Raw genomic sequence first — 72,089 nt, 5'->3', positions numbered from 1 at the left:
CACGGGTGGTGGTTCGGGGCGTACATACTCTGCTGGGGTGGGTGTTAGGTGCGTACATACACGGGTGGTGGTTTGGTGCGTACATACACGGCTGGGGTGGGGGTTTGGTGCGTACATACACGGCTGGTGGTTCGGTGCGTACATACACGGCTGGGGGGGGTTCGGGGGCGTACATACACGGGTGGTGGTTTGGTGCGTACATACACGGCTGGGGTGGGGGTTCGGTCCGTACATACACGGGTGGGGGTTCGGGGCGTACATACTCTGCTGGGGTGGGGGTTCGGTGCGTACATACACGGGTGGTGGTTCGGTGCGTACATACACGGCTGGGGTGGGTGTTAGGTGCGTACATACACGGGTGGGGGTTTGGTGCGTACATACACGGCTGGTGGTTCGGTGCGTACATACACGGCTGGGGTGGGGGTTGGGTGCGTACATACACGGGTGGGGGTTCGGTCCGTACATACACGGGTGGGGGTTCGGGGCGTACATACTCTGCTGGGGTGGGGGTTCGGTCCGTACATACACGGGTGGGGGTTCGGGGCGTACATACTCTGCTGGGGTGGGTGTTAGGTGCGTACATACACGGGTGGTGGTTTGGTGCGTACATACACGGCTGGGGTGGGGGTTTGGTGCGTACATACACGGCTGGTGGTTCGGTGCGTACATACACGGCTGGGGGGGGTTCGGGGGCGTACATACACGGGTGGTGGTTTGGTGCGTACATACACGGCTGGGGTGGGGGTTCGGTCCGTACATACACGGGTGGGGGTTCGGGGCGTACATACTCTGCTGGGGTGGGGGTTCGGTGCGTACATACACGGCTGGGGTGGGGGTTTGGTGCGTACATACACGGCTGGTGTGGTGGTTTGGTGCGTACATACACGGGTGGGGGTTTGGTGCGTACATACACGGCTGGGGTGGGGGTTTGGTGCGTACATACACGGCTGGTGTGGTGGTTTGGTGCGTACATACACGGGTGGGGGTTTGGTGCGTACATACACGGCTGGGGGTTCGGGGCGTACATACCAGGGTGGGGTGGGGGTTCGGGGCATACATACAAGGGTGGCGCTTGGGTGCGTACATACACGGGTGGCGGTTCGGGGCGTACATACACGGGTGGGGGTTCGGGGCGTACATACACGAGTGGGGGTTCGGGGCGTACATGCACGGGTGGGGGTACGGGCCGTACTTCCACGGGTGGGGGTACGGTCCGTACATACCCCTGCCCACGCTCTGCGTGCCTGGGTACAGGCCGTACCCATGCCTTTGGTGGGTGGGTACGGTGCGTCCCACCATTGTTGCGGGGCCGTGGGGTCCGCACCGTACACAGGCCTTGGGGGCGTGGCTACGGGTCGTACCACGCGTACCCCTACATGACCCCAGCAATGCTGGTACGAGCTGTACCAAGGCCTTTCTGACGTGGGTACGGGCCGTACCGCTATTGTTGGAGTGACGTAGGGGGACGCGTGGTACGTTCCGTACCCACGCTCTTGCGGCCTGGGTAGGGTACGTACCGGTTCGCGTGACCATCCACTTCCGTTGTGGCGGACGCTTGCGTTGCTGGCCTCGCCCCCACCCCCTGGAAGTGACCAGGCCCTGATGGTCAGGTATGTCCAGGCCATGTGTGATTTGGTACCATGTGTTGGTGTTGTGTGTCCTGCCCCTGCCCCCCCCTTTGCCCCTGGTTGTTGTGCTGACCTTCTGCGGCGTCTGCGTCGGTTCCTGTACGCCAGGTGGACTGCTAGGAGGGCAGGGATGGCACGTAGGTTCGGGTCCATGTCTGTTCGTCGCGTCCAGCTGCTCCTTGCGTGTGTCGTCCTGATTTCCCGGCAGTTTTTGGCAGCCGGTAAATATTTTCCGTGCGGGATGACGTCGGTTCGAATCGTACTTCCTGGTTCGTGAAACGTAGGCTGGATGCGTACCGACGTCACGTCGGCTCCTTTCAGGATCGGAATTGTGTTTAGTTTCTGTTCGGTCGGTGTTTTGTTCGAATCGTACGGAAATGGTGTTTCCGTATGAATCGTACTTGCATTTTCGGATGGATTTCGCACCGGGTACGAGTCGGACGGAGAAAAGGCTCCGTCCGACGGTTCGTACCCGGTTTTTACCGGATCGGAATTGGCACCTCAGTGTTTTAAGAGAATAAAAAGTTTAAAAAAACTTGTTTTTTTTTAAAAAAAAAACACATTTAATATAAGAATTTATAATAAAAAAATCATAAAAAATCAATAAAAAAAAATATGGGAATCACATATGTTATAGCTAAGAATTAGCATTTAAAAAACCATACAAATTCACTGAAAAAACCATGGGTTTCACACACGTTATAGTTAGAAATTAGCATTTAAAAAACCTTGCAAATTCACTGAAAAAAACCATAGGTTTCACACATGTTATAGTTAGGAATTAGCATTTAAAAAACCTTGCAAATTCAGTGAAAAAACCATAGGTTTCACACACGTTATAGTTAGGAATTAGCATTTAAAAAACCTTGCAAATTTAGTGAAAAAACCATAGGTTTCACACACGTTATAGTTAGCTGGACATTTCACTCGTATAAAACCAATGAAATTTCCCCGTTATAGTTAGTTAAGCTAACTATAACTCGCGCGCCCGCAATGCACTGCTGATGACGTCACATATTACATCACTCATGACATGGTCAGTGACATCACTCATGACATCACTGATGACATCTCAAATGACAGGTAAGTGAATATATATATATATATATATATATATATATATATATATATATATATATATATATATATATATATATATATATATATATATATATTATCTACTGGCGGTCGCCAGTAGGTAGTTATAGTTAAGATCGATTTTCCATAGGAAATCCGCAACATTCTATTCCCAATAAGTCTGGCGCCGGTTGACGAATCTTCGCGAAATTGTCCAAACTTTTGGCCAGCTCCGGTCCACTCCTATCCTGAAAGTTTTGTGTTGATTCGTCAAGCAGGGGCCGAGAAAAAAGGGGGGTCCCAAAACGCATTTTCCCCATACAATTTCCCATAGGACCTGTTGACACAGCGACAGCCCAAACTGCTGAACGGAATTACACCAAATTTGGCAAAGAGGTAGTCCTCAGTTCAGACTCGTGCCTTTTGTATAAATGGTGTAAATCTGTTCAGTAGTTCCTGAGAAAATTAGACTAAAAAAGATAGATATATCTATGGCCTCAGAGGATCCGCGCACCCTAAGCGCATCCTCCCCGAACCAAGCGCGCACCCTCCCGATCACGCGCTGAATGCTAATTGGCTGTCGAGTGTCTGTCTACATTCGAAACCAGGAACTGTTGGCAGCCATTTTGTGCCTCAGTAGAAGCGAGGCTGAAGAAGTAAGGGGAATAAGTGTTTTAAATATATAAAGGGGGCAGGGTAGAAATACTCTGACCCTCTAGTGTTGCCTAGGGGGGTCCCAGAAGGACCCCCTGGGGCCCCCTTTAAAAAAAAAAAAATCGGCGCAATGCGCGCAGGGTGCGCGGATCCGGATAAAACAATAAACATCTAGCTGAAGTGTTTTGTTCTTGAGTGGCTCTAATAAGAGCTGTTGTTTTCATTGAGAGTTTTTGGTACTTATAAGTAAGTACGTTGAGGAAGACTCTGTTTCCTTCATCAGTAAAGTGTACTCCATCTCTCCTATACATCTCTTCCATATGAAAGCGCAGATTGTTATTGTAAATGGACCCCATTCTATAGTCTCGGAGAAAAGCAGAAACAGATTTATTCACGTTTCCTAGCTTTCTCAATTTGTGGACAAAAATGATTGGACCAGTTCCACTTCTGCCTTTGGCATATGTTAGAATACACAAAGGCAGTTTTGGGAAAAAGTGAAAACAATTCTGCAAAGGTGTCCTTCATAAGCATTTCCAGACCTACCCCAGTCAAAGTGCCTAGGTCATTGCCACCACAGTGCACTATTATGAGGTCAGGGTGTTGGATATGCATAAAGGTTTTTACCAATGGCATCAATTGGTGCCACTTTAACCCTCTCTGTCCAATCCATTTAATGTATACATTTGGCAAACCTAGGTCTTTGTGAATGCCTTTGTTTTCTGCATAACTTTGGCTCCAGAAACTATAGCTGTGTCCCACAATCCACACTCTAAGCATCTTGAAGGGAGGTCTGGATGCACTCAGATGGTCTCTGTAAATGAAATGGCAGTTTGAAAAGTAAGATGTTTGTAAAATGGTGGCTAAGATGCAGTTTTGAAAAAAGACAAGAAATCATTGGTTGTTTGACAACCTTCTACACTGAAAGGTAGGGTGCATGTTTCTGTTTTTTAAACGCATGATTCTTATTGGTTAACAAAAAGTGCGTGAAAGGAACATTATATATGATAAGCTGATATGTTAAAAAGTCAAGCACACTTGCTGTTTTGATTAGCAACATTGTGTGCTGAACTTGTGACCTGTGTGCTCAGTTCAGTGTTCCATGACCTGTTGCTATGGTAACAGGCAGAAGGCAGATTGGGTGTAGGGTTCAAATTTATGTTATTTGGAAAGGGCTGAAATGTTTAACCAATAGAAATGTGTGTTTGCTTTTGAATTTATGTAGGAAGGAATGTAATTTGATGTTTACATGTATATGTATGGGAAATGAGAGGGAAACTTTGCCATTCTTTGGTTTTGCTGAGAGGTGCACAGTGCAGAGATTCTGTATAAGAAAATCTGGTGTGTGACTGATATCTGGTGTGTGACTGATATACTTCTTAATCTACAAAACAACTTGAAAGGTGAGTTATTTAATTGTGAGGGGATGTATGTAGACTATTTTGATTTTAATCAGACTAATGTATTTCTCCTGCTAAAGTGTAGGGAGTACTTTTTTTGTCTACAATCTTATTGACAGTGTGTGTGCATGTAGAAACCATTCTGTGATAAGCATTTGTTTTTTTCATGTGACAGATAACTGTGCAGTTTTTATATTTTGGTACAATTAGAAATCCGTCATTGTTTATAAATTTGTCAAATGAGTCATGTTTCTACACAAAAATGTAGTACTTGTAGATTAAGAAATGTGTTTTGATAAACTCCTAGGGATAGTTGGCTGTCTACAATCACACTGTGAGTCTGTGTTCATTTGGGTAAGGATTGTGAGAGAAGCATTTGGTAACATTGTGCATTTGCTGACAGATAACTGTTTTAAAACCTGTCTTGTTGTCAAGTTTTAGTAGCATTAGAAGCCAGTCTTTGCTTATGCATTGATACAATGAATCAGGCTTTGACACTTAAGTGCAGCAGTTAAATATGTAGATTGTGTGCAGTCCCCTTACCCCTTGCACAGTAGTGAATGAGTTTTGGTAAACTCCTAGAAATAGTGTTGCTTGTCTACAATCACACTGTGAGTCTGTGTGCATTTGGGACCACTGTGAGAGAAGCATTTGGTAACATCATGTATTTGCTGACAGATAACTGTTTTAAAACCTGTCATGTTGTCAAGTTTTAGTAGCATTAGAAGCCAGTGTTTGCTTATAGATTGATTAAATGAGAAAGGCTTTGACACTAAAGTGCAGTACATAAATGTGTAGAGTGTGTACAGTACTCTTACGCCTTCTACACTAGTGAATGAGTTTTGGTAAACTTCTATGATAGTGTTGCTTGCCTAAAATCACACTGTGAGTCTGTGTGCATTTGGGTAAGGATTGTGAGACAAGGATTTGGTAACATCATGTATTTGCTGACAGATAACTGTTTTAAAACCTGTATTGTTGTCAAGTTTTAGTAGCATTAGAAGCCAGTCTTTGCTTATGCATTGATAAAATGAGCCAGGCTTTGACACTTAAGTGCAGTACTTACATATGTAGATTGTGTGCAGTCCCTTTACCCTTTCCACAGTAGTGAATGAGTTTTGGTAAACTCCTAGAGATAGTGTTGCTTCTCTAGAATCACACTGTGAGTTAGTGTGCATTTGGGAACCACTGTGAGAGAAGCATTTGATAACATTATGTATTTGCTGAGAGATAGCTGTTTTAAAACCTGTCATGTTGTCAAGTTTTAGTAGCATTAGAAGCCAGTCTTTGCATATGCATTGATAAAATGAGGCAGGCTTTGACACTAAAGTGCAGTACTTAAATATGTAGATTGTGTGCAGTACCCTTACCTCTTCTAGACTATTGAATGAGTTTTGATAAACTCCTAGGATAGTGTAGCTTGTCTAAAATCACACTGTGAGTCTGTGTGCATTTGGGTAAGGATTGTTAGAGAAGCATTTGCTAACATTATGTATTTGCTGACAGATAAGTGTTTTAAAACCTGTCATGTTGTCAAGTGTTAGTAGAATTAGAAGCCAGTCTTTTGCTTATGCTTTGACAAAATGAGTTAGGCTTTGACACTAAACTGGAGTCGTGAAATAGGTAGATTGTGTGCAGTCCCCTTACTCTTTGCACAGTAGTGAATGAGTTTTGGTAAACTCCTAGGGATAGTGTTGCTTGTCTAGAATCACACTGTGAGTGTGTGTGCATTTGGGAACCACTGTGAGAGAAGCCTTTGGTAATATCATGTATTTGCTGACAGATTACTGTTTTAAAACCTGTCATTTTGTCAAGTTTTAGTAGCATTAGAAGCCAGTCATTGCTTATGCATTGATAACATGAGACAGGCATTGACAGTAAAGTGTAGTACTGAAATATGTAGGTTGTGTACAGTACCCTTACCCCTTCCACAGTAGTGAATGAGTCTTGGTAAACTCCTAGAGATAGTGTTGCTCGTCTAGAATCACACTGTGAGTCTGTGTGCATTTGGGAACCACTGTGAGAGAAGCATTTGGGTACTATATGTTTGACTATGCATAACTGCTTAAAAACTTTCCTGTTCTCAAGTTTTGTTAGAATTAGAAGGCAGTTATTGCTTATGTAATCACCCAGGAAGTGTCCCTGCAATACTGTAAACATTCAGTTAATATTCAAGTAGTAATTAAGTGAGGCAGGCCTTAGCACATGCATTGATTCAAATGCTTATCCAGTCTGCATGCAGTCCTCTAACCATCTACACAGTTCTTTCACACCTTTAATTCCACAGTCAGTATTCATACACTTCAAGCAAACACTCTGTTACTCCCCATGTACTTCTCTAGGTGACCCATTCAGTAGCATATACTAAACCATTCACTTTGCCAAAACCCAAACACTTATAAATTCACTCAGGCACTCTCTTTCTAGTACTCTTATCATTCAGTCAGTATCCAAGTGCTCATGCAGCGAGCCAGGTCTTACAACATGGACTGCTTGAAACCCCTATGCAGTATGCATACAGGCCTCTAGTCACCTACACATTTGTCTTTCACTTCTTTAATTAACTAGTCAGTATCTATATACTTCAATAAACATCTTGTCACTCATCTTGCACTCATCCAGTGACTGATCCAGTACCATGTACTAATCTTTTTACTGTGCCAAAACTGAAAAACTTAACAGTTTTACCCAGGCACTCTTCTAGCAGTAGTCTAATGATTCAGTCAGTTTCCAGGTACTCATGCAGTGAACCATGCATTACCACATAGAGGGTACAAATGTCTATGCAGTATGCATGCAGTCTTGTAACACACTATACACTTGTTTTTAATAGCTTCAATTCCCCAGTGAGTATCCATGTACTTTCAGCAAACATCCTGTCACTCCCCTTGCAGTGTTCTAGTGACTTATTCAGCACCATGTACTAAAGCATTCACTGCGCCAAAACTGAAACACTTGTAAATTCATCCAGGTACGCTTCTTGCAATAGTCTAATCATTCAGTCAGTACCTAAGTACTAATGGAGTGAGGCAGGCCTTAGCACATGGATTGATTCAAATGTGTTTCCAGTATGCATGGAGGCCTGTAACTACCAACACAATTGTCTTTCAGACGTTCAATTTCTCTGTCAGTATCTATAAACTCCAATAAACACTGTCACTTTAATTGCACACCCCCACTGACTCATTTGGCAGTAAGTACTAACCTATTCACTGCACTAGAATCCAAAATCCTAAAAAGATTCACCGAGTCACTTTTTTTTGTAGTACTCTAATGATTCAGTCAGTAGTCAGGTAGTTCTGCAGTGATCCAAGTGTTACTCTATGGACTGTTTCAAACGTCTATCCATTATGGATGTAGGTCTCAAGCCACCTACATACTTGTCTTTCACACCTTCAATATCGCAGACAGTATTCATACAGTTTCTGCAAATACTCTCTCACTCTCCTTATATTACTCCAGTGACCCATTCAGCACCATGTACTAATCTATTCACTGCACTGAAAGGCAACCACTTATAAATTCACCCAGGTAGTGTCCTTGCAGTGCTTTAATCATTCCGTCAGTATCCAAGTACTCATGCAGTGAGCCAGCCCTTAGCATATGAATTGCTTCAAATGTCTATCCAGTATGTATGCAGTCTTCTAACCACCAACACACTTGTCTTTCACATGTTTAATTCCCCACTCAGTATACATATAGTGCAGCAAACATCCTATCACTCCCCTTGTACTCCTCCAGTGACCCATTCAGCACCATGTACTAATCTATTCAGTGCACCAAAACCCAAACACTTATAAATTCACCCAGGCACTCTCTTTGCAGAACTCGAATCATTCAGTCAGTACCCAAGTACTCATGCAGTGAGCCAGGCCTTAGTACATGAATTGCTTCAAATGCCTATCCACTATGCATGCAGTCCTCTAACCACCTACACACTTGTGTTTTACACCTTCAATTCCCTAGTCAGTATTCATACACTTCTAGCAAATACTCTGTCACTCCTCTTAGAGTCCTCTAGTGACCCATTCAGCACCATGGAGTAATCCATTCACTGTGCCAAAACCCGAACACTTATTAACTCACCCAGGCATTCTTCTTGCAGTATTCTAATCATTTAATCAGTATCCAAATAGTATTGGAGTGAGACAGGCCTTAACATATGAATGGATTGAAACATGTGTTCAGTATGCATGTAGGTCTCTAATCACCTTCACACTTGTCTTTCACACCATCAATATCCATGTCAGTATTCATACACTTCTAGGAAATACCCTGTCACACACCCACTTTGTTTCCTAATCGTATTGTAATCATTCAGTCAGTTAGCATGTACTCTTTTAGTGAGGTAGGCTTTAGGGCATGAACTGCTTCAAAGTAGTATGCACTATGCTTGTAGTGTTTTTATATAAAATGTGTTTTTACAGTAATAGAATAGTATGAATTTGAAAGTTATTAATATACTTTTATTTGTACAGATACTGTTTTTCGACGTTAAATTAGAGAAATCATGCCTGGAAAAAAAAGAAAAAGAAAAGAACAGAGACAGGAGAAATACTTGAAGAAAAGTCAACCACAAGTATTGAATGTACAAGATAATGTGGCTAAAAAGAAAAAATCTGGTAAGATCACAAAGCAATTTATTAAAAATGTTTGTAGGAGGAAACAGAATGTACAGAACGCTGAATCCACTGTGAATGTTTCAACTACAAACAAAATTCAAAATAAGAGGAAAAGCAAAAAAACTAATATTCAGTCAAAGGAGACAAAGTGTGCTAAAAGAAGGCAAAATCGGTATAAGGAATTACGAAAAAAAATATTTTACAAGAGAGTAGTACATAATTTGCTGAAAGATGTGCAGAAATATAAAAAGAGAACTCTGTTTTATAAAAAGAAGAAGCATATTGAAAACATTGTTGAAAAGGCTTTAGAAGTAAAAAGGAAACTATTCATTTTAGTATTAAACAGAATTCGATCACTAGATAAACCAATCAATTTAATGAAGGCCAAAAGTAGGAGGAAAAGAGTAATTAATAGAAAAAATATTTGTGATATTTTTTTGGGAGAATGGAAACACAGTTCCAGTTCAGAGCCTTTCTTTAATGAAGAGAGTTATTTACAGAGCAAAAAATTACTGTTTGCAGTTGACACCAGTGGTAGAGGTTACGAAGTTAGAAATGGTTGTCCAATTGAAAAAGAGAAAATGGTTGAAAGAAATGCAGAAGAAGTGATAGCTAATGAAGTTCTAGGGAGATGTCCTAAACACCCTGTGTATACATGGGATTGCAGTAGTATTTGTAGTGTACAACAGGAATCTATTGATAAATTATGTAGTTTTTTACGAGCATATACTAAAAAAAGTGTTAAACAAAAGATTAAGGTGTTGCAAGGACTAGACCCTTGCAGAGTGAGAAAAAATACTGGTTTGCAAGGTCATTCTCTGGCTTGTCTTTCTAGGAAAGTTTGTGAAAGTGTTTTTCACCATTTCAGGATGCTGGCAGTACATTATACTCAAATGCGGAAGTTAGTGAGAAGATTGTATTATGCGAAAAGTCCAGCACTAAAGTTAAATGAGTTGAACAGTGCTCTTTTACGTGGCTCAGTATCAGATGTGAAGAAGGTTTTTGAGGATATTGGGTTTTGTTACTTTGGTCCTCAGCAAGAGAGTGGAGAAACTGTGACATTAGTAGAAGAAAATGTTGAAAAAAATGTAGAACCTGTGATTACAAAACATTTTGAGGATGAAATTACAAAGTTTAAGGTAATTTCAGGTGAAAGACCAAATGTTTCTTGTATTTGTTGTCGGCGAACTCACTTTAAAAATCAGACTAGGGGTGTCAATCTGTATTTAAAAAGTAAAATGGAAGTTAATGGTAAGTGGATGGAATTTGCAACTTATTTGCTGGTAGAGGATTATTTTGATTTGGGATCTGAGCAGCGTATTTGCAAATATTGTTATAACAAATTAGATGAGAATAAAATGCCTGCTAGAGCAGTTCATAATAATCTAGAGTTGGTTGCTATTCCTGAAAAACTGATAGATTTAAATACGTATGAGTCTATTCTCATTCAATGTGTGCACCCTTTACAGGCTATTGTTCGTATGGAGCCTAAAACAGGTAAATTACCTCCATCAGAGTTGCAAAGAGGATTGAAAGGAAGAGTTGTGTATTTACCATTAGACTTAAGGAAAAATATTGAAACTATTGGTGTAGACCATGCAGAAAATGAGCCACTAGTCATTCTAGTTAATGGTGTTCCTACTAAGAATATGAAAATCTGGCAAGAGTTAGTGGATGTTAGAAAAGTGCAAAAGGCATCATTGTATCTGTTAAAAAATAATGAGTACTATAGAAATGTGTTTGTAGGAGAAGAAGAAATAGATTGAGCAGAAGATACTGAAACATTAAGTGGACAAATTGAAAAAGTGGACATGTCCAGATGTGAAGAAATCTATGAACATTACAGTGTACATCCACTTCATTTCAAAGAGGTGATTGGGAATACGATTGAGTTGTTCCAAATGAAAAAAGCAACAGGAAGTCCCATGAGTGTATGGGAAGAGAGTTTGGAAGCTCGTTGTTTCCCGCAGTTGTATCCAACAGGAAAAGGTGGACGATATGATGAACGTCCTGTGCAGATTCCTGCATCTGAATATCGGACAACAAGATTATATGCAGAAGATCCAAGATTTTGACAATGTATCCCTTATATGTTTCATCTTCTGTTTGAAAGTGACTTGTCTGGACTTTCATATGTGGTAAATCACATTTTAAAAACTGGAATGCATCTGCAAAGTGTAACTGCAAAGGATGTTATGGATAAAGTGCATCAGAGAGATGATCATTTAGAATCTCAGTTGATTAATCTGATGGCATGTCAGCGAGGGACTAATGAATATTGGTACCGTCGTCATGGAGAATTGAAATGTATGCTACGTAACTTGGGAACTCCTACATGGTTTGTTACACTAAGCTGTGCTGAGTATGCTTGGGATGATTTACTTGAACCTCTTCGAGAGGCAAATTGCAATATAACAAATATTGAATACAAGACACCTGGAGAATTGTGCTCATTAAATCCTGTTAATGTATGCAGATATTTCAATCATAGATTTGAAGCTATGATGTCTTTCACCTGCAATAAAAAGAATCCTCCTCTTGGAGAAGTTGTGGATTTCTTTTGGAGAAAGGAGTATCAAGCAAGAGGTGCTCCTCATATACATATGTTGTTATGGATTAAGGACGCCCCCAAATTTGGAACAGATTCAGATGAAACTGTTTTGTCTTTCATTGAAGATTATGCCGCATGTGGTGTACCCAATAGCAAAGAACATAAAAACTTAAAACAACAAGTCCCACAATTCCAAAGCCATCAATGTGGAAAATACTGTCGACAAAATTACAAGTCAAAGGATAAGTTCTATACCAAATGTCGTTTTGGATTTCTATGTGCTGTATTATCCAAAGGAAGAGTGAACAGTTTTATGTCAGCTGTGTGACATACCATCACTAGAAAGTCTCCGAAAAATACCTACAACTTAAAAAGAAGTGAAGAATCAAAATACATAAATGACTTCAATCCAGTTATTTTATCCATGTGGAATGCTAACATGGATATTCAGTATGTTGCGGACAATTCCATTGCTGTCGCTCGGTATGTAACGTCCTACATTACTAAATCAGAAAAGACGGAATTGAAAGAAATGTGGGAAGAGATTTCTCCCGAGAAGACTCTAAGTAAAAAATTATACAGTTTCAGTTTGAAGATGTTATCGCATCGTGAAATTGGAGCATATGAATGTTCAGATCGGTTATCATCTGCAAGTCTATATTCCAAAAGTAGAAAGAATCATTTGGGTGAGTTTAGGTCTTGCAGGTATGCGAAATCGGGTACTGAAATCTGTTCAAGAAATTGAATATTTAGCAGAAAAAGAACCAGAAAGAACAGATATTTTGAAAACGAATATGTTGGACACATATTACCCGAACAGAAGTCATCATCTTGAGAGCATGTGTCTCTATGAAGTGCTGCAAAACTATACTTTTAAACGGAATACTACAGAGAACATCAATGATGGAAAATATGCAGTTATTGGTTCTGAAGGATGTCTGGTGAAACAGAGGAAAGGAAATTTAATTAAAAACAGGAAACTGAGTTGCGACACTGCTGATAAAAGGGAATTTTACTATTTAGCCCTTTTGCAAATGTTCAAACCATGGCGTTCAGAACTGGAATTACTTGGAGATTTTCAGAGCTATGAAGATTCATTTAATGCTTGTAAAGATAGCATACAATGCAGTGCTTTTGCACATTATGTGAATATGTTGAATGATGAAATTGATCAAGAAGCTACAATTACAGCTGAGATTGCTAGAGACAGTTCTCAAGACAGTCAAAGTTCTGCTGCACTGAGTCAAGATCCACTAGGACAAACAATTGTTGAAAATGAAGCAGCAACTGCCATGAATGAGGTGGAAACAGCAATGTATCAAGCTCAAGAAGATGTAATACAGTTAGGAAACTTGGAAGAACAACTAAATGTTGAACAGAAACAAATATATCAACAAGTGAAAGAGCAGATTGACCATGGATTACTTCATGAACAGAAAGGGTGCTCATGTACATCATTTCAACCTATCCGAATGTATGTGAGTGGTCAAGCTGGAACAGGAAAAAGTTTCTTAATTAAAGTAATTACAAGTTATCTGCAGAAAACAACTGAGTCGCATTTGTCTTGTGTTGTCACTAGGGGTGGGCGGAATTTGCGAAATTAACTTTCGCAAATTATCGCGAAAATGTTTAAAATTATCGCAAACAAGCGGAAATATCGCGAAGATGCGGAAGTTTTTTTCCCGCATGTTCGCGAGATTTTCTGCATGGTTGCGGGTCGCCAACTTACCCATGTGGTTGCTTGCAGGGCGCGGCCATCTTGTTTTGAGTTGTCTCGCGGCGCATGATTGCGAGAAGAAAGACGTGATCGCGCGACGCATGACGTCACTGCGGGCGCGAACTGTCGCGAGACAGCGCAAATGGCTAAAAACAATACAACATTTCATGGAGAACGCGACCGGATCAAGAAAACTTGTCGGCGAATGCAGGGATTCAGGTAAGGTGATCGCGTGCGCGCGAGAATGTATTATTTTACAGCGCGAGCAAGAAACAAATTATCGCCAAGCTGCGGAAAGCGGAAATTTTGACATTTTCGCGCTCTCCGCGGAACGCGAAAATGTCAAATTATCGCAATTTCCGCGAACGGAACGAAATTTTCGCCCAGGCCTAGTTGTCACTGCTCCAACTGGATTGGCAGCACATAACATTAAAGGAATTACTTTACATCGTTTACTAATGCTACCAGTAGAGCATGAGAACAAATTGGAATACCACAAGCTATCTGGAGAAGCTTGTTGTGAAGTTTCAAGAGTCTTGAAGAAAATGAAACTTCTCATTATTGATGAGGTGAGCATGGTCTCAAACTTGAGGCTTGCCTTTGTGCATTTAAGAATGCAACAAATTCTTAAAACAGAGTATGACGTGTTATTTGGAGGAAAAGACCTCATAGTTTTTGGAGATCTATTGCAAGTCACTGCGGGCGCGAACTGTCGCGGGACAGCGCAAATGGCTAAAAACAATACAACATCTCATGGAGAACGCGACCGGATCAAGAAAACTTGTCGGCGAATGCAGGGATTCAGGTAAGGCGATCGCGCGCGCGTGAGAATGTATTATTTTACAGCGCGAGCAAGAAACAAATTATCGCCAAGCTGCGGAAAGCGGAAATTTTGACATTTTCGCGCTCTCCGCGGAACGCGAAAATGTCAAATTATCGCAATTTCCGCGAACGGAACGAAATTTTCGCCCAGGCCTAGTTGTCACTGCTCCAACTGGATTGGTAGCACATAACATTAAAGGAATTACTTTACATCGTTTACTAATGCTACCAGTAGAGCATGAGAACAAATTGGAATACCACAAGCTATCTGGAGAAGCTTGTTGTGAAGTTTCAAGAGTCTTGAAGAAAATGAAACTTCTCATTATTGATGAGGTGAGCATGGTCTCAAACTTGAGGCTTGCCTTTGTGCATTTAAGAATGCAACAAATTCTTAAAACAGAGTATGACGTGTTATTTGGAGGAAAACACCTCATAGTTTTTGGAGATCTATTGCAACTCACTCCGGTAAAAGGACAACCGGTATTTAAAACACTTGCACATGAAGATACAAGAAAGTCTCTTGGTAGTGTTGGTAATGTGAACATTTGGACTAATTTTGAATACAAAGAATTGACAACAAATATGCAACAGGCAAATGATGCTGAATATGGAAGTATTCTTCAAGATATAAGAATTGGAATTCTTACAAAACATGGCAAACAAGCTTTGGAAAGTCGATTACTTTGCAATGTCTTTCCAAATGGAAATGTAGTTCATGCAAAAGTGTACATGAAAATTGCTGAAAATAAATCAGTGATCTGCTTAATGCCAACACTGCAAGAGTGTTCCATATTCAACGAAGAACTATTGAAACTGGAAAATGAAGAAATTATAAAAATGGAAGCCATCGATAAAATAGAGCATGAAGGAATCACTATTATTTTGACGGGAAAGTTGAAAACTAAACTGGATTCTTTAGAAAAAAAAATATCTAAAACAGCTGGTTTAGAAAAGACACTGTATGTGTGTGTAAACTATCGGGTAATTTTAAGACGAAATTTGGATGTAGAAAAAGGGTTAGTTAATGGCGCAATGGGTAAAGTGGTAGATTTTGTTAATTATCAGAAAAAAGAAGGAATTGAATTTTTTAAAATTAAATTTGATCAGATTGAAGAAGTTAAAGAAATTGGTCGTTGTTCAGTTCGTTTTTTGCTTGTTAAAGATTTATATGTCCGTAGGAAACAATTTACATTTTCTCTGGCATATGCAGTGACTATTCATAAATCTCAAGGATTAAGTGTAGACAGTGCATTGGGGAACATTGGATCTACTGTATTTAAAGAGGGTATGGCATATGTTGCTTTGTCGCGAGTCAGAACATTATCTGGTTTGTTTTTGATTGATTTTGATGAGACAAAGGTTATTGCAGATGCAAACTGTGTAAAAGAGTATAATAGGTTAAGAAGGGTGTATGCTCCAAATTTAGGTCAATATCCTGTATTTGAAAAGCGTGTGGTTGGTCGAAAAAGAAGGTTTGAGAGTATCTGTTCTGAAGGTGTTGAGAAGGGAATAGCACAAGATAATGTTGTGATTGCAAGTAAAAAGAAATTGGACACTGTTGAAGAGGTTGTTGGTTATCAGTTTGAAACTAGTTCAGGTGTCAACTGCTATGCTAATGCAGTGGTCAATGTTGTTTTTTTATCTTGAAGGTTTGCAAGAACAAATTATGCAGAATCGGCAACAAAGATTTTGTTCTCTGTTGCATTCTGTTTTTGAAAAATTGACAACAGATACAAGTAAAATGGGGAGGATTCTGCTGGATAGGGTCTTGGAGTGGATTGAAGAGAAAGGGATCCTTTCTACCTTCCAGGCAGGTTTTAGGGCTGGTATTTCTACTGTCGATCAGATTTTTCGCCTGCAGGTCCTGTATTGGAAAACAGCCAAGGCGGAGGGTGGCAGCCTCTACCTTGTGTTTGTGGACCTGCGGGCAGCCTTCGACTTAGTTCCACGAACTAAATTGTGGCAGGTTCTAGCTGATTTGGGCCTTCCGCCCTATTTGTTAGCAGTTTTATTCAGGCTCCATGAAAATAACTTTGCCCAGGTGAGATGTGGCAAGCATGGTGACCTTACTGATCGATTTCCTGTTCACAAAGGTGTCCGCCAAGGGTGTGTGTTGGCTCCCACACTATTTAGCCTTTACATCAATGGCCTTGTCGACCATTTGAATTGTGTGGAAAACAACGATGCCCCAAAACTGGTAACAGGACGAGTGCCCGCTCTGATGTTCGCAGACGACACCCTGTTGTTGTCTAGAACATCATCGGGCATTCAAAACACACTCGATGGTTTTGTAAAGTTCTGTGAGCAGCGGGGACTGGAAATCAACCTGGGGAAAACAAAATTTATGATTTTCAACCCCCCTAAGCGGGTACGTCCAAACCCAATTTTATACGGCACTCCCCTTGAAAGGGTTAAAACTTTTGTCTACCTAGGGCTCACTCTGACTGAGAAATTTAACTGGGATAAGCAGATAGCCAAGTCGACGCTTAAGCTTTCCCAGTTGGTGGGGGGTCTCAATAAAGTTTTTAATAAATCGACCTACAAACCAGTGTCACCTGTTTTGGAGATTTTTTGTCGACAGGCCAGAGCGGCCGTAATTTACGGGGCTGATTTGTGGGGACATAAGCAAATAGATACCCTCACTAAGGTTGAGCAGTCCTTCTTAAGAACACTTGTAGGGCTCCCCTCTAGCACGCCTCTGACTCCCTTGAAATTTGATTTTGGCCTAGTCTCAATAGATGAGATTGTAAGTGCCAGACCAATCTTGTATTGGAAAAGGTTGTGGTCGGTTCCTGAACTGGCCTCATACAGAACTGAATTCATTGCGATCTGGCCTCTCCTTAAATCTAAAAAGATCCCCTGGCTCCAACATATCAAAGCTGCCAGCGCCTGTCTAGGACTCCCGGAACTCTGGGCTTCCCCAGAAACGTTTTGTACCGGACTAACAAAGAAAGAATTATCCTCACTGATATGCATACGGAATCTCCAAATACTTTCGAGCTCTATAACAGTGGGTAGATTGACTTCTGAGTTCCTCACAGTTAAATCTGACTCAAAATTTGAGCAATTCATGGATCAAATCGAACCCCCGCTCGCTCGAAAATTATACATTCAGCTAAGACACGGCACTTTACCAGTCAGGTCCTTTTCAGTTAAGTGGCATACGCAGAATCAGGAAAGTTGTCCCGCATGTAACTACAAATTGGAGACCGTTTCACATGTGTTGTTCTTCTGCCCTGTATACTCTGCAATTAGAAAATGTTGGTTAATTCCCATTTGCAGGAATTTGGGATTTCGTCACTTTAAGCAGGCCCTTAGGTCCCTAACTTATGATACCCACCCCCCTATTGTATTTGCCGTATCTCGCTATTTATATGGCATGTGGCGCAGGAGACGAATCTTTTTAAATTAATTTTTGTATCTACTTTTCACATGATAACGTGTTGTTTAATTCTTTTTTAAATTGTAAAATTATTTATTGTTTTATTGTACTTGTTGATGTACTTATGTGTACTTTTATGGTCTAATGGCCGAAATAAAGTTATCACTGACTGACTGACAAGTAAAATACAATCTGTTTCAGATGTTCGTAATCTTTTGGATGTGTGTTCTGGTTCTACACAATTTACACAAAATATCCAACAAGATGCTCAGGAATTTTTAATGTATATGCTTACCATTTGTTAAAATGAAGGTGTAGAAATAGAAAATATTTTTGGCCTTTCTTACGAATGGGAACATCATTGTTTAAATTGCATGTATACATGTTCCACTAATGTAGACACTGAAAGATTTCTATATTTAACATTACCAGACTGTAAATCAGTTTCTTTCAATAAATTAGTTAAAGGTGCAAATCAAAACATGGAGTGTAGCAAATGTAAATCAGAAATGTTATCCACATTATTTTTAAGAAAATATGGACAATACATAATTTTAATGATGCAACGTTGTACAGCGGATGGAAGAAAATTGGATACTTTAATAAAGGAATTTGTAGCAACAAAAGTATCAATATCAGGAAGGACTTTTGTAGCAATTGCAATAATTTTCCATGATGGTCCTTCCACCAAATCTGGACATTACACTGCCTATCTAAAATGTGACAAAGGCTGGACACTTTGTAATGATTCCCAGTTGGTTTTCAAACAACGTTTGCCTAGGGAATTACTGAATTCCTACCTAATAGTTTTAAAGTCAAAGTTTTAGGAAGATAATTCACTCTCTGAGAAATGTATTATTATCATTTAATAGGACTATCATTGTACAATTTACATAAAAAAAGAGTGCAAAAATATCATTTGGCCTCTAGGAAAGGTATATGTTTGAATTATGGACTTTTTTGTGCTCATTGACTCGGTGAATATTTTTATGCGACAACATTTACAGTTTTTGTAAGTTAAACGTATAAAATTTTGTTAGCCATAAGCATTTTATATATGTGTGATTTGTATCTTGTGGTATTTTACTGAGAATAGTATGTTGTTTATTTTAAACAATCTTTTTGATTGTTTTTTTTTCCACGCTGTTAAGTGATGAGTACGATTAAAATCACTATTTCTAGTGAAATTCAATATATTCTGAGAACAGCAAAAAAGGCAAACAAATTATTTTGTTGAAATTATGCTGTGTTGTAAAAAATGTATTATTACATGTTATAACTATCTTTTCTTTTCTTTACAGATCCTAATTCCAAAATAAGCAGTTTACATCTATTTTTAATGCAAAAACAAATCTGAAAAAAATGTATACCATTTATAATTTCTATTACTGTGAAGGTAAGTAAATATAAATATGCAGAATGGGCAGATATGCAAGATCCTACAAAGATTGAAAAACTTTTTAAAAACACTCTGTTTATACTGATGTAGTTTTGAATTCTCTCTGTTACCGGATATTATGCGACTTGCAAAAAACAGATTTGAGTGGTTCATAATATTTCCCATTGTACCTATCGAAGGACCGCAATCATTTCAATCATTCCTCTTTGAGCATCTTTGCAGACAAAACTCTGTGCTTACCTTAAATTATTCGGAAGCAATTTTAAAATGGAAATTGTCCATTTTTGTAACATAGTTATTGCGCAAGATACTCTTTCATATTTACAAAGAGAGGAAAAGGCGCTCTGTGTACTTTTTCTACACCATGTAAATACAACCTCATCATACGCACCACTTTGCGTTGAAAGGTTGTTCTATAAGTGTTGTTGTGTATGATTGCACTGAATACTCATATAACAAGACACATCTCCAGGTTGATCTGAAATCATAAATCTCGATATGTGTGGGTGAATGCTGTGCCATTCTCTAATTCGTGTACGGAAGCAGAACAAGGAGAATTGTTTTCTTTTCTCCTCATTTTTAAATCTTCAATGCATGCTAAAATGTTCGGCATACATTGAAGTAGAAAAATGCGTTTATTGATTGTTTTTGTGCAGGAAGGTGTGTCTTTCTGCACAAAAACAAACAGCACATGACATAGATATCCTTGCACTATGGCGCAAGGGTGCCTGTGTCACCACATGGCTGCAATTTAAGCAGCCGTGCAGAGAGAAGCATAGATTTGCAACATATTTATGTACATATGTTGCATCCCTGTGCTTCGGAAGTACTACAGCACACTGCAGGTAAAGAGGTTACTGTGTGATGTTGCAGCACTTCCTCATAGTTCTGCACTTATTCATTTACCATACGCCATTAATGCATTCATTCAGTCAATCACATACTACACATACATTCTTTTAAACTTTCACACACCTACAAACAAATATAGCTCTTTTTTTAAACCAGGAAAGTTAGTTCTCACAAGAACTTTTTTTTAACTTTTTTTTTTCTTCTTTTTTCTTTAATATATTTTTTTGAGTTTTTTGAACAATTTTTAATTTTTTGGGGTTTTTCTTGAAAAAAAAGGAAAAAACAGAACTGGAGGAACAAAACAATGAACTTCAGGGTAAACAAAAAAAAACAACTAACACTGATGACTTTCTTGCATCCTGCAAATTAAGTCAATAGACTGCTCTCTGTAGCATAGCACTGCATTACACTTCAAGCAGAGTACTTTCAGTGTGGCAAACTGAGGACGGATGTCCAAGTGCTGGTCCGATGGATGGACGCGGTAAGTACTTGGCTGTGATGATGTCTGTGAAGGTCCAGGAAGAACTCTCATTCTTCGGCACGCTTCACGTGCCAAGTTTATTGGATGCATGGTTTTGAGTAGGGGTGGGCGGAATTTGCGAAATCCACTTTCGCAAATTATCGCGAAAATGTTTAAAATTATCGCAAACAAGCGGAAATATCGCGAAGATGCAGAAGTTTTTTCCCGCATGTTCGCGAGATTTTCTGCATGGTTGCGGGTCGCCAACTTACCCATCTGGTTTCTCGCGGGCGCGGCCATCTTGTTTTGAGTTGTCTCGCGGTGCATGATCGCGAGAAGAAAGACGTGATCGCGCGACGCATGACGTCACTGCGGGCGCGAACTGTCGCGAGACAGCGCAAATGGCTAAAAACAATACAACATCTCATGGAGAACGCGACCGGATCAAGAAAACTTGTCGGCGAATGCAGGGATTCAGGTAAGGCAATCGCGCGCGCGCGAGAATGTATTATTTTACAGCGCGAGCAAGAAACAAATTATCACCAAGCTGCGGAAAGCGGAAATTTTGACATTTTCGCGCTCTCCGCGGAACGCGAAAATGTCAAATTATCGCAATTTCCGCGAACGGAACGAAATTTTAGCCGAGGCCTTGTTTTGAGATGCTTTTTCCTGCTCGCTGTGCCACATGAGTATTTCTTTGTTGGATCGCCACGGGAGAGCACCCTTTGACATATCTTGCATGTCACTTTGGTAGCATTGGTCTTCGATTGCCCCTCTGGAAAAGTAAAAAATTTCCAGACGATGGATGAATATCTTTCCGGGCGTGGTGCTTCAGCCAGAAATTCATCTCCAGAAGAATGTTGAGATGCTGGAGATCCCTGCTGCCCTGAAGCCATTCTTTTGTAAAAAAGTTTGAACTAAGTGAAAACTTAGTAAAAAAAGCTTCTTCTCTGCAAAAAAAAGAGTGCAAAAATATCATTTGGCCTCAAGGAAAGGTATATGTTTGAATTATGGACTTTTTTGTGCTCATTGACTCGGTGAATATTTTTATGCGACAACATTTACAGTTTTTGCAAGTTAAACGTATAAAATGTTGTTAGCCATAAGCATTTTATATATGTGTGATTTGTATCTTGTGGTATTTTACTGAGAATAGTATGTTGTTTATTTTAAACAATCTTTTTGATTGTTTTTTTTTCCACGCTGTTAAGTGATGAGTACGATTAAAATCACTATTTCTAGTGAAATTCAATATATTCTGAGAACAGCATAAAAGGCAAACAAATTATTTTGTTGAAATTATGCTGTGTTGTAAAAAATGTATTATTACATGTTATAACTATCTTTTCTTTTCTTTACAGATCCTAATTCCAAAATAAGCAGTTTACATCTATTTTTAATGCAAAAACAAATCTGAAAAAAATGTATACCATTTATATTTTCTATTACTGTGAAGGTAAGTTTAAGTAAATATAAATATGCAGAATGGGCAGATATGCAAGATCCTACAAAGATTGAAAAACTTTTTAAAAACACTCTGTTTATACTGATGTAGTTTTGAATTCTCTCTGTTACCGGATATTATGTGACTTGCAAAAAACAGATTTGAGTGGTTCATAATATTTCCCATTGTACCTATCGAAGGACCGCAATCATTTCAATCATTCCTCTTTGAGCATCTTTGCAGACAAAACTCTGTGCTTACCTTAAATTATTCGGAAGCAATTTTAAAACGGAAATTGTCCATTTTTGTAACATAGTTATTGCGCAAGATACTCTTTCATATTTACAAAGAGAGGAAAAGGCGCTCTGTGTACTTTTTCTACTCCATGTAAATACAACCTCATCATACGCACCACTTTGCGTTGAAAGGTTGTTCTATAAGTGTTGTTGTGTATGATTGCACTGAATACTCATATAACAAGACACATCTCCAGGTTGATCTGAAATCATAAATCTCGATATGTGTGGGTGAATGCCGTGCCATTCTCTAATTCGTGTACGGAAGCAGAACAAGGAGAATTGTTTTCTTTTCTCCTCATTTTTAAATCTTCAATGCATGCTAAAATGTTCGGCATACATTGAAGTAGAAAAATGCGTTTATTGATTGTTTTTGTGCAGGAAGGTGTGTCTTTCTGCACAAAAACAAACAGCACATGACATAGATATCCTTGCACTATGGCGCAAGGGTGCCTGTGTCACCACATGGCTGCAATTTAAGCAGCCGTGCAGAGAGAAGCATAGATTTGCAACATATTTATGTACATATGTTGCATCCCTGTGCTTCGGAAGCACTACAGCACACTGCAGGTAAAGAGGTTACTGTGTGATGTTGCAGCACTTCCTCATAGTTCTGCACTTATTCATTTACCATACGCCATTAATGCATTCATTCAGTCAATCACATACTACACATACATTCTTTTAAACTTTCACACACCTACAAACAAATATAGCTCTTTTTTTAAACCAGGAAAGTTAGTTCTCACAAGAACTTTTTTTTAACTTTTTTTTTTCTTCTTTTTTCTTTAATATATTTTTTTGAGTTTTTTGAACAATTTTTAATTTTTTGGGGTTTTTCTTGAAAAAAAAGGAAAAAACAGAACTGGAGGAACAAAACAATGAACTTCAGGGTAAACAAAAAACAACAACTAACACTGATGACTTTCTTGCATCCTGCAAATTAAGTCAATAGACTGCTCTCTGTAGCATAGCACTGCATTACACTTCAAGCAGAGTACTTTCAGTGTGGCAAACTGAGGACGGATGTCCAAGTGCTGGTCCGATGGATGGACGCGGTAAGTACTTGGCTGTGATGATGTCTGTGAAGGTCCAGGAAGAACTCTCATTCTTCGGCACGCTTCACGTGCCAAGTTTATTGGATGCATGGTTTTGAGTAGGGGTGGGCGGAATTTGCGAAATCCACTTTCGCAAATTATCGCGAAAATGTTTAAAATTATCGCAAACAAGCGGAAATATCGCGAAGATGCAGAAGTTTTTTCCCGCATGTTCGCGAGATTTTCTGCATGGTTGCGGGTCGCCAACTTACCCATCTGGTTTCTCGCGGGCGCGGGCATCTTGTTTTGAGTTGTCTCGCGGTGCATGATCGCGAGAAGAAAGACGTGATCGCGCGACGCATGACGTCACTGCGGGCGCGAACTGTCGCGAGACAGCGCAAATGGCTAAAAACAATACAACATCTCATGGAGAACGCGACCGGATCAAGAAAACTTGTCGGCGAATGCAGGGATTCAGGTAAGGCAATCGCGCGCGCGCGAGAATGTATTATTTTACAGCGCGAGCAAGAAACAAATTATCACCAAGCTGCGGAAAGCGGAAATTTTGACATTTTCGCGCTCTCCGCGGAACGCGAAAATGTCAAATTATCGCAATTTCCGCGAACGGAACGAAATTTTAGCCGAGGCCTTGTTTTGAGATGCTTTTTCCTGCTCGCTGTGCCACATGAGTATTTCTTTGTTGGATCGCCACGGGAGAGCACCCTTTGACATATCTTGCATGTCACTTTGGTAGCATTGGTCCTCGATTGCCCCTCTGGAAAAGTAAAAAATTTCCAGACGATGGATGAATATCTTTCCGGGCGTGGTGCTTCAGCCAGAAATTCATCTCCAGAAGAATGTTGAGATGCTGGAGATCCCTGCTGCCCTGAAGCCATTCTTTTGTAAAAAAGTTTGAACTAAGTGAAAACTTAGTAAAAAAAGCTTCTTCTCTGCAAAAAAAAGAGTGCAAAAATATCATTTGGCCTCAAGGAAAGGTATATGTTTGAATTATGGACTTTTTTGTGCTCATTGACTCGGTGAATATTTTTATGCGACAACATTTACAGTTTTTGCAAGTTAAACGTATAAAATTTTGTTAGCCATAAGCATTTTATATATGTGTGATTTGTATCTTGTGGTATTTTACTGAGAATAGTATGTTGTTTATTTTAAACAATCTTTTTGATTGTTTTTTTTTCCACGCTGTTAAGTGATGAGTACGATTAAAATCACTATTTCTAGTGAAATTCAATATATTCTGAGAACAGCAAAAAAGGCAAACAAATTATTTTGTTGAAATTATGCTGTGTTGTAAAAAATGTATTATTACATGTTATAACTATCTTTTCTTTTCTTTACAGATCCTAATTCCAAAATAAGCAGTTTACATCTATTTTTAATGCAAAAACAAATCTGAAAAAAATGTATACCATTTATAATTTCTATTACTGTGAAGGTAAGTTTAAATAAATATAAATATGCAGAATGGGCAGATATGCAAGATCCTACAAAGATTGAAAAACTTTTTAAAAACACTCTGTTTATACTGATGTAGTTTTGAATTCTCTCTGTTACCGGATATTATGTGACTTGCAAAAAACAGATTTGAGTGGTTCATAATATTTCCCATTGTACCTATCGAAGGACCGCAATCATTTCAATCATTCCTCTTTGAGCATCTTTGCAGACAAAACTCTGTGCTTACCTTAAATTATTCGGAAGCAATTTTAAAACGGAAATTGTCATTTTTGTAACATAGTTATTGCGCAAGATACTCTTTCATATTTACAAAGAGAGGAAAAGGCGCTCTGTGTACTTTTTCTACTCCATGTAAATACAACCTCATCATACGCACCACTTTGCGTTGAAAGGTTGTTCTATAAGTGTTGTTGTGTATGATTGCACTGAATACTCATATAACAAGACACATCTCCAGGTTGATCTGAAATCATAAATCTCGATATGTGTGGGTGAATGCCGTGCCATTCTCTAATTCGTGTACGGAAGCAGAACAAGGAGAATTGTTTTCTTTTCTCCTCATTTTTAAATCTTCAATGCATGCTAAAATGTTCGGCATACATTGAAGTAGAAAAATGCGTTTATTGATTGTTTTTGTGCAGGAAGGTGTGTCTTTCTGCACAAAAACAAACAGCACATGACATAGATATCCTTGCACTATGGCGCAAGGGTGCCTGTGTCACCACATGGCTGCAATTTAAGCAGCCGTGCAGAGAGAAGCATAGATTTGCAACATATTTATGTACATATGTTGCATCCCTGTGCTTCGGAAGTACTACAGCACACTGCAGGTAAAGAGGTTACTGTGTGATGTTGCAGCACTTCCTCATAGTTCTGCACTTATTCATTTACCATACGCCATTAATGCATTCATTCAGTCAATCACATACTACACATACATTCTTTTAAACTTTCACACACCTACAAACAAATATAGCTCTTTTTTTAAACCAGGAAAGTTAGTTCTCACAAGAACTTTTTTTTAACTTTTTTTTTTCTTCTTTTTTCTTTAATATATTTTTTTGAGTTTTTTGAACAATTTTTAATTTTTTGGGGTTTTTCTTGAAAAAAAAGGAAAAAACAGAACTGGAGGAACAAAACAATGAACTTCAGGGTAAACAAAAAACAACAACTAACACTGATGACTTTCTTGCATCCTGCAAATTAAGTCAATAGACTGCTCTCTGTAGCATAGCACTGCATTACACTTCAAGCAGAGTACTTTCAGTGTGGCAAACTGAGGACGTGTCCAAGTGCTGGTCCGATGGATGGACGCGGTAAGTACTTGGCTGTGATGATGTCTGTGAAGGTCCAGGAAGAACTCTCATTCTTCGGCACGCTTCACGTGCCAAGTTTATTGGATGCATGGTTTTGAGTAGGGGTGGGCGGAATTTGCGAAATCCACTTTCGCAAATTATCGCGAAAATGTTTAAAATTATCGCAAACAAGCGGAAATATCGCGAAGATGCAGAAGTTTTTTCCCGCATGTTCGCGAGATTTTCTGCATGGTTGCGGGTCGCCAACTTACCCATCTGGTTTCTCGCGGGCGCGGCCATCTTGTTTTGAGTTGTCTCGCGGTGCATGATCGCGAGAAGAAAGACGTGATCGCGCGACGCATGACGTCACTGCGGGCGCGAACTGTCGCGAGACAGCGCAAATGGCTAAAAACAATACAACATCTCATGGAGAACGCGACCGGATCAAGAAAACTTGTCGGCGAATGCAGGGATTCAGGTAAGGCAATCGCGCGCGCGCGAGAATGTATTATTTTACAGCGCGAGCAAGAAACAAATTATCACCAAGCTGCGGAAAGCGGAAATTTTGACATTTTCGCGCTCTCCGCGGAACGCGAAAATGTCAAATTATCGCAATTTCCGCGAACGGAACGAAATTTTAGCCGAGGCCTTGTTTTGAGATGCTTTTTCCTGCTCGCTGTGCCACATGAGTATTTCTTTGTTGGATCGCCACGGGAGAGCACCCTTTGACATATCTTGCATGTCACTTTGGTAGCATTGGTCTTCGATTGCCCCTCTGGAAAAGTAAAAAATTTCCAGACGATGGATGAATATCTTTCCGGGCGTGGTGCTTCAGCCAGAAATTCATCTCCAGAAGAATGTTGAGATGCTGGAGATCCCTGCTGCCCTGAAGCCATTCTTTTGTAAAAAAGTTTGAACTAAGTGAAAACTTAGTAAAAAAAGCTTCTTCTCTGCAAAAAAAAGAGTGCCAAAATATCATTTGGCCTCAAGGAAAGGTATATGTTTGAATTATGGACTTTTTTGTGCTCATTGACTCGGTGAATATTTTTATGCGACAACATTTACAGTTTTTGCAAGTTAAACGTATAAAATTTTGTTAGCCATAAGCATTTTATATATGTGTGATTTGTATCTTGTGGTATTTTACTGAGAATAGTATGTTGTTTATTTTAAACAATCTTTTTGATTGTTTTTTATTCCACGCTGTTAAGTGATGAGTACGATTAAAATCACTATTTCTAGTGAAATTCAATATATTCTGAGAACAGCAAAAAAGGCAAACAAATTATTTTGTTGAAATTATGCTGTGTTGTAAAAAATGTATTATTACATGTTATAACTATCTTTTCTTTTCTTTACAGATCCTAATTCCAAAATAAGCAGTTTACATCTATTTTTAATGCAAAAACAAATCTGAAAAAAATGTATACCATTTATAATTTCTATTACTGTGAAGGTAAGTTTAAATAAATATAAATATGCAGAATGGGCAGATATGCAAGATCCTACAAAGATTGAAAAACTTTTTAAAAACACTCTGTTTATACTGATGTTGTTTTGAATTCTCTCTGTTACCGGATATTATGTGACTTGCAAAAAACAGATTTGAGTGGTTCATAATATTTCCCATTGTACCTATCGAAGGACCGCAATCATTTCAATCATTCCTCTTTGAGCATCTTTGCAGACAAAACTCTGTGCTTACCTTAAATTATTCGGAAGCAATTTTAAAACGGAAATTGTCATTTTTGTAACATAGTTATTGCGCAAGATACTCTTTCATATTTACAAAGAGAGGAAAAGGCGCTCTGTGTACTTTTTCTACTCCATGTAAATACAACCTCATCATACGCACCACTTTGCGTTGAAAGGTTGTTCTATAAGTGTTGTTGTGTATGATTGCACTGAATACTCATATAACAAGACACATCTCCAGGTTGATCTGAAATCATAAATCTCGATATGTGTGGGTGAATGCTGTGCCATTCTCTAATTCGTGTACGGAAGCAGAACAAGGAGAATTGTTTTCTTTTCTCCTCATTTTTAAATCTTCAATGCATGCTAAAATGTTCGGCATACATTGAAGTAGAAAAATGCGTTTATTGATTGTTTTTGTGCAGGAAGGTGTGTCTTTCTGCACAAAAACCAACAGCACATGACATAGATATCCTTGCACTATGGCGCAAGGGTGCCTGTGTCACCACATGGCTGCAATTTAAGCAGCCGTGCAGAGAGAAGCATAGATTTGCAACATATTTATGTACATATGTTGCATCCCTGTGCTTCGGAAGTACTACAGCACACTGCAGGTAAAGAGGTTACTGTGTGATGTTGCAGCACTTCCTCATAGTTCTGCACTTATTCATTTACCATACGCCATTAATGCATTCATTCAGTCAATCACATACTACACATACATTCTTTTAAACTTTCACACACCTACAAACAAATATAGCTCTTTTTTTAAACCAGGAAAGTTAGTTCTCACAAGAACTTTTTTTTAACTTTTTTTTTTCTTCTTTTTTCTTTAATATATTTTTTTGAGTTTTTTGAACAATTTTTAATTTTTTGGGGTTTTTCTTGAAAAAAAAGGAAAAAACAGAACTGGAGGAACAAAACAATGAACTTCAGGGTAAACAAAAAAAAACAACTAACACTGATGACTTTCTTGCATCCTGCAAATTAAGTCAATAGACTGCTCTCTGTAGCATAGCACTGCATTACACTTCAAGCAGAGTACTTTCAGTGTGGCAAACTGAGGACGGATGTCCAAGTGCTGGTCCGATGGATGGACGCGGTAAGTACTTGGCTGTGATGATGTCTGTGAAGGTCCAGGAAGAACTCTCATTCTTCGGCACGCTTCACGTGCCAAGTTTATTGGATGCATGGTTTTGAGTAGGGGTGGGCGGAATTTGCGAAATCCACTTTCGCAAATTATCGCGAAAATGTTTAAAATTATCGCAAACAAGCGGAAATATCGCGAAGATGCAGAAGTTTTTTCCCGCATGTTCGCGAGATTTTCTGCATGGTTGCGGGTCGCCAACTTACCCATCTGGTTTCTCGCGGGCGCGGCCATCTTGTTTTGAGTTGTCTCACGGTGCATGATCGCGAGAAGAAAGACGTGATCGCGCGACGCATGACGTCACTGCTGGCGCGAACTGTCGCGAGACAGCGCAAATGGCTAAAAACAATACAACATCTCATGGAGAACGCGACCGGATCAAGAAAACTTGTCGGCGAATGCAGGGATTCAGGTAAGGCAATCGCGCGCGCGCGAGAATGTATTATTTTACAGGGCGAGCAAGAAACAAATTATCACCAAGCTGCGGAAAGCGGAAATTTTGACATTTTCGCGCTCTCCGCGGAACGCGAAAATGTCAAATTATCGCAATTTCCGCGAACGGAACAAAATTTTAGCCGAGGCCTTGTTTTGAGATGCTTTTTCCTGCTCGCTGTGCCACATGAGTATTTCTTTGTTGGATCGCCACGGGAGAGCACCCTTTGACATATCTTGCATGTCACTTTGGTAGCATTGGTCTTCGATTGCCCCTCTGGAAAAGTAAAAAATTTCCAGACGATGGATGAATATCTTTCCGGGCGTGGTGCTTCAGCCAGAAATTCATCTCCAGAAGAATGTTGAGATGCTGGAGATCCCTGCTGCCCTGAAGCCATTCTTTTGTAAAAAAGTTTGAACTAAGTGAAAACTTAGTAAAAAAAGCTTCTTCTCTGCAAAAAAAAGAGTGCAAAAATATCATTTGGCCTCAAGGAAAGGTATATGTTTGAATTATGGACTTTTTTGTGCTCATTGACTCGGTGAATATTTTTATGCGACAACATTTACAGTTTTTGTAAGTTAAACGTATAAAATGTTGTTAGCCATAAGCATTTTATATATGTGTGATTTGTATCTTGTGGTATTTTACTGAGAATAGTATGTTGTTTATTTTAAACAATCTTTTTGATTGTTTTTTTTTCCACGCTGTTAAGTGATGAGTACGATTAAAATCACTATTTCTAGTGAAATTCAATATATTCTGAGAACAGCAAAAAAGGCAAACAAATTATTTTGTTGAAATTATGCTGTCTTGTAAAAAATGTATTATTACATGTTATAACTATCTTTTCTTTTCTTTACAGATCCTAATTCCAAAATAAACAGTTTACATCTATTTTTAATGCAAAAACAAATCTGAAAAAAATGTATACCATTTATAATTTCTATTACTGTGAAGGTAAGTTTAAGTAAATATAAATATGCAGAATGGGCAGATATGCAAGATCCTACAAAGATTGAAAAACTTTTTAAAAACACTCTGTTTATACTGATGTAGTTTTGAATTCTCTCTGTTACCGGATATTATGTGACTTGCAAAAAACAGATTTGAGTGGTTCATAATATTTCCCATTGTACCTATCGAAGGACCGCAATCATTTCAATCATTCCTCTTTGAGCATCTTTGCAGACAAAACTCTGTGCTTACCTTAAATTATTCGGAAGCAATTTTAAAACGGAAATTGTCCATTTTTGTAACATAGTTATTGCGCAAGATACTCTTTCATATTTACAAAGAGAGGAAAAGGCGCTCTGTGTACTTTTTCTACTCCATGTAAATACAACCTCATCATACGCACCACTTTGCGTTGAAAGGTTGTTCTATAAGTGTTGTTGTGTATGATTGCACTGAATACTCATATAACAAGACACATCTCCAGGTTGATCTGAAATCATAAATCTCGATATGTGTGGGTGAATGCTGTGCCATTCTCTAATTCGTGTACGGAAGCAGAACAAGGAGAATTGTTTTCTTTTCTCCTCATTTTTAAATCTTCAATGCATGCTAAAATGTTCGGCATACATTGAAGTAGAAAAATGCGTTTATTGATTGTTTTTGTGCAGGAAGGTGTGTCTTTCTGCACAAAAACAAACAGCACATGACATAGATATCCTTGCACTATGGCGCAAGGGTGCCTGTGTCACCACATGGCTGCAATTTAAGCAGCCGTGCAGAGAGAAGCATAGATTTGCAACATATTTATGTACATATGTTGCATCCCTGTGCTTCGGAAGTACTACAGCACACTGCAGGTAAAGAGGTTACTGTGTGATGTTGCAGCACTTCCTCATAGTTCTGCACTTATTCATTTACCATACGCCATTAATGCATTCATTCAGTCAATCACATACTACACATACATTCTTTTAAACTTTCACACACCTACAAACAAATATAGCTCTTTTTTTAAACCAGGAAAGTTAGTTCTCACAAGAACTTTTTTTTAACTTTTTTTTTTCTTCTTTTTTCTTTAATATATTTTTTTGAGTTTTTTGAACAATTTTTAATTTTTTGGGGTTTTTCTTGAAAAAAAAGGAAAAAACAGAACTGGAGGAACAAAACAATGAACTTCAGGGTAAACAAAAAACAACAACTAACACTGATGACTTTCTTGCATCCTGCAAATTAAGTCAATAGACTGCTCTCTGTAGCATAGCACTGCATTACACTTCAAGCAGAGTACTTTCAGTGTGGCAAACTGAGGACGGATGTCCAAGTGCTGGTCCGATGGATGGACGCGGTAAGTACTTGGCTGTGATGATGTCTGTGAAGGTCCAGGAAGAACTCTCATTCTTCGGCACGCTTCACGTGCCAAGTTTATTGGATGCATGGTTTTGAGTAGGGGTGGGCGGAATTTGCGAAATCCACTTTCGCAAATTATCGCGAAAATGTTTAAAATTATCGCAAACAAGCGGAAATATCGCGAAGATGCAGAAGTTTTTTCCCGCATGTTCGCGAGATTTTCTGCATGGTTGCGGGTCGCCAACTTACCCATCTGGTTTCTCGCGGGCGCGGCCATCTTGTTTTGAGTTGTCTCGCGGTGCATGATCGCGAGAAGAAAGACGTGATCGCACGACGCATGACGTCACTGCGGGCGCGAACTGTCGCGAGACAGCGCAAATGGCTAAAAACAATACAACATCTCATGGAGAACGCGACCGGATCAAGAAAACTTGTCGGCGAATGCAGGGATTCAGGTAAGGCGATCGCGCGCGCGCGAGAATGTATTATTTTACAGCGCGAGCAAGAAACAAATTATCACCAAGCTGCGGAAAGCGGAAATTTTGACATTTTCGCGCTCTCCGCGGAACGCAAAAATGTCAAATTATCGCAATTTCCGCGAACGGAACGAAATTTTAGCCCAGGCCTAGTTTTGAGATGCTTTTTCATGCTCGCTGTGCCACATGAGTATTTCTTTGTTGGATCGCCACGGGAGAGCACCCTTTGACATATCTTGCATGTCACTTTGGTAGCATTGGTCTTCGATTGCCCCTCTGGAAAAGTAAAAAATTTCCAGACGATGGATGAATATCTTTCCGGGCGTGGTGCTTCAGCCAGAAATTCATCTCCAGAAGAATGTTGAGATGCTGGAGATCCCTGCTGCCCTGAAGCCATTCTTTTGTAAAAAAGTTTGAACTAAGTGAAAACTTAGTAAAAAAAGCTTCTTCTCTGCAAAGAGATGCTCCTCCATAGAAGGTCTAAGAAGAATGATTGAAATGGGTGGGGTCTTTCAATAGTTAGAACAGGAAGTGTAATGAACCAATCAAATTTCTTTTTTTCAGGTCACATGGGGTGCGTGCTGCCTATGCGCACAGTGCGCGGATCCCATGTGACCATGTCATGAGTGATGTAATATGTGATGTCATCAGCAGTGCATTGCGGGGGCGCGAGTTATAGTTAGCTGAACTAACTATAACGGGGGAATTTCTAGGGTTTTGTACGAGGGAAATGTCCAGCTAACTATAACGCCCCTGAAACCTATGGTTTTTTTAGTGAATATATATATAAACCAAAGTATTCCTCAAACAGAAATGACGACACCGTGTGGCGTGCTACAAAAGGATAATTATTTCGGCCTCTGTCGAATGCGTTTCGGAGCTCTTCGCTCCTTGCTCACCGACAAGTGAGTTTCACAAAATGGCCATTTTAAACCAACAAAGCTCTGTGTCACGTGCAAATCATACAAGTATAAATTACATCACTGTATTTAGACACTTATTACTTCTTCCATTAATTTTTAGCTATACATATATTACAAATATTTTTTTTTCAGAAAGACACATATGTCATCAGTGATGTAATATCTGACGTCATCAGCAGAGGATTGCGGTCGCGTGAGTTATAGTTGCCTGCACTAACTATAACGGGGGAATTTCAATGGTTTTTCACGAGTGAAATGTCCAGCTAACTATAACATGTGTGAAACCTATGGTTTTTTAAGTGAATTTGCAAGGTTTTTTAAATGCTAATTCCTAACTATAACGTGTGTGAAACCTATGGTTTTTTCAGTGAATTTGTACGTTTTTTTAAATGCTAAGTTATGTATTTTTTTAAGGTTTTTCACCATGTGCGTACCGTACGTGCGCGGTGCGCTTCGCACAGCGTGCGCCCACGTTACGCAGTTCGCGGAATTTTTCCATTTCAACCGTACGCGCATGCTACGAGTACTCCGTGGTTTTTCGAAAAAAAATTTAAGGAAATTTTGGCCCTTGGGGGTCCTTCTGGGACCCCCTGACAAAGACTAGGGGGTCAGGAACTGTCCACCCTGCCCCCTTTTCACGTTCTCCACCTTTGTTTTTCACCCCCTCAGACTGCGAGAGACAAAATGGCGGCCGACACTTCCTGGTTTCGACCGATTCGAATGTTTACTAAGATCTAACAACCAATCAAAATCGCCCTCGCGCACGGCAGCGTCGCGTACGGTAAGTTTTACCGTACGAGCACGGTGCGCGCTTATAGATATATATATATGCTTTTAAATGCTATTTTCTCAGGAAATACTGAACAGATTTACACCAGACCTGCAAAAGGCACATCCCTGACCTGAGGACTACCTCTCTTCAAGTAATTCTGTTCAGCCGTTCGGGCTGTAGCTTGGACTAAAGGTCCTATGGAAAAATGCATGGGGAAAACGTGTTTTGGGACCCCCCCTTTTTCTCAGCCCCCGCTTGACGAATCCCCCCGAGACTTTCAGGGAAGGAGCGGAGCGGAGCGCCCCACCTATTTTGAAATTTCGCGAGGATTCGTCAATCGCGCCAAAGTTATTCCAAATAGAATGTTGCGGATTTCCTATGGAAACACGATCCTAACTATAACTATCTACTGGCGACCGCCAGTAGATAATATATTGTCACAGTACATATAATTGAAGTTATTATAGTAAACCCATACTATGAGCTTCTGGAATTATGTGACAGGGAGGAACAAAATATGCTGCAGGGTTGTCCAAATTATGCTACAAGAAAATGCAAATTATGCTGCATAATGCATCACATTTTGTGATGGTATTATGCCATTATTATTTTTTAATATATGTTTGTATTGACATTTCAACATCATACAACACCACCTCAGAAGCAAAATTATGGGACCTTTACACCAAATCACATGGTATGCGGAACTATAACTGTGGTTTGGTCCAAGCAATGCAAACAGAAAATTATACGAAGCAAGAAATGACATTGAACCCCCCATCCCCTCCCATGCTCTGCTCTGTACATAATTCAGTATCATAAGCATACAAGCAATACAAAGAACTGTATTAGGGCATCCCACAGTGTGAACCTGGGCCCCAAAACTAGTGCATAACCACTTAAAAGGTATTCGTTCTCATATTCCCATCGCCATTGTGACTACATCTGTGTAGCACTCCTGTCTTCATCAACCACCGCTGCCACGGGGGCAGAGGAATCTCCACCAGTAAGATCATGAATCATGGCTCCCCATACTGGCCGGTCATCCTGTGGTCTATCGTCACACCTCACTTTCTTCATATGTGCATCTTCTGCACCCGCCCATTCAGCCATGTCACGCAACCAATCAGCCGTCAGGGGGGTCTCGAGCTAAGCCACCTAACAGCTATTCAGCGTTTGGCCAACATCAATCCAAGCATCGCAAACTTTCTGCTGAATTTCCTATTATTCCTAATAGGGACTAATCCCACCAGGCATTGCTTCAAGTCCCTAGGAATCAGCCACACTGCAGCAGCGTGTAGATGACCCAGAATAGCATCCCAATAGCTAATGACCTGGGTAGAGCTCCACACGAAGGAAATCTGCTGGCGTATTTCGGCAATGTGTGCACTCCACATCTCTAGTAGGATATATTGTGTATAGGTTTTTAGGTGAGAGGTACGTGTTATGGATTTAGTTATACTTAGCATGCGTTGACTGAGAACTCTCGCACAATGTGATGTATTTTTGCCCACTCCTTAGTCATGATAGGGAACTCACTAAGCCTCTGTCATGTGTCTTCCACCTTAAGGGGAGAGTTGTGCATTTCAGTTCGTAGGGCATGGTAAATATGGGTGATGAGATGTCAACCAGTTGCCATGGTCAGCAATGCAACAAGTCTCTGAGTAGCGTCAGGGACATCTGGGAACCCAGGCCACATCCCTCAGCCTTTAGCCGCAATTTTCACATATTGGAAAACTGACCCTGTCTCAAGTTAATAGTCTCTGCTGCCTCCTGTAGTGTATTGAGTCGACCTGAAGGGTAAAGGTTCAACTAAGGTGGTAAAGCCACCCTCCCACCAACTGGCATTAGCCTTGGCATGAGCTTTTTGTACGAAGGGCCAGATGTGCCACACCTCCAGTTCCAGAGCATAGGGTGCCCTACATAGTACCATCCACACATCCACTTTCTTAGTCTGCACACCAGTTGAAAGATATGTGGCTGTGACACAGGTGTTCTGCTGCCCCCCTAGTTCTCTGCCCCCAGTGGTACCTGCCAGCAGGGATTTCTCCCAATTGGGTTATTCATTGAACCTGTGCAGTGAGATGCAAGGTAATAGAGTTCGAGGTCTGGCACTTCCATTCTATCTCTATCCCTTCCCAACCTCAGCATGGCCTGACCAACCCGGCACAGCCTCCCAGCCCACAGTAAGTCCACTAGGAGTTTATCTAGCTCCCGGAAAACGCTCCGGAGGATCTCATACATTGTTCCCTGCAGGACATAAAGGCACTGGGTCATTACAACCATTTAGTTAAGGGAATCTTCCCCATTAAAGAGAATTTAAGGGAGTTCCAAAACTCAATGGATGTCGTAGGGTAGTGAAGCATGCACCCAATATTTAGTGTGTAGCACTGTTGTGCCTCATGTGCTATGTGCATGATGAGATAGCTTACCTTGTCTACACTCCAAGCGTTCCCCGCCTCAGGGTTTCAAGAGGCCTCAAGTCCTTTCAGCTGCCCCAGCAGGAACAATGCAGACTTGAAATGGCTAACATGGAAGCCCAAGAGTTCTTTGAATTCCCTCATCACAGTTAGGAGGATCAGGGCCAAAATGTCTGGTCGGCACAAGTATATCATAGCTTCATCTGCATACAGGGACACAACATTGATTGTGTGTTCCACTTGTATTCCCCATCTATGTTACACCTAATGCAACCTGCACGCCACCGGCTCCACTGCTAAGGCGAACAATAATGGGGGCCTCCCTGTCTGATTCACCTCTGTAATCTGATCATGCCCGATATTAGGCAGCCATTTTGCACCCAAGCTATTGGATGAGTGTAGAGTAGTTTTACCCACGCTATGTCTTTGGGGCTCAGTCCCACCTTTTCCAGGACCTGACGTACATATTCCCAGCGAATCGAGTCAAAAGCTTTCTCCATGTCAAGGAAGGCCAGAGCATATTGGTCTTGATCTAGACAGGGAGCATAGAAACATGTGCTAGCCGCTGCAGGTTGCACAGAGTGTTTCTGTGGGGCATAAATCCAGACTGGCGGGGATGAACCAACTTTGATAGGTGACAAAGTAAAAGTCTCACCAAGATTTGTCCCAGTATTCTCAGTTCTACGTTCAACAGGTACAGAGGACGTTAGGACTCTGCATCTAATGGCACCTTCCCTTGTTTGAGTAGAAGCACAAATAACAACTCTTGCATGGACACAGGGAGCACCCCTCATTCCAGGGTCTCCTGATATACCAGGATTAATCTATTTGCCATTGTCCCTGGTAGTATCCTGTAGAGTTCTGTAGGCAATCCATCCCCACTTGGGGCCTTAGCAGTTTTGAAGGAGTCTATGTCCTGCAATATCTTTTACTTGGTGAGAGGACTTTCTAGTTTTGCCCATTCAGGTCCCTCCCGCCACAGCAGTGGCAGCATATCAAGATAGGCAACCTCTTAGGAAGCTGGGGTAGCACTGGGTGACCAATACACTCCTTGTAAATGTTGTGTCAGGATCTCATAGAGGAATTGTTGTTTTTAAACCTCCCGTTAGTTCCATAATCCATAGTACATGGTCGGTGTGGCTTTGCTGTTGGACCATTCAAGACAATAACCTGCCCGCCTTATCTCCTTCTATATGGCGATGCCGCCTATAGGTAAGACGTGGGTGTTTTTCAAGGGTGTTCCATAAGGAGAGCATCTGTTACTTAGCATCACCAGATGCACCATTGGGTCATGTGGCAGTGCCCTCTACAAGGCTGCTAGCTTACTTTCTTGTATCTGTAAGTCCATCTCCAGTGTGCGTCTGATACCCGTGGAGGTCTCCATACCCATGCACCAAAGTACCACCTTCAATGCATCCCACTCTGCCACCCTATATTGGGTGCTCTCCCGGTTAAGGTTAAAATAGTCAGTCAGAGCATCTACCATTGCTCCCCTATAGACCAGGTCAGTGAAGAACTTGGCCCACATTGTCCACAGCATGACCCAGGGCACTTGTCTGGTTAGAGTAAGTCAAAATTAGGGGTGAGTGATCCAAAATGTGTCTAGCCAAGCACGTTGTATCTGATACCCACTGTGTGACCTCTGCTTGCATAAGGAAATAGTCCAGTCTGCTGTAGGTATTCGCCATGGATGTGTAACAGGAATATGTGCGGATCTGCAGCGGCTGAGCTTGCCAAACATCCACAACCCCACTCACCTCATCATTTGTTTCAGGACATCAGTTAGGGGAGGATTAGTGCCCTGACGTGAGGGGGATCTATGCATGTCCACATCCAGAATACAATTACAGTCACCAGCAACCAATAGATCTGCCGGTAGAAATCCCTGGGTTGCTGTCAAAACCTCCCCATAAAAGGTCCCACTATCAACATTGGGGGCATATACATGAACTAGGCAGAAGTCGTGTGCATCCTGTGTACTATGCAGGATGACATACCACCTGTCGGGGTCCGCACACACCGTCAGTTTTTGGAAAGGCACACCAGCAGCCAGCCAAATAAGGGTTCCTCTGGCAGAGCCAAAATACAAGGTTGCATATGTTTGTCCCCTCCATCTCCAGTGGAGCCCAGTAGTACAGTCCCCACATAGGTGGGTTTCCTGTAGGAAGGTGACTGATATCCTACAGAACTTAAGGTACGCTAGAATCTTATGGAATTTTGCAGGGATGTTTATTCCCTTAACATTCCACATTAGGAACTTGTAGTCACCTCCAATACCCGGCATGACTCAGCGAGCCCGTCCAAATTTCCTTCTCACTAAACCATGACACCACTAGCAGTTGTGCCAGTGGTATATGAGTGTCAAGAGCAGTTTTCTCCAAACAAATGAAAACAACAAAAACTATAATCAGTGAAACCCCATTCATCCCCCTCCACCCCCTCCCATAGGCAGAATACACAGAACTCCCCCCAGCACAACTAACGGTCAGAAGGGTGCCGATGACCACTCCACAATCCCACCCCATCCCTCCCTTTAACCTACTAAGTCAAGTAGTTGGTAGTAAGTGTTATACAGCTGAGTGGCCTTGGCACATCAGATCAGCAAGCCTGGAACAGGAGCTCAGCAGGCCAGATGAAGGTGTATCGGGTACCGGTCGAATCTGCGAAAAAGCACTCCGATCCAGTGATCCTGGTGCCTCTAATCTCAAGGTGCCATCCGGACAAACAAAGATGGGTTCCACTGCTAAATTCCTCCTCCTTCCAAGGGCCACATCAGTGTCCTTCTAGTCTGGGCCCAGCCCGGAACTGTGCCCACTTACGATTCACATCTGTATTGCTTCGCCCTCCCAAATAATAGAAAATACCGCACCCCCTCATGGAGGCACACACATGGCAAAGCAATAAAAACACACCAGGAAAGGGATTTCACTCTCATAAAATGAGGCCCATCAAAAGACAGTTTTCAGAATAAAGCATGGGGTTTTATTTGTTCAGCACTCTCTAACAAAAAGGCTTTCCCAGATGTCAAATGAATAACATTCAAATGTTTGTAGAGATATATATGTACAAGTAATATTTACACACTTATGAGTAAGCAAATTCAACTGTTAAATGCATTGAATAAAGTACATGGAATTAAATACAAGCAGATAATAATACTGGACATCCACTGCAAGAAATAAGCACTGTTAAATACAAGTAATTAGAAAGATATATACACTAACTACATCAGATGAGACTTGAATGTGCACACAGACACACTCACACATCACTATGCCAATAATCAGAAGAAATACATCACCGAACGAGTATTCAACATACTTGTCAACTCGGCTGGAGGAGCCCTTGACAGCCAGGCAGAAGTCTCGATTGGGACCTGTTAGAAATGGGATTTCTGGTTGGCTAAGGCTTGCGCCAAAGTCAGGCAGAAACCACCACTCTAGTAAGGGCAAGGAAGTTACACGCCAAAGATAACCCCTGCTCACCCCCTTGGTAGCTTGGCACGAGCAGTCAGGCTTATCTCTGAGGCGATGTGTAAAGCGTTTGCGCACGCACCCAGCAACAACACCCAAGGCCCACCACAAAGGAAACTCCACACAAGGTATTCTATAAAAATAGCCTTTGTATTATACACAACACATTAGATAAAAACACACACTCTACAATGTGCCAACAGGCACGGGCAGAATTTACAAGGGATTATATATACAGGGGACAGGGCCACCTGGACCACTGTCCGGAATTAGCACTCGTAGAACATAACACAAATTACCAAGTGTACATGTAGAACATAACCAGTATCTACTGGCGCAATAATGACCTCAGCGTCATCACACTAGCATCAGGTATAAAACCTATCCTGTATCTATCACAGGGGCATAAATCACATTATGCAATTCTCGCAAGTCTAACGCCTTAGACCTAGCCACCTAAGTATACTTACACTAGGGGCGTACATAACACAGGGAAGTACATTCTCCCTACCATCAACCTAAACAAGGTAAAACAACCTCCTAGGCAGAACTAACCACATTTAGAGGTACACAACACAGGGTGCGCAAAACATACTATACACCGTACATTTCCTAGCACCCAAATCACATCAGAGTCCAGGTTGCGCCAGAACCTAAACGTAGCAGCTGCCCACTACTTGCTGGGCAGCTGGGGACAAGAACAGGGCCTAAACGCTGCAGCTGGCACTAAGTGCTGCGCAGCTGGGGACGGCACATAGTAGGCAGGGGCTCTCCCTAGCCCCTGAAACAATATCCAGAACGTTGGAGCCACCTAGGCTCGAAAATGACATGTCCCCCTGGAGCACACTGGCTCCTGAAATCATTATGCCCCAGCGTTGGAGCCGTCTGGGGCTCTAAATCGACATACAGGCGCCCTCCGTTGGAGCCTCGTGGGCTCAAGAAACAATTAGGCTTGTGGGAGCCAGGTAGGCTCGAGAAACAATCGTGCCCAAGCGTTGGAGCCTCGTGGGCTCAGAAAACCCAGGAAATGCCCCCGAAGCCGAGCGCACTAGCGCTCTAAACACAACCACTAACCACTGCCCCAACCGTTGGAGCCTTCTCTGGCTCTAGAATGGCCATGTCCCATCGAGGGGGCGACCCGCTGCCAGACGGGGCCGCCCAGGAAACCGGAACACTGTGCCTTCACTGGCACTCTCGGGACTTCGGCGGCCTGGGGGGGGGGAAGGCGCGCTCTCACCCCTCCCCGGACACTCCACACAGCCCTACTCACCGGGCTATTGCAGGCAGACTCCTTCGCTTCTCTTTGCGGGGCGAACTCTTCAGCGGTGATCATGGCGGGGCTCTCTCACCTCGGGAGAGCCCGTCCTCTAGACGCGCCACGGTCTTTACCCGGTCCCCCATCTCGGGACCGGGATTTCTCTGAAGGAGCCTGCGAGGCTCTGACTTTCACATCCAGGGAGAATGGCGGCACTTCCGCTTCCGTCACGCGGCCCCGCCCACAACCAGGCGGGCCGCGGCGGCGAGTTTTGAATGCGGCTCGGGCCGCGGCGGTGATTTCTTTTGCGGGCAAAGTGCGGGGTGGGCACCCGCAATTTGAAATCATTAAATACGCGGGGTAGGCACCCGTATTACTCCTTAAGCACGAAGACGCAGGGTGGGCACCTGCATAGAATGAACGTAAAGGCAGCGGGGTGGGCACCCGCGAGACCAGCATTACGGGGGAATCCCTACGTCGGGATTCCCGCAGCGGAGATCGCAGCCCAGCGCTGCCAAGGCCCACAAGTTCCTCCTTCCTGGGGGAAAAGCTAGCGCTTTCCAGGCGCTAGGTCAATAAAGTCCTGGAGGCATAAAGAAATGGAGCAAAAAGCTCCCAGCAAAGAGGTCTTCAGAAAGGAAGGGGCAATAGCAAGAATGGTCCAAGAAGTCCTCCAGCGCCCAGGGCATCCAGGGGCTGGGCAGGGCCCAGGGAGGCAAGCCTTACCCTGGGCCCCAGCAGCAGCACGCCCCTGGCAGATTCAAGTCAGAACAAGAACATTTTGTAAGGGGACACAGCCCCTTTTTATACACCAAATCCCTTTGTCTGGGTTCAGGGTGAGGGGGAAAACCAGTCGCAGCTGGTTGGGGAGCACCCTTGATGTGCTCAGCCCCTCACTCTATTCATTGGCAGGGCTAGGGTCGTCAGTCGCACCACAGGGGGCGGAGCCAGCAGTGTGTGGGGAAAACCCTGCCCTATTCAGGTCCAAGGTGCACTCCTCCCCAGCCATCAGCATGCTAATCTCACACTCACCACTGGGGTAGACCCAACCAGACTCCTGGAGCCAGGCTCACCAGCCAGCTCCAGCCAATCACACGCCAGACGCACTGCACACAGAAGTGCCCACTTCTAGAAGTGGCACTTCCACACTAGGTACATGCACGCCGCACACATCATCGCGCAGCATTCACTCCCACGAGTCCGCACATACCAAACTCGGGCCTGCACACCCCACGCATCAGGAACTACTAGGGACACATACATTCCCCATGCATTCCTATGGGAGGGCAGGCCTATCTCACCACATGCACTCAGAGCACGCACGCACTTTACCCTGGGACACAGGGAAAGTGCGCAGGAACCAAACAAATCACCACACCAAGTCACCAATAAAAAGCAAAAAGTTCAGGGGTGAACCTGCCAGAAGGGCCAAGTCCAACACAACCCCCTTCCAGCCAAAACGCAGGGCAGACCAATCACCACCGTGATGGTCTTCCCTGCTTGGGGCGATAGAACACGGACGCAGGCCCGCACTGCAGGGACACTCTCCGGTTCTACGCCATTCTCAATCAACATGGTTCCATCTGAAAAAAAAACAACCGCAAAGAACTCAGGCCCAACTAGGCTACCCCACTGGTACTACCTAGTTGTCCACGGCCAGGACCAGGCCCTAGGCCACCCAGATACCACTGGTCCTTGCCAAACCCAGAGTGGGGGGTAGTAACCCCTGGCATACAAGCCATTCTCCACTCTCCCTCTCAGTGTAGTTCCCAACTACCACTGATCCTTCAACCTAGGGTCCACACCCTCAGGCTGACCAGAGGTCACGGGCAAGAATGCCCCACCCTACCTCTACTTCTGGGGTTCCGCACCCTCCCAGGGAAGCACCCACCAGAACACAACTCTCCCACCAGTTCAGGACCTCTCTCCACCAACTGGTCTACCACCTGGGATCCAAGGGGTCAGAGGCGAGGACTCCCTCCCTCTGCACCCCCTTCCACTGTAGAGCAGGGTCTCTTCACTTAAGATGAGCCCCACCTGCCCTCAGGACTACAGCCGCCCTTACGTCCAGATCCGGAAACACCGACTACTGGCTCCCCAACCGAGGGACGTACCCTTTGGTCAGATGCCTGGCGAACCAGGACTTAACGAGGGTGACACATAACTAATGGGTCGTGTGACAGTCTGCCTGGCGCTGATCTCACTACCTCCTGTCCATCTGACAGTGCATGCAGACCCCCCAGGACAGAAGTGGCGACACCACGGTCACTCGGTGGCGACACAGCCCTCCCGGCTGGTCCCTGACCTACTGGTTCCCACTGGGGAATCCCTCCCCCTCTCACCCCTCCCTCTGGACTTCCGCACCCTCCCAACTGGAGCGGTACCGCCAGACACTAGGACTACTGGAGCTCTGATTACAGACGCTCCACGCCCTCTAGACACTGGGAGATCCTCCTCAAATGACCTATTGGTACAGCCTAGGCCCCCGACCTGATGTTCCCTAAAGAAACCATCCAGGCCCTGACACTGGGTTTCGGGCACCTGGAGACACGCAGTCCCACCCACTCCTTCTCCGCAGAGACAGGCCGTGAGCCCCTACACCGAGACCTAGCTGGGCTACTCTGAACCTCTTCCACCACGCTGGGCTGGAAGACACCTCAGCCACTACTTTTGGAATCACTCCCCAATGCAAGCTCCCTATCCCAGAGAACTCACACCCAATCAACCAGCAAGCTCCTTATTTCAGAGAACTCACATCATTCATCCACATACACACACCCCCCAGACTAGTAAGACAGTTTCTACCGCCCCTGATTTCTCAACCTGACCACCACGTGACACAGGTACTATTACTATGGGAAGTGGGAATGGGACATTCACATTCATCCAGCGCATTACACATTCATCCCCAAACCCCTCCCAAGACTGGTAAGACAGTTTCTACCGCCCCTGATTTCTCAACCTGACCACCACGTGACACAGGTACCACTACCCCGGGAACTGGGAATGGGAATACATGCACTAGACACACATCTGCTGCCACCACTGGATCCCACCCTCTGGTGAATCCAGAAACCACAACGCACTAAGGGGGATGATCTACCCTCCCGAGCTAGGGACACCTAACTCACAGTGCACAAGAAACACATTTCCACAGAAATGACATTTAAAAACAATAATCCCTATACCATGTGATTTATCTAAATGCAGAGTTTTGTAGTGCGGCCAGTTGCTGCTGCGGTACAGCGCAAACGCAAGTCCAAATCCCACCGCTGATCACCAATGTTAGAAATGGGATTTCTGGTTGGCTAAGGCTTGCGCCAAAGTCAGGCAGAAACCACCACTCTAGTCAGGGCAAGGAAGTTACACGCCAAAGATAACCCCTGCTCACCCCCTTGGTAGCTTGGCACGAGCAGTCAGGCTTATCTCTGAGGCGATGTGTAAAGCGTTTGCGCACGCACCCAGCAACAACACCCAAGGCCCACCACAAAGGAAACTCCACACAAGGTATTCTATAAAAATAGCCTTTGTATTATACACAACACATTAGATAAAAACACACACTCTACAATGTGCCAACAGGCACGGGCAGAATTTACAAGGGATTATATATACAGGGGACAGGGCCACCTGGACCACTGTCCGGAATTAGCACTCGTAGAACATAACACAAATTACCAAGTGTACATGTAGAACATAACCAGTATCTACTGGCGCAATAATGACCTCAGCGTCATCACACTAGCATCAGGTATAAAACCTATCCTGTATCTATCACAGGGGCATAAATCACATTATGCAATTCTCGCAAGTCTAACGCCTTAGACCTAGCCACCTAAGTATACTTACACTAGGGGCGTACATAACACAGGGAAGTACATTCTCCCTACCATCAACCTAAACAAGGTAAAACAACCTCCTAGGCAGAACTAACCACATTTAGAGGTACACAACACAGGGTGCGCAAAACATACTATACACCGTACATTTCCTAGCACCCAAATCACATCAGAGTCCAGGTTGCGCCAGAACCTAAACGTAGCAGCTGCCCACTACTTGCTGGGCAGCTGGGGACAAGAACAGGGCCTAAACGCTGCAGCTGGCACTAAGTGCTGCGCAGCTGGGGACGGCACATAGTAGGCAGGGGCTCTCCCTAGCCCCTGAAACAATATCCAGAACGTTGGAGCCACCTAGGCTCGAAAATGACATGTCCCCCTGGAGCACACTGGCTCCTGAAATCATTATGCCCCAGCGTTGGAGCCGTCTGGGGCTCTAAATCGACATACAGGCGCCCTCCGTTGGAGCCTCGTGGGCTCAAGAAACAATTAGGCTTGTGGGAGCCAGGTAGGCTCGAGAAACAATCGTGCCCAAGCGTTGGAGCCTCGTGGGCTCAGAAAACCCAGGAAATGCCCCCGAAGCCGAGCGCACTAGCGCTCTAAACACAACCACTAACCACTGCCCCAACCGTTGGAGCCTTCTCTGGCTCTAGAATGGCCATGTCCCATCGAGGGGGCGACCCGCTGCCAGACGGGGCCGCCCAGGAAACCGGAACACTGTGCCTTCACTGGCACTCTCGGGACTTCGGCGGCCTGGGGGGGGGGGAAGGCGCGCTCTCACCCCTCCCCAGACACTCCACACAGCCCTACTCACCGGGCTATTGCAGGCAGACTCCTTCGCTTCTCTTTGCGGGGCGAACTCTTCAGCGGTGATCATGGCGGGGCTCTCTCACCTCGGGAGAGCCCGTCCTCTAGACGCGCCACGGTCTTTACCCGGTCCCCCATCTCGGGACCGGGATTTCTCTGAAGGAGCCTGCGAGGCTCTGACTTTCACATCCAGGGAGAATGGCGGCACTTCCGCTTCCGTCACGCGGCCCCGCCCACAACCAGGCGGGCCGCGGCGGCGAGTTTTGAATGCGGCTCGGGCCGCGGCGGTGATTTCTTTTGCGGGCAAAGTGCGGGGTGGGCACCCGCAATTTGAAATCATTAAATACGCGGGGTAGGCACCCGTATTACTCCTTAAGCACGAAGACGCAGGGTGGGCACCTGCATAGAATGAACGTAAAGGCAGCGGGGTGGGCACCCGCGAGACCAGCATTACGGGGGAATCCCTACGTCGGGATTCCCGCAGCGGAGATCGCAGCCCAGCGCTGCCAAGGCCCACAAGTTCCTCCTTCCTGGGGGAAAAGCTAGCGCTTTCCAGGCGCTAGGTCAATAAAGTCCTGGAGGCATAAAGAAATGGAGCAAAAAGCTCCCAGCAAAGAGGTCTTCAGAAAGGAAGGGGCAATAGCAAGAATGGTCCAAGAAGTCCTCCAGCGCCCAGGGCATCCAGGGGCTGGGCAGGGCCCAGGGAGGCAAGCCTTACCCTGGGCCCCAGCAGCAGCACGCCCCTGGCAGATTCAAGTCAGAACAAGAACATTTTGTAAGGGGACACAGCCCCTTTTTATACACCAAATCCCTTTGTCTGGGTTCAGGGTGAGGGGGAAAACCAGTCGCAGCTGGTTGGGGAGCACCCTTGATGTGCTCAGCCCCTCACTCTATTCATTGGCAGGGCTAGGGTCGTCAGTCGCACCACAGGGGGCGGAGCCAGCAGTGTGTGGGGAAAACCCTGCCCTATTCAGGTCCAAGGTGCACTCCTCCCCAGCCATCAGCATGCTAATCTCACACTCACCACTGGGGCAGACCCAACCAGACTCCTGGAGCCAGGCTCACCAGCCAGCTCCAGCCAATCACACGCCAGACGCACTGCACACAGAAGTGCCCACTTCTAGAAGTGGCACTTCCACACTAGGTACATGCACGCCGCACACATCATCGCGCAGCATTCACTCCCACGAGTCCGCACATACCAAACTCGGGCCTGCACACCCCACGCATCAGGAACTACTAGGGACACATACATTCCCCATGCATTCCTATGGGAGGGCAGGCCTATCTCACCACATGCACTCAGAGCACGCACGCAATTTACCCTGGGACACAGGGAAAGTGCGCAGGAACCAAACAAATCACCACACCAAGTCACCAATAAAAAGCAAAAAGTTCAGGGGTGAACCTGCCAGAAGGGCCAAGTCCAACAGGACCCTCAAAGTTCATTGCAGCAACGTGTCTGTTCCACAGCGAGTTACCGTCTGGGTGTCAATATTTCCCACCTTTAATACCTTTTACTCAACCTGATGAGAAGTTTCTGGAAACCTCACCCCCTTTCTTCTGTTACAAAAACCGAGCTGACCGTACTGGTCTGTGTCAGGGTCAAGACAGAAGCTGGCCAGGCCACTGTATTTTGACTACAAGACAGAGATGTACATTCCACACATTTCTCTGGCAACAGCAATCTCTGCCTTGCATCCCGCACATTATCTTAGTGAAGCCTACGTAAGTCTCCAAAAGTACAGAAAACAACCTTGAACATGAATAGCCCAAGCAACTTGAGTGATCTGGGAGCCTTCCTGTGTGTGCAAAGCTCAAGCTAGACAGAGTCAGAATTCAAGATGGCATGAGGGCATGTCAAAGCCAATAGTAAAAACTTCATAAAACCTCCCAATGTACAACACAATGCACATTTGTGCACCTTTGCCCATAGCACCACAAACTTCATCTCCCATTGTACAACATAATGCACATTTGCGCACCACTACATATAACACTACACTCCGAGACCGAGAAATACATTTCACACCTTTCTCTCTCCCATGCTTTCAAATGCACATCCCACATGTTCTGTTCCTGGCAAGGTGGTAAACAGCAAACACTCCTCCCTGAAACTACAAAGAGACACGAAAGAAATCTTCAAGGAAAAACGCACTTTTAGGAAACATGATGTTGTTCATTCACGAAAACACCTAAAGTCAATTAAAACAATGGTAGTCAAAGGTCATCACGCGGTCCCAATACCTGGGAGTACCTTTGACACTACAGCATCTCCTCTGGGTATCAGCAGTATTGTTCCATCCCAGTGTGTCCAACCAGTCTGTCACTTCTTTTGGGGACTCATAAAAGAGTACATGGCCATTGTACTGAATGCGCAGCAAACAGGAAACAGCAGACTGTATTTAATATTAAGATCTCTCGGTATCCTTTTCGCTGACATAAAGTTATTGCCCATAGTCTGAACCCTTCCAGTGTAATCGGGGTAGATGAAGATTTGCTTTTCCTCATATCTGGGGGGATTGAATGTGTGCACATGTTGCAGGATAGCATCGTGGTCACAGTAGTTGAAAAGGTGAGCAATCAGGGCACACTGTTGCACACAGGGGCGCAGTGCCTGTGCCAATGCCCTGTGGTCCCTCTCCACCATAAAGAAATTAGACAGCTTCAGGGGCCAAAGAGCCTTGGTTATCCACTGTTCTAAAAAGAGCTCTGCAGAGGGATCCTTGGCCTGTTCTTGCAAGCCTACCATGTGGAGATTATTTTGTCGTGACCGGCCCGCCACGTCCTTCAGGTGCTCCTATGCATGCGTGGCACTACATTTCTGCCCCTCCAGCACAGCTCCCAGTGACTTGACCTCCTTTTGGAGAACATCCACATTGTCCTCTACCACCGTGGTTTGGTCTACAACCTTTCGCAGATTCAGACCCAGATGGTTTATTTCCATGCCCATTGCGTGCATCTTTTCCTCAAATGCAACATGAGGGCCCTGAATTGCTGCCAGGAGTTTTGCAGCCATGGGTCCCTTAATTGGCTGTCCATGGACTGTTCTCCAGGCGAGTGCGTCCGATGTGTCTCCTGTTTTGAGACAATATATAGGTCAATTCTATTGGCCATAGTTGGTTTCATCCCCTTGTCCTTTCCCATGGTCGATGGTGCACAAGGGCCTCAGACAGTAGTTTGTACCCCCATCTGTGCTACCACTCACAACCAATGTATTCATCCCTCAAGAACAGTGGCAGTCTCCAGGGCCCAGAGTCGCCTCAAAGCTAGAAGTTTTCGTGAGTGGGCATGGGGCGCATCCCCCACATAGTTTCTCCAGTCTTTATCTGTGCTGCCCCATCTCATCCATTCAAATGTAACCAGAATTAGTCAGCGCTACCAGGCCCGATACTCCTCACCATGCGATGTTGCCTACTGTGCACTATTGGTCTCTGAGGCTACACTGGAAAATTAGGCAGATGGGATCCATTGCCTTCAGCCAGAGATCATCACACCCTACGTCTAGGGGCTTGTACAAGCTCTACACCCTCACAGCTTCACCCAGATTGTCCAGGTGACAGGACATCCTTGGGACTCCAAGTGTCCCCTAACTCCAGTTTTGTGGTCTGCTCACAGGTATAGCATAGTGTTCACAACACTAATCAGTAAGGGGTTTCCAGTAGCAGGGTACATGTCAGTGCCGCCAGCACAGCTCCTATCACTCAGCTACAGGTAGTATCAGAGCCCCAGGCCGCTATTGTCACAACAATGCTGCTGATCCAAAGGGACAGCCCAGCCCAGTCCACCGAGCCAGTACTGTCATATTTTAGTAGTAGTTTCTCCTTTAAACGATTCCAGGGAGTGCGGGGGCAAAATTTAGTGGCATTAGACCACAAGCTCCACAACAATGCAGCCTCTGGGGGGGTGTGGCCAAGCGGCAAAACAAGATGGTGTCAGTCTAAAGTCGCTCCGCGCTATACCCTTCCTTCCCGCAACCATCCGCCCTATATATCCGAGCCCTAAGGTGGGAATCAGCTGGCGGAAGCGCCGCAGACACGAATGAGCCAGAAATCGAGCAGCTAGCGCCAAGGGACCCTGGGCTCCGGGTCGAAAAAGTAAGCGGCCTGCAACAGCCTGGAAGCCGGGACCTCGAGTGACGGAGCAGCCTGCATCAGGGTAGAGGCTAGCAGGGTGCATTCATCTGAAGCTCCCCTGATCGGGCCAGACACCCCCCCCTTTAGCACTGAATTAGTGTCCAGAGGCAGCTCAAGTGGTCGTGGTCCCACCGTGCGGAAGTGGTGCCTACTGCATGAACCGACAAAACTGGCCTACTGCGGCATGGCCGGGCGTGCAGAGTCGGCACCTGATGTGCACATGTCAAACAGTGAGATCGCCTATGAGCGACCGGAGTCCGGAGGGAGGAATCGGCTGGCAGAAGCTTGTCGGACACGGATGAGCACAAACTTGTCATGCCAGAGCAGAAAGACCGGAAGACTCAGCCGTGCCGAGCGGAGGCCTGCAAGAGCGTAGGAGCCGTGGCCTCGTGTGAAGAGGAGGCCCGTGGCGGTGCAGGTGCTAGCGGGTGCTACACAGCGGCCAACCTGGCGACTGAGCCGGAGTCCCCCCTGAGAGCTGATGCGGGAAGCCAGTGGTAGTATAGGAGATCGCTATCCTACAGAGCAGTGCCGACTCCATTGCCTGAACCGATACAGCTGTGCGAATGAGGCCTAGTGCGACATTGGAGGAAAAGCAGAATCCAGCACTGAGGTGAGCAAGCTGGGAGGTGGGAAGAGCGAATAACGACCGGAACTGCAGGGCTGTTAGCCCATGAGAGTTGGCCATCCCCTAAACTATTGTCAAGGGTGCGGCGCCAGAGACCCATTCTCTCCCCAAAACATCATACTCCCAGAGGCGGAACGTAGACAGTGAGATGGGCCACCTGCATAGGCCCAATCTCTAGTGGACACACTCAGAGTGCCCTGTGGACACAATTTCATATGGAAAAATCAGTTGCAGCGATAGGGGCAGTAGGGGACTCAGCAGGCAGTAGCATAACAACTCCAGGCGTGCATCAAAGGGTGACATTGAGTTACGGGACCTACCGGCACAACCCCTCTTGACCCGGTGATACCAAAGACGAGGCTCCAATTCATTTGACCGGCAATACAGTTGCAAGAGTGCAAGGAAACTAATATCGGGCACAATGTTGACCGCCAGAGGCCCCAAGACCACCCAGACCAATAAACTGGACAGGTACACTTGTCCTAAGACACCCCTGCCCGAACAGCAACAGCTCAGAGATAAGCCGACGGGGGGATCAGAAGGGAGTGTCCCAGAACCCACTTTGAAAGATGTAATTGAGGCACTTAGTGAGATTCATACCTCACTGGGGCAGAGAATGGGCACGATCTCCTCCGAGGTGATGCTGATTAGGGCAGACCTTGCTACAAACAGGGAAAAGGTCAAACAACTCGAAATCACAACCACGAGCCTCGTCGATGACACCAACCAGTTGCAAAATTAAGTTAGGGAGCTACAAGCATTCCGTAAGTTCCCTGAAGCGAAACTAGATGACTATGAAGGGCGCTCGAGGCGTAACAATGTATGCATCCTAGGAGTACCGGAAAAAGCAGAAGGACAGGCTGCAGATCTCTACGTGGAGAACCTAATCACTACTCATCTCCAACTGAAAGGCCTGTCAAACATCTTTGTGGTGGAAAGAGCCCACAGGGTACCGGGAGGCCACCCAAAGCCCGCGGCTCCCCCCTGCCCAATGCTGGCCAGGCTCTTGAACTATCGAGATAGGGATGTCATCCTGCAAACTGCCATAGTGGCACCCCCGCTCCAATGGGAGAACTCAGTGATCTCCTTCTTTCCGGACTTCTCTCAGGCGGTCCAGAGACAGCGCAGATCGTTCTTATCGGTCAAGAAGAGACAAAGGCCTAAAGTATGCAATGTTGTTCCTGGCTCGGCTTCGAGTGGAGGCCGAGGGAAAAGTTTGATTCTTTGAAGTTCCGGAGGAGGCTGCCGAATGGCTGGATGGCTGGAGAGACTCGACGAAATTCAACTCCCATGGACGCTAGCAAGCACAGGAGTGCCCTAACGTACTTCTTTTGAATCTGCAACTTTAGCGACCTCAAGTCACGTATAGACTGCTTCCTGTATGGACTCAGGGTAAATAAAGCACAGGGGCGATGGATATGGATCTCATGGCTTAATCTAAATACTTCACCACAGTACAAGGCTGGCCATACCCAGGGTAACTACCTGATTATGTAGATGGGGGGGAGGGGAAGAGCGGCATATTCCCCCCCAATTTTCTTCTCTTATTCTAGTTCTGGGGCGACAGGCACTCTGCATTAAGAAATTCATGGGCAGTTCCGAGCCCAAAGTGCAGGGGAGCAGGGAGGGGGGGAGTTGGGAGGGGTTATTGTTTTGTTGTTTGTTTGTTTGTTTTGAATCAACAAGGTCACAAGGATCCGCTACGAGTAAGGATTGGTAACACGTACATTCTCATGACTATGCAATGGCATAAGAGTTTTAAACTGATGAATTGGAACGTGAATGGACTGGGGGACAAGGTGAAGCGTTGTGTAGTGCTGCAATATATCAGACGTCATGCCCCTGATGTGGTATTGCTTCAAGGAACACATCTGGTGGGAAACACATGTAGAACCCTAGACCGGTGGGGATACAAGTTAGTAGCACATGCAGGCTTCACCACGGGCTCGCGAGGAACGGGTATATTGCTGATGAAATCCTTCCCAATGACAGTGCAATCCTCTTGGGTGGACACGTAGGGGAGGTACATAGGCATCACGGGACAATGGGAGGGAACCACTTTGACACTTATGTCGGTGTATGTGCCACCTGGCCTTCAGGCACTCGCATTTAAAGACCTGGGTTCTATTCTATTGGCGGTACCGGACGGTCTCCTAGTAGTGGGAGGGGACCCTAATTCTGTGGTCTCTGGTATGTTAGACCGACATCCTCTGTGAGAACTCCGCCCCTCAAATCGCTGGCTCCCGGACTTCCTGGAAGCTCTAGGGCTTCTAGATACATGGCGAGCATACCACCCTTACACCACCCAGCACACCTTTCACTCTGGTGCTCTCAATAGCCAGTCGCAAATTGATTACCTACTTGTCCCACCGGACCAACTAGCACACATTTGGGAGGTCAGACACATGGCGAGAGGTATGTCGGATCACTCCCCGTTGTGGGCCCATTTCGTTATCGGCCAACACAGAGTGGGATGGGTTGTGCCCATTAACCCCTGACACCTCCACAACCTGGTGGTTCGTAAAGCATTACACGCCTCAATAGAACACTACTTCCAAGAAAACGAGGGCTCGGTGCACTCCCACCAGACACTGTGAGAAGCGTTCAAAACAGTGGTGAGGGGACAAGCACTCTCCCAAATAGCGGGGGCACGAAAGGAGAAAGCGAAAGAGGAGGTTGTGTTAGAGGATGAAATTTCCCGTTTGGAAGAGGAGACTGAAGGGGAGTCCAATCCGGATAAGCTCCATGTCCTACAGCCAAAGAGAGACAGTTACAAAGCCTTGGCGACTGACAGAGCCAAAGTAATGGGAAGAGAGATGCAGGGTAGAATATATGATCAGGGGGACAAAGCGGGGAAACTAATTGCATGGTTAGACAAAAAAGAACTGGCTAGTAGATTGGTATCAGAGTTAACCAACAGGGCGGGACACCGGATCACTGACCCCCAAGAGATTGCCAACACTTCTGCTGCTCACTATAGGGAAAAAACAATGGTCCTAGACCTTTTTTTGAAAGACATAAATCAACTCCCTGTTAGGGTATATTCTAGCAACTATCTTCATGAGCATATTCAGGCGCAACGCACCTGCTCATAGTATTTAAATACCTTGTTCAAAAATGGAAAAGACGTGCAATGACCCATTGCTCAATTCAGCATGCATTTTATTCTCATGTCATTGGTGTACGGTTCAAGAACATTCTTTAAAAATGTACATTTATAATTAATTGTAGAAGGTTGCTCCAGATGGAACGTGCATAAAGAGTCGTGCTCAAGTGTAGAGAGATGTGAAAAGGAACTTCAGAGTAGTGACATAGAAAAAAGAGACATTAATGATTTTAATTACATGGACTGGTTGTAATTCACCATCCTACCTAAGCCTGGCCACATTTACAGTAAAGTGCAATTCAATTATGATTTCTATTGACGCAATAATATATTCTTGCGTGGCACGTATATGGGAAAAAATTGTGGGGTCCAGGCTAATTAAAGGGGCGTCGACGTTTCGACCCGTCTTGCGGCCACGAGGGTGGTTTAAGCCTCGGCCTTGCGGGTCTTCCTCAGGACAGGGTGGGGCAACCTTAATGGATATCGAGCCTAATCAAATACCTAAAAGACGAGATACTGAAACAAGGGTCAGAGTGTTGCACTAAGATTGAATTACCTGTTCTACGAACCACTTAGTGGGGCTTACCCGCCAAAACGACTTGCAGGGTGCAGGTTCCTAATCAATAGAGGTCCATGAATTTTCTATGGCCCAAAGAGCAATTCCGCGAGGTAATTGCGTGTCAAGGCAGTAGCCTAAAATCACAAAAAGGGGGGGAGGGGTAAAGATAAAAATCCCCATGGGTACGAGGGATAGCAACTTATTGGCACTAGAGTTGGTTAAAAATAGTGGAAGAAACACTGCATTTTACCTTAGTCATACATGGATTCAAGCGTTGAAAGGCATACGGTCCCCGTGGATAGTCGACCGTCAATAGGGCAATGAATGCAGATTCAGTACTAGAAGAAGTGAAGGGGAATATTAGATAATTGGTGTGACAAGGGTTGTCTACATGAGCGCCCTATTGGAATTCTAACATTACCTTGCATACGAGCGCTTCCGTTGTCAATGCGACTGGAAAGGGAGAAAGCGGCCGCCACAATGTGTTTATATCAGCTAGCGCCGTCACGGCGTGACGCCGCCGGTACGCGACAGAAAGTGATGAAAGACTGTGCCGTGACCGGTGTCAATTCCGTTTCAGATTAAGAGAAACTGTGATCCATCATGTAAATACTATACAAAGCATATGGGGGGTATAATTACACGCAATATGCCATCATGATGTACGGTACTCAATTGGAGTGCCGTATGAATATCGCGTCAGTGTAGATTAAAATTAACATGCAAGTGTTATCTTAATGCTGCGTGAATACATCATGTAATATGCATACAAAGCCTGTGAGGAGTAGAATTACACATAATATGCCCTCATGGTGTACGGTACTCAATTGAATTGCGCATCAGTTGCGATGAGGCACGTCAGAAGGCTTTTACAATCTAATCATAAGAAATATATTTTTACAATGCATGTGGATGATAAAAACAGGTTAACATCGTTACTATGCATAAATCACAAAGAAGTATGAAAAACGTGACACCGAAAGTACATGTCAGACATAGATGAAAGACTGTACCGTAACATGTCTTCCATTTCGCAATGGACAAAAATATGATCTCATTACCGTATCCGAGTGTATTGAAAAATCATCATGTCAAGAGTATACAAAACATTAAGGGGGTACAATTGAACGTAGTTGGACAACATCAATATAGTAATCCATTAAGATGTGGTGTAATGTGAATACCACATCTGTGAGATGGGGTACAGTACAAGTCTGAAGGGTTATCATGTATGAAAATAACATTTATACAAAGCATATAGAAGATTAAAATCCAATTCCAAACACGTTGACATCATTGATGTACATTACTCATGTGAATTGTGACAAATTATATATGCCGCGTAACAACGTCAGAGCGGGGAAAAAAGGATGTTATGCCCATTTGACTGTATAACATATAACTGCATCATTAACAATGATATCTATTGCTCGACTTAGGACAATGCAATACATATGGGCGATATGATTGCACAAAGATGTTTAACCATCAGCAGAGCATGAACAGTGTCTTACTAGAACCCTTATCTCAAGGGAAATATACATGGTGTAAATCAATTATGTATATATGTCACAGAGAGGACATAGTGGCCCCCTAACGTTGCATGTATGTTAGGATCCTAAATCATGTCATCTGTTACTAAGCACAGAGACCTGTCTGCTTATTTCTTCAAATTCGTTCAGGCCTCGTGTGATCGTATCTAATGAGTGTATCCATCTACACTCACGTTTACTCAAAGTATTGGCGAAATCTCCCCCTCTGGGGTTGGGTTTCACCTTCTCAATGACCCACCATTTTAAACTCTCAGCTGTATGTTCAAACATACTGAAGTGCTCTACTAAAGGTGCACCTTGAACCTTGCATTTTAATTTTAATCGACACTGACGCGATATTCATACGGCACTCCAATTGAGTACAGTACATCATGATGGCATATTGCGTGTAATTATACCCCCCATATGCTTTGTATAGTATTTACATGATGGATCACACTTTCTTTTAATCTGAAACGGAATTGACACCGGTCACGGCACAGTCTTTCATCACTTTCTGCCGCGTACCGGCGGCGTCACGCCGTGGCGGCGCTAGCTGATATAAACACAATGTGGTGGCCGCTTTCTCCCTTTCCAGTCGCATTGACAACGGAAGCGCTCGTATGCAAGGTAATGTTAGAATTCCAATAGGGCGCTCATGTAGACAACCCTTGTCACACCAATTATCTAATATTCCCCTTCACTTCTTCTAGTACTGAATCTGAATTCATTGCCCTATTGACGGTCGACTATCCACAGGGACCGTATGCCTTTTGAATCCATGTATGACTAAGGTAAAATGCAGTGTTTCTTCCACTATTTTTAACCAACTTTTTTTATCTTTACCCCTCCCCCCCCTTTTTGTTATTTTAGGCTACTGCCTTGACACGCAATTACCTGGCGGAATTGCTCTTTGGGCCATAGAAAATTCATGGACCTCTATTGATTAGGAACCTGCACCCTGCAAGTCGTTTTGGCGGGTAAGCCCCACTAAGTGGTTCGTAGAACAGGTAATTCAATCTTAGTGCAACACTCTGACCCTTGTTTCCGTATCTCGTCTTTTAGGTATTTGATTAAGCTCGATATCCATTAAGGTTGCCCCACCCTGTCCTGAGGAAGACCCGCAAGGCCGAGGCTTAAACCACCCTCGTGGCCGCAAGACGTGTCGAAACGTCGACGTCCCATTTAATTAGCCTGGACCCCACAATTTTTTCCCTATATGTGCCACGCAAGAATATATTATTGCGTCAATAGAAATCATAATTGAATTGCACTTTACTGTAAATGTGGCCAGGCTTAGGTAGGACGGTGAATTACAACCGGTCCATGTAATTAAAATCATTAATGTCTCTTTTTTCTATGTCACTACTCTGAAGTTCCTTTTCACATCTCTCTACACTTGAGCACCACTCTTTATGCACGTTCCATCTGGAGCAACCTTCTACAATTAATGATAAATGTACATTTTTAAAGAATGTTCTTGAACCGTACACCAATGACATGGGAATAAAATGCATGGTGAATTGAGCAATGGGTCATTGCACGTCTTTTCCATTTTGGAATAAAGTATTTAAATACTATGAGCAGGTGCGTTGCGCCTGAATATGCTCATGAAGATAGTTGCTAGAATATACCCTAACAGGGAGTTGATTTATGTCTTTAAAAAAAAAGGTCTAGGACCATTGTTTTTTGTATTATACTGTACCCAGGTCCAGGACCAGTTTAGGGTTACCCCATTTTTTGTAATGGCTCACTATAGGGAGACATATTGCTCACACTCACCTTACACGAGACACGACTCCCAAGATCTCCTTAAAAATATCACTCTGCCAAGACTGTCGCTGCAGAATTAGATTACTTAGAGGGTGCTCTTACAACGGATGAGATTGCCCTTGCGATCAGAAGCCTTAAATCTGAGAAGGCATCAGGCCCCAATGGCTTGCCGATTGAACTCTACAAACTCAGGCCTGATAAACTTGCCCGCACCTTCGTGCAATGTTCAAAGAAAGTAAAGAAAAGGGGGAACTACCACAAGACCAACAAATAGCAACTCTGGTGACTGTACACAAGGAGGGCAAGACGAGGACGGACTGTGCTTCATATAGGCCAATCTCTTTACTTAACGCTGAACCTAAGATGTTGGCTAAGCTCCTTGCTACTAGGCTGGTCAAGGTGATCGGTGGATTGGTTCATTTGGATCAATCAGTCTTTATGCCACAGCGCAACAGTGCCTTGAACCTACGTAGAGTACATGGAGTGGTGGGGAGGGCGGCCACCATACAGGAAGCGGCGATAATCATGTCACTTGATGCCTGAATGGCATTTGATACAATTGAGTGGCTATATCTATTCGCAGTCCTGGGAAAAATGGGGTTTGGTCCCCGGTTTATCCAGTGGGTACAGCTCCTATATTTGAAGCCTCTAGCCCAAATAGTTGTTAACAACAAAAAGTCGGAAATCTACACCCTGAGCAGAGGAACTTGTCAGGGTTGCCCTCCCTCCCCGCTCCTGTTTGCACTGGCGTTGGAGCCCTTGGTGTCCTGGATACGGAAGGACTCAGTGATACGTGGACTGAGGTGGGCAGACACATGGGAAGTCCGTATCTCCTTGCACACTGATGACATACACCTGTTTTTGGCCTCACCAAAGGCATCCCTCATAGCTGTACTAGACATCTTTGCAGTCTTTGGCAGATACTCTGGGTACTTGATCAACTGGAGTAAATCAGTACTATATGTCCTCCGTGGACCCCAGCCTGACCTCCCCAGGGATGCCCGGTGCAGATTACCACGGTAGGCTTTAATTACCTAGGCATCTATATCACAGCTGACCCTACGGGTAGATTTGCCTATAATCTCCTCCCGCCCCTTCAGAGATTGCAGAGGGATTCGGAACGCTGGAAGGCGCTTCCACTCTCTCTGTTGGTCAGGGCGTCCTTATTCAAAATGATGTTGTTGCCGCACTTCCTGTATGTGTTGCAGAACTCATCGGACCTTGTCCCTTCAAGCTACTTTAAAAAAATTGAAAGCCTACAGAGAGAGAAACCTGCTGTGGAGTGGTAGGCCACGTAGGGTGCTCTCCAAACTGAATCTCAACTGGTATGATGGGATGATTGGTCTCCCTGACCTTAAAAGATATTACTGGGTGGCGCATCTAGCTGCCATCAGTCATGGCACGTATAGGCGAGCTGACGACCCAGGCTATGCAATGGATAGATGGGTACTGCCGGGAGGGAACTACAACAGGGCTCTATATACAAACAAAGGGAAACTCCATCTGACTGGGCCGACTAAGCATTCTGTGCAAATTTGGCATGCAGTTACTAGAAGTCTGGGGTGGGAATGCAAACCAACATTGGCTACAGACATGCCTCCAGAAGGGAGAAAGTCATCCTGAATCCTCACCTCTTGAGGACAGGATTTTGGACGGCTACTTGCCAACGAAAGCCATTTCACTGACCTATAAAAAATTGGTAAATAACTCAGTTGAACCCCTCCAGAGACTACGGGAAAAATGGGAAAGGGACGGCGTTATTCTGGATGACGTAGATCGGGAAGTGGCTATATCAGCCAGACTACGTCTGGTCCAACTCAAAATATTATCTGTCTACATGACTGTACAAGGTCTACTGAGAATGGGGAGAGCGGAGGATTGTAACTGTAGGAGGGGCTGTGGAGGTGAGGGCACATTCCTGCATATACTCTGGGAATGTCCATATATCCAGAGATATTGGAAGAAAATACATGACATTCTTAGTGAGGTGCTCACGGTTGTCGTTCCCTTGGAGGCCAAACGATGTCTCCTGAATGTGTGGAAGCCAACAGATCTTAACAACAAACGCATTACATGGGTCGCGATGGGAATGATGGTGGCAAAGCGGAATATATCCCAAATGTGGGGGGCTATACAGGCACCGGCCGTGTCCGCTTGGAAGAGGGACATGGATTGGTGTATGTTCCGTGAAAAGACAGTGTATGTATCTAGGGGATGCCCTAAAAAGTGGTCTTACATCTGGAATGATTGGGATGTGTATCGTGGTAATATCTGTGCTCCCCCAGCTGTGACACCCCAGGAAGATCTCTCATCGCCATGATAACTGTTACCAACTAGTAAATTAGACTTCACATGTAACCGATAAGGATTGTATCAATGTCTACAGAATGCCATGCAATATTGTACCTTGTAATGTTGATTCCTTTTGTTCAATGAGAAGAACTTTAAAAAAAACAACGCAGCCTCTGATAGACCACAGGTGCAGGGCGGGGCCCAGTTATGGCCTCTCACACCCAGGCCTGCCGGTAGAAAATGTCCATACCCATGAATTCATGTCTATTCGCTTCATATAGTATTTTTCATTTATCTTTTTATTTGTAACAAATTATGGCCCGTTGACTGACAAAAACTTTGCCTGTACTTAATATATTTCAGATAACACAAACCATACAGACGAAACAGATATACTATCTGATTTTAGAGGGTCACAAGTCAACAAATATTAGGTTGCACGAAAAACTTGATTGATATTACTTAGACAAAACACATAGGCATGCAATTGATCTCATCAAAGGAGCATGTTTCCAAGACAAATGTAAAATACAAAAAATAAAAAGATAAATGAAAACTAATGTATGAAGCGAATAGAAATGAATTCAAAGATGCTAATACAAATGTCTAAACCAAGTGGCTATTCAATAAATATGACATAGATAAAATAATTGATGATAAGACCTACCAAATAACAAGAATGTTCGCAATAATTGGGATGCAAATTCTTTCTGGGGAATATAACTTTCTTTGCTTTGTATATCCACTACTGTATGACATAACCAATGTGCATGGGTTGTCACACACAAAAAGTCACCTGAATGAAGAGTAAGATTGATATAGACACATATGTCACCTATACTTGAAATTGTTAAAAAAAAAACGATCATGTTCCAGTAGCAAATACATATGCTTGTATCTTTTAGCCCTGAGGAAGTCGCGCCACCAGCCATGGGCGCTGAAACACGTGTTGGAGAAAAAGAGGCTAAAAAAAGAACTAAACAAGAACATATGGGAATAAACCTAACAATTCCAAAGAAAGACAAGAATTGTTGATAGCTGTTATTTTTGTAATACATGTTGACATTAGCGTGTGCTGGGGAAACCATTAACCCCTTCCCCGCTCATGACGGAACCGCTCCGTCATGAGCCACGGTTGCCGTGTGCTCATGACGGAGCGGTTCCGTCATGCCACGACCGTTGGCGGCCGCTCCGCCCACGCGGCGCTGTTTCCCCGCCTGTGCGGGGGGACAACGCAACTGGGCGGAGTCATGACGGAACCGCTCCGTCATGAGCACAGCTCAACCGTGGCTCATGACGGAGCGGCTCCGTCATGAGCACAGCGCCACCGCGCTGCTCCCCCGCACCCCCCAGCGCTGCGGCAGAATTACCGCCGTAGTGAAGGGGTTAAAAAAAAATTAAGTGTAGTACCCAGCACCCACCAGCAACCACAAGTACAACCTACAGCTTGATCTCTACAGAAGTGGCATGTGCATAGCTTTCTGTTTACCTTGACCTCTTATTGTGGGCTTTATGCAGCCGTGCTGTGGCCAAGCTTCCTCCTGCATTGGAATGTATGGTCTTCACGTGCTCTGCGTTTAATTAGCTATCTCTACATGCTGATCTGAGAGGGCTGAGCTAAGAGAGCACCCATACCTCTCGGTATTAATGTGCCTACAAAAAGATGATCAAGTGTTCTAGATTTGCTGGGACAGTCCCGATTTTTGACCTGCTGCCCAGGCAGATTTCAGGAAATTTGGCGCGTGTCCCGGTTTTCTGAGAGGGTGCACTGAAAAAACGCTTTTATGTGTTCCATAGACGGGCTAGGTTAGCACCTCTTATCAGAAAGCAATTTATTGAGCATGTAAAACACTGAACTTAAAAAAATGCATTTTATTTCCTTAGTATTTGGTTTTCTGTGTTTCTAAGTTAATGAGCGCTGTTATTCTGTGCCCATCAGATGATGTAAAATTGTAGTCCTTCTATTTTTCTCAAACGTCCCAGTGTTAGTTTGTTTTTAAAATCTAGTCACCCTAAACTACTAACTAAAGTTTACTTCGAATTAGCTGCTCCTGAAAATGTAGCTTGTGTCCAGTCATCACTTTCAGATTTCAGAATTAAAACTTAGAATTTACCTATCTCTTAAAAGTACACGTGATCCTCCTCATAGATTGACAATGCCTGCACCCTGGCCTGAGCAGATATTTCCTACATGGCGCACATGCATCTCTTTTGAGAACAGAGAAGCCAAATATACTTTATGATGTTTAGTTGTATCAAATAATCACAGGTATAGTTCTATTGCCACCTTCTGGTAAAACTAAAAACTGCACTGCACTACAGCGTACTCCCAGATCCCCAGAAAACAGCCCAATCAAGATTGTCGAGCTGGGTGGTGACAAAGAGTGTTTTTTGATGGAAAGTGCCATACAATGAACCCCACAAAGACCACTGTTACTGCTCATCGAAGTATTATTAGTAGGGGTCTGTAGAGTTTTTTTATTATGCAAGTCAAGCCTTGTAAAGGTGGTTAATGACAATAAACCCACAACTAAGGGTCTGATTAAAAGTTTGGCAGAGTGGGTTCTCCATTGCAATGTCGACGAAGTACCATCTCTTTTTTAAAAAATGTTTTATTGAGGTCCATCGAAAGTTTACAGATTCGTCCAAATTACACAATACTTATCCAATAATAGAACCTTACACAATAGCCAAATTGATCATAAAAAAGTCATTTAAGAACAGGTTACATACATAATCAGAAGAAAAAAGAATAATCTTGGATTAGACAAACCATTAGAGATCAGACACAATATTCTTTCGTCATTAATTAGATAGTCACTGGGAGTGCCCATCAAGCAGTGAAATAAAAGTCTGGGTAAAAGCTGAAAGTATTGCCAATATTAAGGCTACTAATGATATTTTGGCGTGCTAAAAATCACAGGCAACATCGCATGGCAGATCTAAATTGAGCTAAGGTGTCTATAGTGCGTTAGATCCAATACATTATGCAAAAATATCAACATCTAAGCCATAATGTTTTTGTCCTGTTGACTTAGCCATTTTTAAATTTTATTTAATGAAGGGAAACAAAAGTGTCTATAGTGCATTAAAGTGCATGCAGAATAAGTGTCTATAGTGCAATAAAGCGCAAATGAGTAAACAAATATGTCACCACATACAACCGTAGTTAAAATTTCTGCATAATAGGGCAATCTTTAAAAACGTATGCTCTTATTTAAAATTCAGTCGAAATGGGCTGCCCAGGTTTTTTCAAACTTCTTAAACCCTCCAATTCGTAATGCATACAAGCACTCACTATTCCTAACCTGTTTCATTTTCCGAACCCATTCACATTTTGTTGGTACCAGGTCTGATTGCCATCTCTGAAGCAGGAGTGACCTGGCGACCGCCATTGCAATATATAGAAATTTGACCAATTTATCAGAGCGATGTAAAGAAGGGTCCTATCCAAGGACTTTCAGCCAAATATTGGAGTCTATTGTGATGAAAATTCAGCCTCCAGATAATGAAAACTCTCATTCCAGAACCCCTGAATTGAAGGGCACTGTGATATAATATTCATCTAATTGGCAGTTGGAAGATTTAAGTAGCGAAAACCCTAACCGGATTGGCTGGGGTGAACTTTAGATAAAAAATGTGGGGTTCTATATAGAAGCCATTTGCTGAAGAATAGCATCCGGTGCCAATTTGCACCCCTTAATGTTGTAAAGTTAAGTTTATTTAATTCGGGCCTCAAGCTCGCTGTAACCTCCAAGACTTTGTCTTTTTCCCATTTTGTTATTGCTTTCTCAGAGGGATCCAAACCCCTGATAGGGGCTAAAGAAATGTTCTACTCCCCTGGTTTCCTGACTGAGATTTCTTCAAAAAGAGCACATGCCAGGTTTTTACATTCATTAATCTGTATCAGATCCAGATTGTTAAGGAACCTGATAAGAATATTAAATGACCAGAGAAGAAGGAAATCATTTGGGATTAGATCGTACAATTCGGAAATATCCAGTCACCTATCAATCTTTATAAAATCTGAGATCTTCCGGAAGCCGGCCATAGCCCATTTTAGAATCACTTTGGTCGATTCTCTAGCCCCAAATACTGAAATGAGTTCGGAAAGTGGGGTTGATGAGTTAATAACTGAAATTATGTATCTTCTAAAAAAAGTCCTGACGTTTATAAAAGAACCACTGCATGCACTTATAATGCACCAATTTGGGGGATTTCAAAAATGTTCATGGACAGTGAATCTAATGCTCTTTACTGATTAAGTTCATAAAATAATTTACAAGTAGTCCTATATTCAAACCTGGACATATATTGTGCAAAATATGCAAAATAATAATCCCTGAGATTAGGGAGAGCTAACCCACCATTCTTCACCTCCTCGTATAAAGTGCTTAGTGCAATTTGGGAAGTTTTCTTTTCCCAAAGAATGGATGTAAACATGGACTCTAATTTCACAAAAAAAGGTCCTGTAAAAACACATGGAATTGCTGAAAATAAACAATTAAATAGCGGGAGAACAGACATCTTAATCAGTGAGACCCTTCCCATGATAGTTAGCGGGAGTGAGTTCCACCGGAGCAGTAACTCTTGTACTTTCAGCAGATGCGGGACAAAATTTAAATCATACAAGTCAGCGATTAGAGACGAGAAATAGGCCCCCAGATATCTTTTGGGTTTAAAATCTAAATAGGACAAAATGTCCTATTTAGATAAATAACTGCTCCCATTCAGAAAGAGCTTAAAGACATGGCTCTTCCCCAGGGATGAGTAATATGAGCTCTCCAAATCAGCATATAGGATGTCTGTTCTGCCCAGTGACAACTTGGCAAGTCACAGCGCCAGGATACCCGCAGGGTGACAGTTTTGCACTATACAAATCTATAATACAATACAATGTATCACATCGGGCTTGCAACCACACTGGATTATATCCGTTTTCTTTTTGTTGATTTTACACTCTCCGAGCAATTTATACTGCTCAAAAACCTCGAAGACTTTTGCTTGGACCCCCTTATCGCCTTTGATTATAAGCATTATATTGTCCACATATAATTTTAGTTTCCCCATAGTAAGTAAAGGGGGGAAAATATCTGCATTAGTTCGAATAGCAATAGCAAAAGGTTCAATAAAAAAGCAAATAAAATGGGGGACAATGCACAGCCTTGTCTGGTCCCTCGTTTTACACTGATTTGTCCTGCCTTGGAGGCATTAACAATAATATTGGCTTCTGTGTTATATATTCTCCGAATCAACCCCGTGATCTTAGGAGGTATACCAAAACTGGAGAGGATATGGAATAAAGTCTCCCAGACCACGAGGTCGAACGCCTTCTTGGCATCTAACAGAAGAACCAAGGCTGGAATTTTCTTGGTCTCAAAATAATCCAATGCTTCTGCTAGATAATGCATGTTAGTCCCAAGGTGTCTCCCTGCTATAAACCCATTTTGGTCGGAATGTATCAAATTTGGGGCTATAGCATTGAATCTATTGGCTAAAAGTTTGGTGATGATCTAATAGTCAGAGTTTAAAAGTGTGATTGGGTGATATGAATTGGGGTCTTCACAGTCTTTTCCCTTTTTTAAAAAACTAACTACATTCCTTTTTGGAATGAAGGCGGAATCGGGCCTCCCTCTAGGATTGAATTAGCAACCAGCAAAATATATTTTAAAATGACATCTGAAAATGTTTTCTAAAACTCAGCCGGGAGACTGTCCGGTCCACAGGCTTTGCCACTCGGGAGATTTCCTATGTTATTCCCCAGCTCTTCTCTGGTGAAAGGGTGCATCATTCTACTTTTATCTGCCTCAGAAAGTACTGGAATTTCCTGTTCCTGGAGAAACTTGTCAAGGGATGCCTTATCAATAGGTTGTTGTTGACCATAAATATTTTTATAATGTTGAAACATTATGTCCCCAATGCCCACTAGATCTTCACATCGGGCACCAGTTACAGAACATCTCAAAGTACTAATCTGGTTACTTGCGGCCTGCTCCCGGGCCTGTCATGCAAGGAACCTCCAAGTAAAATTGCTCTCTTCATAAACCTTTTGCCTATGGCTGCCATTAAACATTTCACATTCTACATAATAAGCTTCAGTAAGATCCTGTTTGGCCTGATCGCGTTTCCGATAGGGGTGGGCGGAATTTGCGTTGTCAAACTGCGTAAAGCTCCGCAAAACGGTAAAAAATCTCTGCGAGAACGCAAATGTTCCACAAACACGCGGAATTGCTTGTTCCGCCCATTCGCGATGCGTTTTTCTTGTTCGCGAATGCTGTTTGCGTGCTTAGGGAGAAATATCTTGCAAACACGCATTTTGAAAGCGCGAACAAGCAAAAAATTCCGCGAACCCGCAGATCGCAGAATTTTTAGCAATTCCGTGGTCTCCGCAGAACGCAAAATTACCCAAATTCCACGAGCAGAACGGAATTTACCGCCCAGGCCTAGTTTTTGACGACTGGGGACTGAAGGGTTACTCAGAAAGATATCATAGCAGCGCTGCGCCTCCTGTCCCAAAATTCACTTTTTTTTCCTTCTTTTTCCAGAACCTTCAGCATCCTTCCCAATGGCTAGGCCCCAAATATAAGCCTTAAGAGCGTCCCAGACAATGTGAGGAGGAACCGTCCCGTGATTTCTGGCGAGAAACTCCTTTATCTCTGTGTTACACAGTAAAACCCAATTTTCTTCTGAAAGATGTTGCCTATTTAAAGTTCATCTCTTCGAATGAGCCGAGATTTTACCTAACTCAAGCTCTAAAATGAGCATTGCATGATCCGAAAATCCATTCTGGAGGATTTTCTACGGGCTAAAAATCAAGGTCTTAGATATAAGAAAGAAATCGATGTGTGTGGAGGTGCGGAATCTGCCCGAAAAGCACGTAAATGCAATCTTAGTTGGGTATAATGCCCTCCAGGGGTCAATTATATCCAGAGTTTCCCTATAATTTTGAATAATTCTACAGGTTTGGGGTTTTAATTGTTTTTTAGAAATGGCTGAGGAATCAATTTTTGAATTCAATAGAAAATTGAAATCTCCCCTATAATCACTTCCCCGGGAATTTGTATTAGGGATTGGAAAAACTCTTCATATGGTGCCGGATCATCCTCTACTGGGGCATAAATGCTAGCAAAGGTTAAAAATCTATTTCCCAAATTACAGGTCGCACAACACCACTTTCCTCTCCGATCACTTACAAAATGACCCACCTTAGCTTGACGTTTTTTGCCCAAGAAAATCGCCGTGCCGCAATGTGATGCGGAGGAGGAAGAGAAGCCTCGGTATGCTGCCCAGGGCCTAAACTTTGAAAAATCTTCTAGCTTCCCCACTGCTATATGATATTCTTGAATAAAATAGCGGCCAGATTTTCTGACTTAATCCATGATTCAATGGCCCGCATTTTCTTTTTATTATTGATACCGTTTACATTAAAGGAGACCACCTTAAGGATTTCCTTTTTATCCATTAACACACTGCACAGAATGATGTGACATTACTCCCACACGAACCCTACCAAGATATAGATTTATAAGTAAAATTTTTAAGAGTCTAAAATTTACAAATGGATCTCTTTTTTTTCCCTCTTGCTGCTCATTCCACCCCGTGACCCCCCCTCCCCAAAAAGCCGCGGTGGGCAGTGAACCGACACTGCTCACACCTGACAGGCATACCCAACTCCCAAAACTGGCATCCTGACCTTGTGCCAGGAGTTGCCAGCCGACATACTGCACCCCCCCTTCAACAAGGACATGAAAAAAAGGGAATGAGTCTAAAAATAGGAAAATACAAAAATAGAGAACCAGACTTGAAAAGGGAGAAAAGCAGAGAAAAGAGCAATGCACAACTGAATCAGAACAGTGACTTATAGAGGCCCTAAACTGAGAAATCTAGGACTTGCTTGAAGAGATTTGTTGCAGTAGTTCCTGTGCTTCGGGATGTTACAAAAAACATGAACTCAACCTTTAACAAGCACTTTCAGTTTGCTTTGTTGTGCAATCATTGCCTGTGCCCCCTGTTCTTTAAATAAGTGCAACATTTTAACGAACTCTTTCCGCCTTTTAGCTGCGGAGGCAGACATGTCAGAGAAAAAGCAACATAATGGGACATCCGAGGAGGTGAACGGTCACTGCTTTATGGCCTGAGATAGAATTTTTTCCTTGACCCTGTAATCCCCAAAGTTAACAAGGATTGTCAGCGGGAATTTAGCGTTAGAGGAAAGATGCGCTGGCACCCAGTGGGCCCTCATAATAGTCAGATCTCCATTAAATTCCAGGAGGACATTTTTTTAATGAACAAATTGACCCATCGTAATGTCAGCTGCCCCTCGAGGCCCTCTGGAATACCTAGAATACGAAGATTAGAGCACCTCGAGTGATTCTCCAGTTCCTCCAGTTTGAACTCCATTGCGGATTTTTGGCTCTGATAAGCAGCGACCTTATCGTTCATAATAGCAACCTGGTCTTCCAACTGCAAAATTCTTGTCTCTACCTCATGAAGTCATGCTGGAACCCAGGCCATGTTCTCTTCGATTTTAGAGAGGTGGGCATGGATGGCAATGATTTCTGCGGATTGGGAGGTTTTAAGCTCTCCAATCTCATCCAGGATTAAGTTGAGCAGGCTCTTAGGATTCCCATTGCAAAGAAAATGATCTATCATCCTGAGAAGAATTTTCCTGATTTGATTCAATCCCAGGTTTAAACTGCGCTAGAGATGTTAGGGTTGATACTACAGCAGACACGGTATTATCAGGACCTGCCTGCCCATCGTTTTCAAAAGCGGTGCATCCGATAAACTCCGTCCAGGGGAACATTGTGCTTGAGTTTGTAAAAAAACAACACTGCCACTGCAAAGAGATGCCCGCTTAATGGATTCAGCAGTTTGTGGAGCACTCTCCGCCCCCTCTATGCCCGATGGTAACCCAGATTTAGCATTAAAAAATAGAGAGTATTTTTTAAGTTCCTTGGATTTCCCAGCCACAGCGTCACCCCCTGGAGTCATTGCATCTGGATCCTACAAGCCTTGCGCAGGTAAGAGACCGGCCTCAGGAGAAACTACAGGGATGGGCAGACACTCATGTCCAGATCAGCGGAGGACACCCTGGGTAGTGTTTCTGGTAGAGCTGGGAGAGCTCTGCAGTGGCCATCCCTGAGATTTCTGAGGGCAGTCCCAGATCTTTCCTCAGAGTTGCTGCACAATTAGTCCGAGCTGCTGCTTGTCCATCCGCGCTTTTTAGCCCTCTGAGCAATCAAGATGGGATGCGGCTGTATTTCTGGAGAAATTTTGCATATTGAGATTCACGGAGGTTTTCTACTACTTTCTTGTGATGGATTACCGGTGAATACCAGGCAAGGAGAAAGAAGGCTTTAGTGCATAGAACTCCCCCAGCGACCCTCTACCAAGTAGCACAAAAGCCCCATGCACAACAGGCAGCTGAGCACATGCACTTACCCCTTGGAGAGAAACCTGGTGGTCCCCAATAGCGCCGTGGAAGTGAATCTCCGAGGTGGCAGACCAGCTTAAATGCTGGGAGGTAATGCTTCTTGATCCCAAAAAAATAGTTTTCCCCTTTTACACATGTTGTAATATGGAGGAATGTTGTACATATCCTCCGTACTGTCCCAGCGCAGCCCAGAAGGGATCAGGAAAAAATCTGGAGCTTGATTGATGTTAAAGCTCCCACCAGCCGAATTTTTAAGACCACATATAGAAGTTAGAGAGGCTTTTTGCCCTCTTGAACTGTGCCTGGCCTGCCGTTTTTTTTCTCCTTTTCTCTGTTCTTTTCTTTGCTTGCCTTCCTGCTGCTGCTTCTAGCCATCCAGAAGAGAAATTTGCCCCCTCAACGATGCTCAGTTATAGCGAGCCTCACTGGCTCCCGTTTCCGCGCTGGAAAACGACCACGGCCATTCCGGCAGAACGCGTAGTGTTAGAGTGTTTCCTCCAGCGTCCTGAAAGTGGAGGGGGGTGTGGCTTACAGCACACTCAGCCGGCCAGCATTTTCCCCCACCGCAAGTACAGCCGACTAAGTACCATCTCCACTAAACTCACGAACCGCCTGACCGATTTAGAGGTGGGCAAATGAACAGTATGTCCACGACAGAACCTAGGGGCATATTATCAAGGGCGGCGTTAAAATTATTGTCGGTTTAGCGGCAGAAAACTGCCGCTATAGCGGCGAAAATGGGCTTGATAATATGCCCTGGAGAATTCCAATAGAAGCCCATGTTCACACCAGAACATGGGCTTCTATAGTTCTATTGGAATTCTCAAGGGCATATTACCAAGCCCATTATCGCCGCTTTAGCGGCAGTTTTCTGCCGCTAAACTGGCGATAATTTTTAACGCTGTCCTTGATAATATGCCCCCTAGTCAGGTTCGTCAACAAAATTCTCCTGAGGTGGCAAGTTAGAGTGCGAGGTTTGACTTTTTTTTTTGTTTGTTTTTTCCTTTTCGTTGTGGAGCAGCAAAAATAAAAACATTACCCATAAACCATGTTAAAAAACTCCCAGGGTGTGGGGGTCATTAGTTTTCCTTTTTCAAAAACAAACCCTCACTTTGGTGTTTATTTTTAAATTTTTATTAAAACTTTGAAAAAGTATGACGGCTGGCCATTATTGTAGGTAGAGCGATCTGCCAAACTTTTGCAACATTGACAGGAACCACATTGATAACGGTTCCTGTCAATGCTAAGGGATGCCTGCGGGCCTGTGGACATCTCTAAATTTGGGGCACGTGATGTCTGCCCGGGTGACTGAGTAATTTACTTTTTGATCATGACGGACATTATTCCATCCTCCTAAAGCTAAATCAGGCCTAAGAGATCTCTACTTCTGAGGCTGGGCATAATTTGTCTATGCGTAATAATAATATTTTCGCCCGAGTGTTAATTGCTGTTGAAAATCGATATGCTGTTTTCTTACTAGTTAACTTTAAAACCATTTTTCTCCTGACTGTATAACTGGGTTGATATTGGAATTTTTTTCTTAAAAAATGTCGTGGAAGACCCGTTTTTACAGTGAAATCACACACAATTACGGGCATATTTATTCAATCAATTAATCAATCAGGATTTGTATAACACGACTGCTTCACCCGTGAGGGTCTCGAGGCGCTGTGGAGTCCTGCTGCGGGAACTATTAAGAAATAGTCTAACGCAGTACAGCAACCACAATTACTCCGCTGCGAGGGTGGTCGCATAGGCCAGCACAATAATCATCCATGGACACCTCCTTAAATTAAGGTAATGCAAAGAGCCATTTGCGCTACGTTAAGGACAGTTTTCCAGTGCAAAAAAGTTTTGCATTGGAAAGTAAGGGGCAGATTTACAAGCCCCTTGCGCCACTTTTGTGTCACTTTTAACATGGGAAAAGTCACTCAAACGTGGCGCAACGGGCTTTTAAATCTGCCCCTAAATATTTTATGAAGATTTTGCGCCTCTTGTCGTGACTTGCATGACTTTGCAGCTGCACAAAGTCTTGACAAATCTGCTATCGCGATTAATAATTGTAGTATTTACAATAATTATGAGTAGCATGCACGAGAAAGACATTGCACCTCTGTGCATCTCTGATTAAGAGGGGACCAGTAACACACGGTACTAGCTAATGGGATGTGAGTGTTTAGGCAGTGCAAAGTGTGAGGGAAATTTGGGGTAGGATTTATAAAAATGTTATCATGGTTACTTCACTGTCTTATAGAAGCAGGCACTACAGGTGGAAATTGCTGCATTTTAAATCATGTCTTTATGGATAACAGTTCTCATTTCTTCTCTGTGGCTTCACACTCTGCCACCAAAGAATTATAAAGACTCAAGAGGGGTGATTTAGTCCGGGTTCTGGAGCTCACTTAAAGGTCCCACAACATTTCTAACTTATTCCTATCTTGGTTGCAGTTCTCTAAAAGGTAGGGAGATTCACACAACTCCCTAAAATGTTATGATCAAAGATCAAAAACGCTCAATATTCCAGCCTCAGGCTAAAAAGCGAGAACAATCCCAAGTTTGTATATGTATAGTACATTGACCATACAGGTGCTATAAATACACAAACTTGGAGTTTGCTTTTGGAGTCGTATTGTTAGTGCACGCTATGGTGCAGTGATGTTTCAAAACTTTGGGCGGTACCACGCTTCGCGAGGTTTCGCTGATGGCAATTCACATGAATTTGGATTAACACAGTTTTGTATAACATTGAATACAAGATGCTTTTATGATATTGTAATTAATGTCATTACTATGTAATGGTCTTCGCATGGGTTTCCATGTACTTGCCACTGAATGAAAATGTACCACATAAGGTCGTATACACCAGATCATGGGTGCAATATGGGCTGAAAAATAATATTATAATTGGGATTGGTCTCTGTTTTTTAGCGCTGAGGATGTTGTAAGGTACCCCCCATAGTGACGAAAGACGTGTTGG

This window comes from Triturus cristatus, chromosome 10 (assembly GCF_964204655.1).
Source record: "Triturus cristatus chromosome 10, aTriCri1.1, whole genome shotgun sequence".
Lineage (NCBI taxonomy): Eukaryota > Metazoa > Chordata > Amphibia > Caudata > Salamandridae > Triturus > Triturus cristatus.
The sequence above is the reverse complement of the archived record's forward strand: the minus strand, read 5'-3'. Positions refer to the sequence as shown.